The sequence below is a fragment of the Vitis riparia genome, chromosome 14, assembly GCF_004353265.1.
Source record: "Vitis riparia cultivar Riparia Gloire de Montpellier isolate 1030 chromosome 14, EGFV_Vit.rip_1.0, whole genome shotgun sequence".
NCBI classification, from domain to species: Eukaryota; Viridiplantae; Streptophyta; class Magnoliopsida; order Vitales; family Vitaceae; genus Vitis; species Vitis riparia.
This window is the reverse complement of record NC_048444.1, coordinates 8,268,619-8,336,490: the sequence shown is the minus strand read 5'-3', so window position 1 is coordinate 8,336,490 and position 67,872 is coordinate 8,268,619. Positions and strand designations below refer to the sequence as shown.

Sequence of the window (67,872 nt, the reverse complement as noted above, 5' to 3'; positions counted from 1 at the left end):
CATGAAAAAAGATCTCAATGTGTCCCACATGATGGAATCTTTCTCTTTCGTTGTGAACACCTACGGTAGGTGGCCATATTTGTTGTATCCATCTGTGCTATCTGAAAAGTCTCCATCTCTATAGACTGTGACACGTCATCTACATGAGCTGTCGAGATAGATGGAACTGATGGAGGTAGACCTCGACGTACACGTGGAGCTCGATGTCCTCTAGGTACCCGTACATGTAATCGTGCAGCATGAGCTGTCCCTTGAAGAAAAGGTAGAGGTGCAATGGACTCTGTAACAGGTGGAGGTGCAATAGACTCTGTAACAGGTGTGGGTGCAATAGACTCTGCAATAGGTGGGGGTGCATCCAATGATATAGATGGCTGAGCAGGGGTAAGGGTAGATGGTATGGTAGTCTCGGGTCGAGGTGAATAGGCTGGTATGGATACATCAGGGGGAGAAAGTGGCGACTCTAATGATGCAGATGGCTGAAATAAAGGAAAGGTAGATGTGACTGGTGGATGTGAGGGTTGTACCAAAGTAGATGCCAAAGGTACATGTCGGTGACCAACTCGACGACCACCTCTCCCCCGACCTCTAATGGGTGGTACCCTAACAGGCGTAATCAATGATGGTGGTCTCATGGATGACACTGAAGATGTGGATGGCTCATGTGTCGAGTGTACGCGATGGTCCTCTCCTATAGCACGTAAAACATCAATAGCAATTCGGTGAGTTTCCTCCAAATCATTTGAAATAGCCATCTGTGATACAACGGTGATCTGTATAAGAAAATGAAACATGAGGCATTTGCATATAATTTAAGTTTAACATTCATTAAAAAATGGTTTTTGATCTCAAATGCTCTCACCAATAACTCAGTGGCAGAAGCTGTACTATGGAACCTCATATGATCTCTATGCAAAACAGGTGCGATCAGGCGTCGCGTGATACGTCGATACCACTGCATATATGGATCATAAAAAGACATGGTAGTAATCGCAAGTGGTGCTGTCGCAATACACTCAGAACGAGTAGCCCAAAGAGAAATATACTGAGCATGAAATGTGACCCAATCGTACTGATGTCGTCCTCGCCTATCCACTAAATGTAGCTCCATATCTATCAAACAAGGTGGAGGTATCCCTTATTGCATACCAAACTGGCGTAAAACTCGCTCTGGTCTATGCCACTCGATAATATCAAAGCAAATTAAAGGTAACATAATTCGCCAAATTTCTTCATCAGCCTGACATATAGCCGGAAGATGTGCAGTCAAATCTGCTGTATATGGTTCCCATAATACCTGTAATTTTTTTTAAAAAAAATAATTAGTCACATTGGTGGAAAATATTGCAAAGGTAAGCTTACGCATCTACCTTTACCTGATCCTGTGTCTGGGCATCCAATTGATCTCGATAGAATGTCAACACATGTGGTGATGGGTTATGAGACCAAGACAGGGGTACTCTCCACCTGTGGCCCAATGGATCAATTGGGAGTGCCTCATCTGGCAATAGATGATCATGTAAACCATCAACTACATCATCATGGACATGTGGGACTACTATAGGCACTGGAGGACGACCGAAATCAGGTCGACCCACATGAAGTCTCTCCCATGACCACAACTACAAAATCAGATAACATTATCAAAATTAGACAACTTACAACAATAATGTGAGTCAATTAATTATAATAGATAGTTATGTCGAAATACCTGTAATAGTGTGATAGGTCCAGAAATCTCTGTGGCACTATCTAAACTCGCACGACATAGCTCTCTATATAAGTATGCCAACACTGCACTGCCCCAACTATAGTGAGAAATCTCAGTGAAGTCTCTCAACAGTGGAAGGTAACATAACTGTACATGTGTGCCAGTCTTGTCTGCAAACAATGCTCAACCCAATAGTGCTAATATGAAAGCACGCGCATAACGCTGTAAAATAACATCATCGACCCCTGCTGGTGGATATGAGAACTGCTCATGCAACCATCGTGCTGATATAGATGACCCTCTAATCTAAGATGGAGGTGGGACGACACCTAAAAGCTCAGAACATAGTAGTGACCAATCTACGTCACATGTGCCAGTGATAGGAGGCCCATGAATACGTAATCCAAGAATCATGGCTACATCCTGTAAAGTAACAGTCATCTCTCCAATAGGTAAATGAAATGTGTGTGTCTCGGGCCGCCATCGCTCAACAAGACTCGTGATCAATGGCCAATCTAGTGAAATGTGTCCAACACGATATACACCATAAAATCCAGACTGCATCACAAATCGCCGAATATGAGGGTCCATCTCCCACTCTCGCATGAATGTCCATAAACGTTGTCGACATGTCAATACCTGATTAAGCTACAAAAGATACCATTTCGATTAAATAAGAACTTAATTAAGGTTTATGATTATGTTTTTCTATACATCTATATTTATATATACATATATACCTGACCAGAATCCACTAATTGAGACCTATGTCTGTCCTGTAGCGCTAAAATAGAGCAATCTAATGGATCTGGATCGAATCTGCACTCTCTATGCTCCATTACTATACTGTCATAATAAAATAATGTTAATATTATAATTTAAAATATTTATTTGCAACCAATATCAATATCCGGTACAATAATTTAAAAAAAAAATTGTCAAACACTAATGTTCACATCCAAATATTAAAAATTTCGGCAGAGTATCCCCTATAAATAGGGCATTCTCCAAAATACAAACAACCTGATTAATCAAAATATTCATGTGCAACCAATATCAATATCCAAGTACAATAATTTAAAAAAAAAAATGTCAAACGCTAATGTTCACATCCAAATATTAAAAATTTCGGCAGAGTATCCCCTATAAATAGGGCATTCTCCAAAATACAAAACCTGATTAATCAAAATATTCATGTGCAACCAATATCAATATCCAAGTACAATAATTTAAAAAAAATTGTCAAACACTAATGTTCACATCCAAATATTAAAAATTTCGGCAGAGTATCCCTATAAATAGGGCATTCTCCAAAATACAAACAACCTGATTAATCAAAATATTTATGTGCAACCAATATCAATATCCAAGTACAATAATTTTAAAAAAAATTGTCAAACACTAATGTTCACATCCAAATATTAAAAATTTCGGCAGAGTATCCCTATAAATAGGGCATTCTCCAAAATACAAACAACCTGATTAATCAAAATATTTATGTGCAACCAATATCAATATCCAAGTACAATAATTTAAAAAAAAATTGTCAAACACTAATGTTCACATCCAAATATTAAAAATTTCGGCAGAGTATCCCCTATAAATAGGGCATTCTCCAAAATACAAACAACCTGATTAATCAAAATATTTATGTGCAACCAATATCAATATCCAAGTACAATAATTTAAAAAAAATCCAAATATCCCCTATAAATAAGGCATTCTCCAAAATACAAACAACTTGATTAATCAAAATATTTATTTGCAACCAATATCAATATCCAAGTACAATAATTTTAAAAAAATTATCAAACACTAATGTTCACATCCAAATATTAAAAATTTCGGCAGAGTATCCCCTATAAATAGGGTATTCTCCAAAATACAAATAACCTGATTAATCAAAATATTCATCTACAACCAATATCAATATCCAAGTACAATAATGAAAAAAAAATGTAATAATATGATGTTCGCATCCAAATATTACAAAATTTCGATAGAGTCTCCCCCATAAATAGGGTATTCTCCAAAATACAAACAATCTGATTCATCAAAATATTCATATTACAAATTTGAAATTAACAGCAAAGTCTCTCTTATAACATAAGTATTGTCCAAAATACAAATAACATAATATCAACATCCAAAACCTAGCACCTATCATGAAGGCCCAGCACCCATGTTCTTATTTGGACAAGAACGACGATTGTGACCACTTTGTTTGCACAAACCACATGTAACTGAGGTTTTACCTTCTCTAACATCCATTTCATTGTGCAAATGAGTAGATTTAGGTCGTCCACCTAACACACGTTTCATTGAATCTACGGGCACAATAACTGGACCAACATATGGTGGCCACTCGTACTCATTGTGTATGGGGTTAAACAGTGGTGCCCAAGTGCTAAAGTACGATTGTATAGTGTAATAATGTTGAACAAATGATCTAAAATCAATTGAACGAAAATGACATGCCGCTAGAATATGACTACATGGGAATCCATATATGAGTGTTTTGCCACATGTGCATCCATGCTCACGTAGGTTAACACGATGTGTTCTTCCACCAGATGATGTTTTTTTACTACCCCTACTGGCCTTTACATGAAATAGTCCTTGGAAGTGATCATACAAAACAACCTCATGAGAACCTGCCTTAACAATATTTGCATTAATCTTAGCATCAACATAAGGAGTGTATTGTTCACCTGAAGCAAGTCGACTAGCACCATGTTCTCTTCTTACAGCAAAGTAACTATTAACTCGATATAATGTCAATTGAACAAATGCGGTGATAGGGAAACTTCGTGCCCCTTTAAGCACACTATTGAACACTTCTGACATGTTTGTAGTCATTATGCCATATCGTCGACCTCCATCATGTGATAGTGCCCATTTCTCAAAGGGAATAGCCTCCAACCAGCTGAGTGCATCTTGATTGATTCTCCCAATTGTCTCCATATGCATGTTGAATTTTTCTACCTTAGTTTCTAAGGCGACTCTGCATAAAAGTTGTTTCAAGCATTTGTCCTTAAAGTGAGTCATAAAGTTGCTAGCAAGATGACGCATACAAATTCGATGATATGCATTTGGCTCAGACCAACCAAGATAAACATCAGCAAACGCAGCCATAATGCCCGGATGACGATCAGAGATAACACAAAGACCCCTCCTTTGAGTTACTCGATTTCTAATACATGCCAAAAACCATCCCCAACTATCAACATTTTCACCCTCAGTTATTGCAAAAGCAAGAGGAAACAATTGATTATTTCCATCACAGCCCATGGCAATTATTACAGTGCCCTTATACTTCCCATACAAGTGTGTACCATCAATAGTTAACACAGGACGACAATGCTTGAAGCCCTCTATGGAAGGATGAAATGCCCAAAAGACTCGCTGAAATACCTCTTCATTTCGCATATTTCCTGGGAATGTTTTAGAAATTACAACACATCCTGGATTGGCTTGCTCTAAGGCACCAAAAAATGTGGCAGTTTAGCGTATGATTTATAGAAATCACCAAACAAATTAGTTAATACTTTACGCTTGCCTTTCGAAGCCTTAGTGTATGAGATATGGTACCCGAATCTTTCTACAACACTTGCTTGAATGGCAGCCACTGAAAGTGTGAATTGTGTCTTAATCATTCCATCTATATGGGCGGCTATCAGGTTTGAGTCTAACTGATGATGATCTTGGTTCATGCAAGGATTGACACATGTGTGTGGGCCACTATATTTGTTGATCTCAAATAAAGATGTCCATTTAACAACTGTAGCACATAGTCTCCAAGGACATTGAGACTGTTCAGCTTTCTTGCATCTTAGGACCAACAATTTCTTTGTGGATGACAAAACGATATACTCTTGGTGCGAATTAATAGAGTACATCTTTACAGCATGTTGCAAATCTCCTTTGGAATTAAATATTTGTCCAACTATGAACTCTCCATTTGGATGTCCCATAAGAGTGTTTCCCCATGGGGTCCATTCACTTGACACAACATGACCAATGTTTTCAACATTTTCAAACTGTGGTGATGGTGCCAAATGATATTGCATTGGAGATAATTCAATTGGGTCATCTAAATCCTCTGTATCTGGATTGTTTGACAAGTTACATCCTTCCCCATCCACAGCCACATATCTCATTTGTTCTCTTTCAATTGCCTCACGAACAGCTAAAAAAGGCGAGCTACCTTCCCTATCTTGATTATCATCATTATGAACATCCTCGGCTCCTACACTGTCATCATCACATTGTGTTCCTTCTTTGTCTTCCTCATCCTCTTCTGATCTATGCTCAAAAGTAAATGGATTTTGAACATTACTAGTACCATCATTTTCACCAAGTAACAAAGGCATGCAATTACCAAGTGGTGAATTCATTTGTAAGTCAATAGGTACTTGTTCAACAAATAACTCAACTTCATCCATCCCAAATCTGTTATGCATTTCTAACATTCGAGCTACACCACTATCATTCTTTACTGGGCAAGGTTGAAATTTATTCCATTTTTTCATAGAATACTTACAACTAAGTATTAATCGAAAATGTTCTTTATTGATGTCAGTGACCGAGTATATCATTTCCAACAGTTGTTCATATGTTGTCCCAAGAGGCACATCAATAGGTTCAACCACAACTCTATCCCCAACATAATCAACATCGGTCTGTGTTCTCACCATTTTCCCATTACAAAAACAAACTATTGCCACCGATAAATTAGACATAGTTTACCTATAGAAGAAGCCAAAAAAATCAAATCAATTTCCTTTTTAACCACAAAATTACACATTATAAAACATTACTAATAACATCAATTTGTAATGAAATAACAAATAACAATAATAGGGTATGTTATTAACAATAATCAAATAACAAATAACACCTTAATATCCAAATAATTCAATGTTTTTTATTAATAATATTTTCCTATTATTTATTACCATTAAAATTGAATAAAAGGTTGTTATTTTTCCATTAACAATTAAAATGTCTTTGTTTAAGCTACCCAAATTAAGTGGGAATTTTTTTTAAATTTGTTCAAGAATGGATGTAATGTGTACATATTCAACATAATTATTTATAAAAATATTTTATAATCTTTAGGAGTCTATCTCGATCTTATAGATTTTTCCCTCTATGGCCTAAAATATTTATAAAAATATTCTAAATAACTTTCCTTATTCTATGAGGAAATATGATATCACAATAATAAATTATCTTTATAAAGATGATGATTGAAAAATGACACACTCAAATTATCTTTATAAAAATGATGATTGAAAAATGACACACTCAAATCTCATTCATCCTAATAAATTTTTTTAAAAAATATATATAATAAAAAGTATATATTTTTTTAGAGGAGAAAAAGAAACAAAAATAAATTTAATAATCACTTCCAATTTTACAAAGTTAATAAATTATGAAAACAAATTTAAAAATAATTTGAAAAACTTAAGCATTTGTAATGATGGTTTCTCGATAAATCTAGTAATTATAATAAATAAGAAGATAAAATATTTATTAGGAAGTGTAGAGGCTTTCACTTTTCTTTTTCTGTAACTTTTTGAAGTTGCTTCCATATGTCTTATGTCAAGAAGATTCCCATAAATATGTATTAAACCTAGAAGAAGCAGATTCTTACAAAAAATAATGAGTCATTTTTCCCAATTTTTTACTTTAATGCATAAGTGTTTTACAAAATCCACAAAACAAAGCTTTGTGGATTGTAATAAAAGTAAATGTGAACACCAATGCTCATCACCCAGCTGGCTCTTTTCTAACATACAAAGAAGACAGTAGACAATGACAGCCACTTCCCTTGTCGCATGCACGTTTATACATTTAAAACCTATTTTTTTTTCCTATCTAAATCCTTTATAATTTATATATATATATATATATATATATATATATATATATATTTCTTTGTAGTCTTTGATTAATTAATTATTTACTTCCATAAAAAAACTAATATATTGAATCTTATGAGAGTATGGTGCCATTTTCCTCTTCAATTTAATATTCCTCCTTGATTAAGTGTTCAAAATTTGTATGCACCAATTATTTTTTTCTATAAAAATGAAATACATCTTCAATAGATCATCATATGAACACAAAAAATATGGACTAGGGAATAATTTCCAAGAGCATGCAATTGGAATCTATTAAACAATGACACCCCATATTCCACGTTAGATAGGCTTTCCCATAAAAAACAATATTGATGTTGATCAATGTTGGATTTGTTCACTGATTTTTCCAAGCTAAACCATATTTTCCCTAAAGACCAAAGAAGAAGACTTCAATGAGTAACTGTATATAAAGAATGATAAGTCACAAAAGATATATAAGAAAAATCTTTATTTATTTATGTACTTTTTTTTTTTGAGAAATTGCGGGTTTGATACATTCTTCAAAACCACTTTTAAAATTTTAGCTAATCATCTAGAATGATACATGGATAATTACATGGTAGGAGATTTTATATTTTTTATGTTATGTATGATACATTACTAAAAAGGTATAAAAATAATTTTTTATTACATCTAAATATATAATACATTATTAAACACATTATGAAAATATTTTTTTGTTACATCTAAATACTAATGGATTTTTCTTAAAAAGTTTTTCTAGTAGAAACACTAATAACATCTTTCACATACTTATCCAAGAAAAGTTAAAAGGAAAAAACATCATCAACAGTTATCATCATCCAATTTCTGATTGGAATTGGCTAAAAAGAAAAATTTACACTTCATGTGCAGGGATAACAGAAAATAATAAACCAAATGATATTGTAGTCACAAATTCATCAGGGGTGGCCATGTCCTGTAATACATCATCATTATTACAGGTATAATCAAAGCCAAATAACAATAGACCATTTGTCCCAATTTTGAGGAACTCACTGAAACATATTCTTTTCTAAAATTAATAGTCACTTGATGCATTGTAACTATGTTAATTTCCAACATATTAACTCCATTTTTATAGAAAAAATAATTTTTTTTTCTCCCTTTCGAAACCCCAATCCGAAAAAACCTTAACCTCTCCAAGTCTCTCTCTCTCCCCACCTTCATCCAATCCGAAATCCATATTTTGGATTACGATGAAGATGAATCATGGGCAGATCGACAGTTATCAGGATTCCGAGATGAGAGGAAAATGAGGCAAAGGTTAGGGTTTTTCGGGTTCCAGGACAAGAGGAATACAAGGCGGAGGAAAGGGTTTTTCAAGTTTTTTGGATAGCTATGAAATTGAAAACAACTTGAGATTTTTAAATTTTTCAAAACAACTTGTTTTCCTCTGTTTGGTTGGTGAGAAAGCTAAGGAAAATGAGTGGGAAAAAACTCATGAACCCGAAAAAAATTTACCTAGCTACTGGTGGAGCTGCTGGTGGGAGCCACTGGTGGGAGCCACAACCGGTGAGGAAAGAAAATGGAGCTGCAGATGGTGGAGCCGCAGATGGTGGAGCCACAGGAACTGGATTATTGGTTTCGGGAAAAATCTGGGTCTCCAGAGTAAAAAAACAGGTTTAATGAAGATGCCTTGTTGACGTGGGTTGCTTACGTGGCTTCAAAGGAGTAGTTTGGCAAATACTTTGAAGACCGGATCAGTTTGGGCTTTTTTTTCCAAAGAAATATTACTTTGGCCCTAAACTCCATTTTTGGTAAGGCAAATTAGAAATTTGTAAAGTAGTAATTAATTTTTTTGTCTTGTTGTTATGCTTCTATTTATTTCAAATTATGATGCAATAATGATCAATTGGGCACTATAAAAGAAGGTGATAAAGGAATGAGAATAAATATTGTAAGGAGTAATATTTTTTTTAGCTAATATAACTATTTTCTAAATTTGAAATTTCAACTAACTAACAAATAATTGTAGTTGAGGGAAAATTTGAATAAGAAATAGAATGTGCTTCCAAAGATTAAAAAAAAAAAAAAAATGGTTTCATGGTAAAGTCAAAGGAAATTCAAAACAATATTTGATTAAAAAAAGTGTGGGTCTAAATGTAAAAGTATTTTTAATTAATAAAAAGTTTCATTAATTTTATATTTGTTTAAAATAATATCAATTGAAATATATTTATATATCTTTTCAATTATATCTTCACATACAATGCTCATCCAGTCGAATGCTTAAAATTGTTGAAAAGTTACAACCAAAACAAAAAACGACAATGGAAAAGATTGGATTTGGTAATCTTTTGCAACAACGATGTACCAAAATTGATCATGACTTATGTCTTGGGTTGGCAAATAATTTCAATTTGTACTCTTACACGTTAGAAGTGTATAACACTTGTATAAAATTGTTGTCGTTGATGTAAAATTTATTATAGGCTTGAAGGCAAAAAGGTTGAAAAGTGTGTATGAATAAATATATTAGCAATAAGAATGAGTTGTGTAATAAATATTGTGATAAAAAGGGGCAGTTGACATTAGTTATGTTAGAAATAGTTTATAAATAATTTATTCCCATTGTAAATTTTATGATTGTAAATTATCTAATTAATAAATGAAATTTCATTTAACCCATACCCCTAAAGGCATTTTGAAGGCCCACATAAATGGAAATTCCATTTAACTTATACTCGAAAAAGAGTGAGTCTGCTCAATGGTCAACCGATGTTTGGAATGCTAAGTCGAAATCCAAACATCTAGTTGCTTCAATTTTCATCACATTCTTTATAGTAATCGAGGCATTTTGCTTTTGAAACTTCCAAATCATACCCTTACCCCTAAATTTAAACACATTACCCATTATATCTAAAAATTGAACCCTTAGCCCAAAATCCCTAACAATGGCACCCAAATGAGCTCTAGTGGCAAAGGGCACTAAGAGAGGAAAGAGATTGGTGGTTAACTGTGGAGTTAACATTCAAAAAAAGGCGACATTTGATACCCACATGTTCAACAGCCCAGAGTTAGCATGGAGATTCTCTCTACATTTTGCCAATAGACATGTTATTACGAGTAGGAACATTGATTTTGCTTGGTTATGTTATTTCAGATTTAATCTTCTTTTTGCGAATATGAGATGACTATCTATTATGTCAGTGAGAGAACTCTTTTATCCAAGGGTAGTTAAATGCTTATATTCCAATATGAAATTCAAAGAAGAATGATTCATTACTACAACCGTGAATGGTACAAAAATTAAGTTTGATATTGGGGAGCTATGTGATATTTTAAAGATTTTGAATTATGGGTTGTGTTTATTTTTGAATAAAAAAAGTGGCTCAAGGTCGATGGTCTTAAACCTGCAGAAACTATATAGAGGTTGTGTGAGTATTTGAAAAGCATTATGACTAATCGACCAACAACTTATAAGTAAATTGTATTGAATAAGATCCTCTAGCACACAATCAATTATATATTCATTCCAAAGTACAGACATCAGGACAATGTTTTATTCTTTGAGGCATTTTTGGTAGACAAAATTTTTGACTGAGAGGAAAATTAACACGGGCTGCATTATTTTTTAGCATATGAAAGTTTGTTTGTTAAGTAGAGATTCTATACTACCATATGGGATGTTTATTACGAAGATCATGAAATTCTACGATGTTAATTTGCACCAAGAGATTGACATTAAAAGACTTAAGTTGTTTGACACATACAATATCACCTCCCTTCGTCTTATGCAATTTGAGCATAAGTTGAATAGTATGTGGGGAAAGAGGTCTTCCATGGATCTTATAGGAGAGGATGTGCATTTAAAAGAGGATGATGAAAATTATGAAATGGAGGAAGTAGCAAATATGGCATTAACAATGATTTTATAAAGGAGATTGAGGTAGGTACAAAGGCCTTTATTGAACATCCCGTGCATATACCGATGAAAGATTTTAAGTCTTTGGATAACCTAGCTGCACAAATTAGCTCCATTGGTATGCATTCAAAGGAAATGACTTTAACTATTGACAAACGATTGACATCTCTGAAGAAGTGAATTGGTAAGTTGTACGAGAATTTCAATGTCGATATAGTGTTTTTAAGAGGTCAACATAAAGAAATGATGATATTTCTTAGAGCCTAGTTCCCACCTCATGACCTAGTTTAACATCGACTCATCATACAATGTAGAAGGATTATATATTTAGCTTCATTTTTTTTTTTTTTTTTTGTCTTTTTGCTACATTTTGGGAATGTAATGGATTATATGGAATTTTCAAGTACCATTTTTGCTATATTGGCTATTAATGGCCAATTGACATATCCGGATTATATAATTAGCTTCTGATTGCGTATTGCCCCCTTTTTTTTACTACTTGTTATATTTGGAATTATGCATTGGATCTACTCAATCTTGATATACAATCTAAGTAATTTATCTAAATCATTCTATTTTATTTTCTATGCTTAGTTTCTATTAGCCTATTCTCAATGTTAGCTTGGTGTAGCTCTTAACATTTTTTATTTCATTATAATCATATTCATTGGGTCTAAGCATTTTAAACATATTGTATTATTCACATTTCTCTTTATATGCACTTTCAATTTTTAGTTGTTTTCCTATTTTCAATTAGTATCAAAGTTAATAAAGGCAAAAGATGGGTGTTGGCAAATTGGTTATTGGTTGTTGGGTTGGTTATTAGTTGACCCATTTGAGTTTTCAACCAAATCTAGCAACACCCATCTAGTGAAACATGGTGGGGAGTGGAGAAAGGTTTCAAAACTAGGTATACTCCCAATAGGTTTTTCATTTTCTGAAGTGTTTTTTTTAATTTTTTTTTATTTTTCGATTGATCTATTTATGTTTTAATTTTGTGGTGTTATTTCAATTATTATTGTTTTCATTTTTAGTTTTGTGGGGTTTTGATGTTTGATTGATAGGTCTTCATGTTCTAATCCATCTCTCTAGTCTCAACCTAACATTATTGTGTCATTTTGTCATAAATCATTTTTAGGATTCGATGTGAAGTGGTTGTTTTATATGGGGGAAAAGAAAGAATGAACGAAAACAAACTTATTGTAGTAAAATCTTTTTATCCTTATTCTATTTTTTGTATTTCTTATTTTTGCAAGGATAGACCAATGATTTGTTTTTTATGCTTTTGTTCTTAAGGCACTTGAAGTTGATCTGGTTTTAGAGTAAAGCTTTCAAATCCACTAATAGTATTGCCCTTGTATGATTGCTTAGTTTTCTTGAAATTTGAAATATTATTTCCTCCTAGATATGGATATTTTCTTTGTCAAAAGAAAAAACAAAGGTTATGTTTATCATGTTGAGATCCTCTTTTATTTTTCTCATTCTATGGAGTTGTTTTGGATCTTTGTTCCAAAATTGGTTCATGTGGAATCCATCCGCATAACATTGAAATGTTTCTAATTCATCTTATTCTTAGAGAGTGATGTTTGTGTTTTATATTGTCTATCTAAAATAGATGGAGGAGGATGAGATTTGGTTACAAGTCCTCAAACTTGATTGTTGGTTTGTATTATCTTTGATTTATTGTTAATTTTTATGTTGTTTATCTTTGTATGATGTAGTAAACAAAATTTCTTATCTATTTTCCAAATATACTTTAGTTTATTTTCTTATTTTTTGTACTTATATCATTTTGTCATTTAGATATCTAATATTGATTTTTCATACATCTTCCATTTCCTCATATTTAATATATTGATTGGTGTTTTGATTTATATTGGTCCAACGGGTTTTAAGTTTCTTAATTTGAAGTGTTGTATCGTGATTCTAATCTCATGAGGAATTTTTTTTCCCATTTTCACATTTAAGTAGTAGAAACCTTATGCATTCTTTTGGTTTATATTAATTGCTCTTTTCATTTATTTGGTTAGTTTTTGTAGTGTTTTTTAAACATAGAGGGAGAAACATCATAGATCCACCATTGCCTTGATGACAAAAAGAGACATCAATTATTTTGTGACCGGTTGCATTTTTGCGATTGATCGATAAGTGTGGCATTGAACTAAAAAGTCGTAGTATGTAGTGGTTGCAAAATCATTCAACCTATCCAACATAACTAGATGGTCAATACTATATTTTGAAAATTGGGGAGGTATGATAGTGATATTGTTTAAAAGCACTAATTATATTTAGATTTAATGGAAATGATGCACAAAAAAATTGAAAACTTAAAATACCAATCCTCACATTTTTCGTATCCTCCAAAATTTTCACTTTGAATTTAAATTTTTTGTACCAATTCATATAGTTATAATATTATTTGAAATTAGTAATTATACTTAGAATTGATGGAAACGATGCACAAAAAAAAAAAAAAAAAATTAAAAACTTGAAATACTAAAAAGTTGGGGAAGATACAAAGAATATGAGGGTTTTTCACATCCTTTGTACCCTCCCAAATTTTCACTTCTTTGATTTTTAAGAATTTTTTTTTCTACTTCAAATAGCTAAGATATTGTTTAAAAACAGTAATCACAGTTAGAATCAATGAAATTCATGGACAAAAAAATTGAAAACTTGAAATACTAACAAATTAGGGAGTGTACAAAGAATGTGAGGATTTTTCATATTTTTTGTATCCTCCAAAATTTTCACTTCTTTGAATTAAAAAAAAAAATCATGTTTAAAAAACACTAATTACATTTAGAATTGATGGAAATGATACACAAGAAATTGAAAACTTAAAATACTAAAATATTGGGAAGAGTTCCTCACATTCTTTGTACCCTTCAAAATTTCCGTTTATTTTATTTTTAATTTTTTTTCCACTTTAAATAACTATGATATTGCTTAAAGACACTAATTACACTTAGAATTGATGGAAATGATACACAAAAAAAAAAAAATTAAAATTTAAAATTCTAAAAAATTTTAGAGGGTACGAAGAATGTGATTTGTATCCTCCAAAATTTTTACTTCTTTGAAATTTTAGATTCTTTTTTTCCACTTTAAATGCTAGCTATATTGTTTTTCCTACTTTTAATTTTTCATCCAATCTTTCTCACAAATAAATTGAAATTACAATAAAAAATTAATAATATAATTTCTAATTAATAATTAGTACATCGCCATTTTAATTTTTAACAATAAATATTTATTTTAATTTATTTAAAATTATTTTTCTCAAGGTCTTTAGGTTTGTCACTTTATAGCATAGAATAAATAGCAACTTCTCTTTTACAAAATTTTTATTTTTACAAAATATTAAATATTTTTCAACTTTTATAACATAATTTCTAAAATGATACAATTGATTGGTGTAAAGATCATAATTATTTGAGTTGCATGGGATTATTTCCTTTCAAAGTACTAGTACTGGGTTGGTAACCTTTCCCTTTTTCAATTTTCCTTAAAACACCTTGATTTGCTATTGGTACAAGAAGGTGGGTTCGACACCAAAAAGTATATTTAGGTACCCTTCTAACAAATATAAAAGTTTTTAAAAAGAAAATGGTTGAACTTCAGAGTCACTGACAAGCATTGATGCATGAGCCTGAGTTATCAGAAGGAGATGAATCCTTACATTCACCTTGGGATTTTTCTCTTCTGAATTCAATAGTTGTTACCAACATTGGGAATAACTTTTGTACAATGAAAAGAGATTCCCCTAAGAAAATCAAGGTCTGTCACAGAGGTTCATTTCTCTCATATGTAGGACACATAAGGTATTATAGCCGGGTTACACTCTTGTAAGTTCCACTGCTCTTTGATGGGGAACCAGTATCTGCAGAGCTCTTGCCACACTTGGGAAGCCTACCATGGAGGTTGATTTTCAAATAGGGCAACTGTTTACAATATGAAGATGATAAGGTTGAGTCTCGTTGTTGATTGGCGTTTTTTTTCGACGTGCCGTTCCTTTACATCATGCTGCAATGAGGCTGCTTTGCTTACAAGATGAGCGTTGAGAAACCCGCAACATTAATTTGGCAAGCTTTGAGTTGCTAAGGCTGATTTGTATTTCTCCATCAGTTTCTTGTGTTGAAGATGGCAAATTGCCTCCTCCAGACAGCTGACCATGCATCTTCAAATTGTTTTCAAGTTGGATGGCCTCATCCAATCGTCTGACCACTCTTTCAAAGCAGAAGTATCGCCCACATGCTCCATAATCCATTTCTTCATAAACATGGACGTGGGCCTTTGCCACCTTGCTTATATCATTGGTTGCCAAGACACCTCGTTGTAGCATCATCCGCCCACCTGCACATGACATCTTGGTATGGTGAAATAGCCATAATAAAGCAGAGTTCAGCTTTTCTATTAGGTTGCCCTGAATTTTGGCCAGGCTTTGGATCTCATTGAAATGGTTGTGTTTCAATTTTCTTCCTCTATGTTCCAAAATTTTGGTCAATTTTCAGTTTCTTAACACAAAATCTACTATATTTTGGTCAGGAAACAAAGCAACATCAAGGCCTTCTGGGGCTGATAGGAATGGATCCCATTCACCTCATTCTTCACCAACATCTTAAGTAAAGATGAAATTAGTGTCTTTACCTTTAAGATATGGTACAGAGGTTTCAGTATGGGCATTTGGGAATGATGGGGCCATGAGAAGCCCGGGGCACACTGTAACAAGCTTCACTTTCATTTCCTGTGACTTACTCCAAGCAACCTTCTCTGCTGCTGTCTTACCCATAGCAAGCCAAAGCTGTTTTCCCCAACAAAATCAGCAATCAAAATTCATTATTTCATCTTTGAATTAGCCACAAAATGTGGTTGACCATCTTCAGAATTCCTGAAATAGTAAAGGACTATAATTGTAAGAATGAAGCGATGAGTTTTAACTTTGAAGTACCTTTCTGTCTCTGCAGAATTCCTCGTCACTCCAACAACTTTCATCAATGATTCCAGTTCTGTCATCATCTGTCCAGATGGAAGCAAGTAAAGAAGAAGTAAAGACACATCTTTTCACATATGCTGCCCTGCAACAAGCTTCGATCACATTCCTTGCTGCTTCTGTCTCAAGAAACGCCATCCACTCCTGAAAAAAATATACTAGAATTGTCAATTTGAAGATGACACTAGTTCATACTTCAATTAGATGCAAGTTCATGTCTTATAGAGCCTGCAGCTGTCATAGGAGTATCTACTAGTGGGGCTGAGCTTGGGGGTTCAACTACAATGGAAATCAAAACTGAGACTGTCAATTTTCTGCTGATTTCCAAATGGGTATCAATATTAAATTGGAATAGTTAAGTAAACTAACCGAATAACCAGAGACCCCATGTATATCAATGAAGGAGGAGGTATGGAAAACAGCATGGCAACCTCTGAAAGCATCACAGAGACTGTCTAAATCTCCCATCTTTGCTACTACAACACTCTCTAGCTGATTCAGCTCTTCATCCCGAAGCAGCTCGTTCATGACCCCAAAATCCACTGCTAATTGGAAAGGAAAAAGAGAGAAGAAAGAACTACAGAGATGTTATAAATTATGTTTTAGTTGTTTGGCTGATGTACATATCAATTTAGTACCTTCTTTTTGAATGGTGACTCGAACCAGGTAACCACCAGCCAAAAGCTCCCTGACTATGTGAGAACTCAAATAGGAATTCCCACTGGTCACACAGACCAGCTTCCTCTCTCTTGCATTCAAACTGCTGCTGAAAGCATTGCCCACACACTTTCTTTGTTGCTCCTCCTTGAATGATGGCAGCAGCAACGGTTTTGACAGCACCACTTCTTCCCTGCAATTCTCCATTATCATCTCTCTGTTTCTCTCTCTCTCTCTCTCTCTCTCAATGTATATATAAACCGGGGTAGTTGCATGTGTGAGACACATGGTAGATGGAGAACGGTAGGTGGAAATCACGGGGCAGTTATATTATTTTTGTATCTAAGAGTCAGAAGCTGGAAAATTATTTTATTGATCTTTCATTTTGTCCTAATCAAATCACTTTAATTTTATATGGAAGCCTCGTGGCACATGTAGAATGGGCCAATATCGTTTTGCCCTGATAGTCAAAACACACTTTGAAAATATTTCATGGGGTCTGGAAGAAGAAGAAAATTTCCAAAGTAATAAATGAGATGAAAGGCACATGCCAACAACGTAGGTTTGCTATTGAATGGTGTGTCCTGACTCCTGAGCCCATGGTGGGTGGTGATTAAGATGACTAGTTACTAGAAGACCAAATGGGCTGCAATGTCAAAGAGTTAGCCAATGGTGGAAAAGGACCTTGGACTGGTAGAGATTAGTTGATGACCACTGGGGCATGTCATTGAGCTTTCTGCCTGGGTTTGGTAGGTGCCCTTGATTTTCCTCTGTTGTTGATCTTTCTTCTAGAATCCTCCCAGGCCCTGGTCCTAACAAAAAAACCTCATATAGGATTTCTGTCTTAAGACCCTAAAATTCTTTGAATAATTCAGTCAGCAGGAACAGAGATCAATTTTGGAAATTTTCCTTTAGTTTAAAAATATGTCATGAAAGATTAGGGGACTTGGGTTTTGTCAATACAAGGGGATTTCATCAGAGGAGGACCTTTGTAGAGGATGATTTGCCCTTATTTTTACTCTTTCTTGAGGAAGAAATTCCTTTTGCTTGTACTGGAGAGACTTGGCTTGCCTCTCCCAAAAAGCTTCTCTGTTTAAATGAATTTTAGGCTTTTTTTTTTAGAAAGTTTCCTTAATTGGATTTTTTTTAATCATTTTTAGGTATAGCGTGAGATGGCAGTTTCTGGAAGATGTTTGACTATGTAGTACTCTTTTTGGCCAAAGCATACGTATTATCTGTTTCCAATTGGATGATTTTCCTGGACTTCCAGAAAAAGCTACTCGATCAGGAAAGGGGGTTGTTAAATTTTCTGCACCTCCACTGTCCAACCCCGAAGAAGATCACCAATGGCTCGATAGTGGCTCAGAGAGCTACCACGCAAATCCCTGCTAAAGATCATTGTCTGCCATAATCCACTCACCTCACTTGGCTTGCAACTTTTTGTGATTCTTCTCTACTATGAAACAATTGTTGAAAATGTCTTGTCTCCGCCCCTTTCATGTGACATGCTCTTCCCTATTTGATACTCTTTTCTGATTCATCTCAACACCTGGCTAACCAAGCCCTCTGGTTGAGGGTTTTGGACACTAGTTCTGGAAAGAAGCCAAGAAGGCAGCTCATCGTCACTGGTCACACTCCTTTGTTGACAGCTAAATCTTATCGGGCCATGTGCCTGATGCCGACCGAGCTGTGTCCAATCCAGGTCCACTCAAATGATGAGGAAATATTAGAGAGAAGAAAAACGGGGAAACTGAAAAAGAACTTTTCCGATATATTGATTTTGACAATTTTTCTTTTTCTAATGCAGAATTTAATAAATATGTAAATAATTAAATAATTTTTTTTTTCTTTTTCAAGGTTTCTAGACCCAAAGAATTAACCAAGCTCTCCACCCACTTCCTAGCAAACTTGTACTCAAAGGAACCCGTAATTCAACACAAAGAGACCTAATTTTGATGTTTAAGGTTAATATTTGAAACATGAAAAACTAAAAAAAGAAGAATATTTAGTTAGAAGGATTGAAATGATATTATAAAATTAATCTCTTCCTTTCAAAAAAATAAAATAGTCTGAACCTGACTAGTTAAAGATTATTGTCGTTTCATGAATTGGATTGGAATCAATAAAACTACTTTTCAAATATTGGATTGGAACCAATCAAGCTACTTTTTCAAATGGTAGTCGTGGGGGGCCCCCAATCTACTGTTCAAGTAAGTGGAATCGCTAAGCTTCCCTCCCACCTTTTAGTGAAATATTTTGTCTTAACACTTTTAGGGAAAGAAATTTATAGGATAAAAATGTCTTTTTTCTTTTTGTTCCCTCCAATAAGTTGTTTTCCCTTATTTTCACTTTTTAATCCCAACTTCACCATTGTAGATAGAAAACGAAAAAGAAAAAAAAAAACTCTTTGTTGTTAGTTATGAAAAAAGAATTGAGAGACATAAATAATTAATTCAAAAGGAGTTGAAATTTTATCCATATAATTAGTTCAAAAGATGAGAAGTAAGGAATCTCTTATATGACAAATTATGGTAGTTTTAATATTGTCAATAAGTTAATTCTCAATCAGAATATGTACCTAAACTTAAATATGGGTGAGTTTTCTCTATAAAAAACTTAGATGAACTCAAGTTATTAATAGAATATTCACTTGGACTTAACTATGATTAAATTTCATTAATGAAAATTTTAATTGAAGTTAAACATAATACACACCTAAACTTAACTATCATTAAGTTTCATTTATGAAGAACTTAATTAGAATCAAGTTTTCAATTAAAATATTAGCTTAGACTTAACTATGATTGAGTTGTATAATTTATGAAGAACCTAACTAAAGTTAGGATCTCAATCAAAATATTCAATTAAACTTAAATTATGGTTGGTTAATTTTATCGTTAAGTTTTCCAAAATTAGAATGTTTACCTATATAATTAAATTCTCAATTAAAACAATTCCACTTTAATTCATTTATGATTATCATTTTTACAAAGAGCCATGAAGTTAAGTTCCTAAAATCAAAATGGTCAATTGGACTCGACTATAGTTAAGTTTCAAATTTAAAATTTCATCTAAACTTAATTATAATTATGATTCATTTACTAAGAATTAATGAGTTAAGTTCTATAAAGCAAATTATTTACTTGAATTTTGATTATGTATCTACCAACAACATATAAAGTGTTAAAAACAAAATCAAAATGTTCACTTAGGTTAAAAATATGTTTTTAATATATCAAACTTCATTCAAAAATCAAAACTTCAAACATCTAGTAAAATTCCTCCAAACTAAAAGTTAACCCCACAACAATATATGAACTCATTATAGAAATAAATCCTTGAAGCAACGTAATTCTAATGTCATTTTCTCTTGGAACAAGTCCACAAGGATGCTAATTAGAATCCTAAATGTATGGTCATGCATAAAATATTATACATATTTGATATAAAACATTCTACAATCACCTGTATGAAATACCAATAATCAAAATTGAGATTATTATTGAAAAATGATGTCAAAGACATGATGGTAAAATGACAAGACAAATGTTTGAATATTTGTTTATTTACACATTCTTGTTAAGGAATATCATACAACCATTCAATATCGCATTGTTTGTCACCCTTAAGGTCACCATTATCCTCATAATATGCTATTGGATTTTATTTTATTTTATTTATTACTTCTTACCTTGATATTTTAACACTTAGCTCTTCTAGGCCTGTTTCAGACCTAAAAAATGTTTTTTAGAACGTATTAAAAGTTTCCAAACTATCAACAAGATCAACTCATTGCATGTCTATTTATTTTTTTCATTCTTTCCTAAATAGAATATGCTCGAGAAAGTACAATAAGTTAACTTAAGCACGTCTTCATCTTTATGATTATTAGGCTTTTTCTTTTGCTTCTTTTTCTTATTTTTCTACTCATCAAAAGAAAGGAAAACTTTCCCCAAATGATCATTCCACACCTAGTTTTTACCAATAAAGTAAATATCCCTTATTCTTAATGATGTTTGATTTTTTGAGGGATGAGACCAAACTTAAGCCAATGATTAGTTCACACTTATCTTGACTAAATCTTAACCCATTTATCCCTACTAAAAACCACATCCTTCTTTGTAATACATTGATATTGTTGGAATAAAGCCCTTCAAAAGTATAACATGATGTAACAATAAATTGTTTATTCTAATTCTCTTTTGCTTATCCCATTTATGCATTATATATGTTAAACATTCAGGTCTGACATCTTTTATATTGTACATGACTTGGACACATTAGGAGTTATAATAAAAATCCAAGTTATGGGTTCCTGATTTGTTCATAATTAGCTCATAGATTTAGGTAATCCATTTGAAACTGTAGTGCATTACCTCCTAATTGGAAAGATGACTAGTCTTAGTCATTGAGATTGGTTCCCATAGTGAGTACACTAATGTGTATGGTTACACATTAGATAGGACTTATGGTGAGCCATGATATTGATTATCAAGTAATCATGTTCTCATTAAGCTATTATACCATATGAGCTCTCAACCTTGAGAGGGTACTAAGCTTGTGCTAAAGTTTTTAGTGGTTTTGACTTGTGGATGAAACCCTAAAGTAGTCATATATTTCTTATGGATTGGGTCACTATTAATAGAGGTCGGTGGCAATAGGTATTTTCAATAAAGGCATCATAACACCTCATGGGATTGAAATAACATGTTTTCTTGAATGATCCTAAGGACATATGATAATGAAATTTGTTGTCGTGGTAATTTCTTTAGTAGAATTTGACATATACTCTTTGTGAGTTATAATATATCAGATAATCATATAATAGGGGGATCTGTAACTCAGGAATTAGGGAGGTAATCTAGATAGGTTGATAGCACATGCCTCGTTAGATTATGGACACTAATTCGTAGGGAGTCTACATATAGTGGATAGTAGATCATAAATCCATTTTTTTATATCTCATTGTAATATACATAGGATATTGAAGTGTAGTTGACTCTTTATGGTGCGATACTGAGTCAACTTCATAATTGCATTCTGAAGTAGATATTATTTTCCTTTGAGTTCTAATGGTCCCTCCTTGATAACACAATTTATGAGGATTGTATGTGCTTTTAGTTAACTTATGTGCATAAAAGTGTTTTAGTAAATAGGTAGGTTTCATAGGAGCTTGTGAACAATTTTTTCAGATTAGGTTAATTGATTAATTGAAGCTTAATTAATATAATTGATCAATTAGGACATTTTTTGGGTTATATTAAGTGACCTAAGCCAAAAATGGGCTCAATTCACTTAAGCCTACGAGAAACCTATAAATACTCCCCTTAAGGGGTAAGGCTTTAATTTTGCTTCTTATCCCTATGTGAGATCTCCACCATCTCAATGTTTGGATTCAAGGGGGAGCCATAGGGCATAAGACTTTGCATTAATTACAAGATCTTGTATAGATTTGACACTTTTTACACCAACAAGAATTAATCTAAGAATGTCCAGATATGAGGCAAGTGATTTTAAAACATTAAATCTAGATCCTAAAAGTTTTTTCATTGCTTATTTGCTTTCGTTGCTAGGATATAAAAAACCCAAGGAAGATTACATGCATCTAACTGATCTAAGGCCAATAAACGAGGTAATTCAGGTTTCCCTACAAAAGTAATAGCATATGGTGCACAATTTGAGCTAAACATTTAAGTTCTAAGTTTTGGCATAACCAAAAATTGCTCAAATCAAGAATTCTTGAAAATCTCTACTTCCTGCTTATTGAACTTCTTTTTAATATTTTCTATTACAACAAGGTGTAATAAACTTGCAGCTTTTGCTGGGAAGTGTTCTTCTTAAGGTATTTTAACTATAAAACATATTGATGGAATAACAATTTATAAATTAAACAAAATAAAGTTACTAAATATTTAATACAAAATTATAAATATTGTATAACAATAGATTAACCTACAAGAAATTCATTATTTTGAATACACTTCAATAGTTCCCATTTTTTCTTTTTTTTTTAATATCAAGTAAAAAACCTAACCCTTCTCAATGACCATTGCATGACATCTCTAAAAATTTTAAAAATAATTAAATTTCATAATTTTTTTTAAACTTATCCCTAATCATATGTCATTACATTGAAATATTATATATCTAATTCACTCCAAGTACATGGTTGACGATAATAGAGAAAACTAAATATTATATATATATATATATCCAATTTATTATTTTAAACATACTTTAATAGTTCTCAAATTTTAAAGAATATCAAATAATAGACCTAATCCTAATCAACCCTAATCAAACATTATTGTATAACATTCCTAAAAAATTTCAAAAATTTATAAAACAAAGATATATTCATAGGCTCAGTAGATTCACTTTCCTTTTTTTATTGGTAATTGGGATCATTGCTTTCTAGCCATCATTTTAAATCTTTTTGGCTTATTACTCTTTAATGAACTCATTTTTTGTATCCTACCTGGATAGGGCATAAGATAACTTCACAAAAAGAAGAAGAAATAAATATAAATATAAATTAAAAGAAGGAATGAGAAGTAGATGGTTTCCTACAAAAAGAGGAAATGAGAGATAAGAAGATTACTAGATTCTCATTCTCTACATTGAAAGAGAATGAAGTAAATGAAAAATTATGTTAGAGGAAAACAGAAGTAAAGGGGAATTTTTTTTTTTTTTTTTTTTTTTTCTGTTTTTGGAGGTGGTGGGTTACTTTTACCAATATAAGTGTTATTTTAACCCCTTTAACCAAATAACCCTTAAAAGATTATAAAATTGTAAACTTACATTTATATCTTCACTTTTTTTTTTTTCTTTTTTTGTCTATTTTTCTCTCCATTTTCTCTTAGGCTATGTTTGGTTCGTGAAAAAATTGAGGAAAAAATATAAAGAAAAAGTAGCAAAAAAGAAAAATGAAAAAAAAATAAAAAATAAATTAAAACTCAATAAATTATTTTTATTTTCTACTTCAAACTTATTTTATTTATTTTAACTCATCAATATAATAATTAAATAATTTTAAAATACATAAATTTTTAACTAATTTTAATTATATTTGATATTCCTTAGTATTTTTTTTATAGGATAACCAAATATAAGAAAATTATTTTTTTTAACATATTTTTTTGTATTTTCTTAGTATTTTCCGAAACCAAACATAATGTTTTCTTTATTATCGCACCCCTTCAGTGATTACCCGGGCAAGCCCTTGTCTTGTAGGCATCCCAAGCAAACCACCCTCACCTTGAAAATCATCACTACACACAACCCGTTTTTCCTCGAGCTTTGCAAGATGCAAACATGGCCTTAGGTTTCCATTCCCTGCTTTCAAGATATCCATAGAACTACGAGTCCAATTTTAAGTCCAAAGGGGAAAAGTTCCTCATTTCTTTCTCAACAGTGACAGTCCTTGGAAATGGAAAAGAACAAAGAAAAAGTATCAAAAGGACGAAGTAGATGTTTTATTCAAAAACTAATAGAAGAAGAAAAAGATGGAAAAGAATTCCATGCATTTGAGGAAAGAAGAAAAACTATATTAATTTAGATATAATAAATACATAGAATTCCGTATCAATGAATCTAAACACTTGGGAGGATACAAAAAAACACACATCTCCTTGCAATCATAATCGTGTTAGATGGAAGAAAAAAATTACAGGAAAGAAATGCATGAGATTGTACATGAAAGTTGCAGTAAGACCTGGTTACAAAATCTCATTCAAGGGTCAGAATCTCATTTCAAGATCAAGAGAAGTTGATACTCACACAACTTGTTTCCAAGTTTTGCCATGTTAAGCCTTGCAGTCAGCCTCAAGTCTCTGATCTAATAAGGCATTCTGGAAAAACTCCTCGAGCTACTTTGACTTTGATTGAAAAATTCTGAACTGTATTCTTGACTACCAAACGCCATCCTTTGGAACATTCTAATTTGTGCAGAATGTTGTGCCGAATCAAAGACTTCGCTTTGTCCCGGTTTCATTCCATTGGTAAGGTCTGACAATTCATCCATGGAGTCCAAGGCTCGCACCACCTGAGAAGGGGAGAAAACAAAGGAACCATTGTAGTTAACTCGTGCTCAGTGTAAAAATTGAAATGATGATGGGAAATCACAAGTATTTTGATCATAAATTACCAGACTCATCCTTGGCCTCTTAGAAGCTGAGTGACGCACACATGCTGCGGCTGCCTCAATCATACGGAACATCTCATTTTCAACAAAGTTCTTTTCCAGTCTTGGATCTATCAACCCTTCAAAGTTTCCAGAATCAAGGGCTTGAGCAAGCAATGGTCGAGCCTGAAGTGCAAGTTGGATTTAATTTAACAGTAATACTGATAACTTGCCACAGACGTGATTATATTCACATATTGGAAGGCTGGATAACAGGAAAAAATGGTAGGTTTTGGATCACTCCAAATGATTAAATAAGGGAAAAAAATTAAAAGAGAAAAATGAGAGCCATAGAAGTCCAATAACATGAAAAAGAAAAGGAGAGATTATCAATTAAAATCCTAAAAATTGGCACAAGAAAAAGGGTAAGAAGTCATCTACCACCTTCATCCCAACCACAACCACCCTTTCCAAGGTACACCAAATACTAGGTTACAGGTGTATTGAGATGCTGAATAAAACCTTCACCCCAATCACCTTCAGGTAGAAGTAATCTGACGTTGTCAAAGGAGGACAAGGGAAAGGGGTTATTTGGATATCTCTACTGGATCTGACAACTGCCCCAAATTGCCAAAAACAGGCTGAAACTGCACTGATCTTATAAATCTGATGCAGATTTTAGATGGTCTACTCTTTGTAATTAACAACACTATAAACCTTCATCCCAACTCAATCTAACCCTACCACCCCAGCACAACTCAGTTTCAATTTACAAGACTGGAAAAGCTCAGGTTGATTGGGCTACAGGTAGAGGCCCTTACTCTCTTACTCTTAGGGTTTGGATAACTTGCAGCCCAATTCACTAGAGTTGCAGCCCAATATCCAGATGAGAATAGACAGAGTCAGGAAACTAAAATTTCAAAGCAATCTCAAATTAGTCAAAGATACTCCAAGAGACGATAAACAGCCAAAAATATTGAAGTCTATTGATTTCCACCTGAAGCTGTCATAAAGGATTGAGGTTTTAAATTAAGGTAGCTTTTATCCAATTCAACATTATCTTACAATAAAATTCCAAAAATTTGAGCCAAAACCAGTAAAACTTTTGAGCTTGATTACAGCCAAGCAGGTAGCACCTGTCATTGCACCAGCAAACTGAACTCAACATGGTAACAGAACAAATCTACCATCTACAAATCAGAGATTATGGCTAATAAATCTGCAGCTTGCAATTTCAGTCCTTGGAAAAAGGGCCCAGGGCCAAAATGAACTGGATAGTGGTATTGACATTAAACTTGAACAAGAGGACTCACCACAGTAACATCGATTTTGGATGGGTTAAAATTTATCATAGCAAAATGCCAAGAACCGAGATAAACAACATTCATGTGAAGCAATTTTGAAATTCCAAGAACTTATGACTGTTTTGTCAATGTTACCGTATACAATTTAGGAACTTATATAATTTAGAACTCTATCAATATTAGCTGTACAGATTGGCTTACCATGTATAGATGCTGAATATTAGGAATCAGTTAGACTCTGTGTATAGCATATACTTTTGTATATAGATGGATGCAGAGGATAATAAAGGTGAGGTGAGTTCTCGGTTTCTGTGGGGTTTTCTGTTTTCTGAGTGTTTGACATGTTTCCATTTCAAAATCCAATATTTTGATGAAATTTAAATTTTAACAGTAGTCAAACCGGATTGAACTGGACAGGAGGTCACACTGAAAGCAAAATGTAAATTTCATCATAGCTCCAGGTCCAAATTAAAACAGCCCTCAATACGATAAACTATTCAACTTCTGTTCAGAGATAATACGAGCAAGAAGATAAGTTCTTCCAAGGTTTATGTTCATAAAGCTTACCCATTCAACCAGGCTTTCATCTCCCAATGGTTGAGATGCGTCTACAGGTTTACGACCTGTAATCAGTTCTAAAAGCACAACCCCAAATGAATAAACATCGGATTTTTCCGTCAACTTGCCACTTGATGCATACTCTGGAGCCATATATCTGGAAAATCATCCAATTCATTCATTACATAAACAGGCAAAAGTGAGAACAATAATCATCTTATCATTGAAGATATCTACTTCCTCACACATTTGAATAAAATACATCACAGTTCCACTTGATATGACAAACACTAAGTGTTCATACACAATTCAATCAAATCATAGAGTGAAGGCATCCATAACAAAGACCATTTAAAATGTCTGTAATGCTAGCTTTACTTCTCGCAATGGCGTCAATATTTAATAAAGCTATAGAGCACACTGAAAAATGCAAAAATACCTTCACCTTAATTCTTTAGGAGATAAAAAAGACTACACATGATTACCTACCCAAAGGTTCCCATCACACGCGTGGTTACATGTGTATTGGCATCCAATGCTAACTTTGCAAGCCCAAAATCTGAAACCTGTTTATGAAAAGGCATCTTTAGAAATGTGCCTTTGGAGAAGCAAAATTTTGCTACCAACCAGAAATCTTGTTATGATATATGGACATGTTAGACATTCCATAAATAACATGTTGCCAAAATGGATTTGCTTAACTCCCTATCAAACAAAATGGATTTACTTAATAACAAACAGTAGCACATTCCCCATATTCCAGTGGTACAGCTGGAAACACAACTTGTTCAGAAGTAAGACCAGTTTACTTCAGCATGGTGTGAAGCAAACTAATGTACTTCAAAAGGATCTAGGATGAAAATATTGATCATACCTGAGCTTCAAAGTTCATATCCAAAAGAATATTTGATGACTTGATATCTCTGTGAATAATCCGTGGATGGCCTGATGAATCCATTAAAAAAAATACAGAAGAATGTTTTCATAGAATTAGGAATGTCAAAAACAAACGATGCATGAAAGGAGCAGGAAATTACTATATAACCTCAGTGAGAAAGACAAAATCATATAGCAAGGATAATCTACTAATCTACTATAAAGTTTGCCTTGATGGATCTTTTATGCTGTGGATATTTAATAGTGTTAGTGATAAAACAGAAAAAAAGAATCTGTTTCTGGTGTTTATATTATCTTATCGCACCCCAACCCCATCCCTCTCCTTCTCAACAATAAAGGCTTTTTGCAACTGATGTATGTCTTGATCCACTTCTCATCTTGGCATATACTCTGGCATCAGATAAGTTCATAATTTGTAATTAATATGTCAGGAAATCATAAATCAGTTTTTTCTGACACCTATATATGTGTCTAAAACAAACAGATATTGCAGTGAAGTGAAATTAGGAGAGCCAAAAAAAAATCAAGCACTAAAAGAAGAAACTTACAGTCCTCGTGTAGATAAGCTATTCCCCGTGCTGCACCAGCAGCAACCTTTACTCGAGTTGCCCAATCCATCACCGGTCTACCTTCACCTGCAAAATGCCAAAAGAATAAAGGAAATTGAGGATATTATAACACAAATCGATTTTCAATAAAGAAATTTGCAATTCAAACTCAAAACCCAAGCATTTCAGCCACCTCATTTGGGCCATCTGTCACATGTGAACTACCAAAGGTCCTAGCATAGCATGGGCACCTCATAGGGAATGTTAGAGAAAATTCACAATAATTATATAATCCCAAAATTTATTTGAGAGCATACATAATTGCATGATTATGCATCCGAGTTCAAATATTAAAATTCAAGGTTTACCCTTTTTGTAAACTCAAAAGTATATCTTACCATGGAGATGGTAATGAAGGGTATCGTTTGGTACGAAATCATAGACAAGTAATCTTTGATGCTCAGATATACAGTAACCCACAAGTGAAACCAAATGCCGATGGTGTACACGACTAATAATCTCAACTTCTGCTTTGAATTCGCGTTCCCCCTGTCCACCACCAATCTTTAGCTGTTTTACAGCTACTTCTCTTCCATCTGCTAGGAAACCTTTGTACACACAACCAAATCCACCTTCACCCAAAAGATTCTGTGATGAAAACCCATCTGTAGCCTCTACAAGTTCTTCATATGAGAACCATGGTCTTGAATTGCTGCCAACTGGATCTGGTGGTGAATACACGAAATCACTACCAGATCCACTTCCCAAAGGTAGAGCTGATGAAGAATAGGGCCTTAGAAATACTGAATCTGTGGAGAGCATGCAAATGCCATTAACTTTATTTCCATTTCATTTCTCAAACATTCCATTCAATATGGTTTTCAAGTCAATGCAAGAGCTTTAAGAGATACATTAATTTTAATTTTCAATATATAATGCTATTCAATAAGAAGAGGAAGAATGGTTCAATATCTTCATAGAAATGCATCTGAAGAAACTAGTTAGGCCTCATTAACTTTATCTTGACAGCCAAAATGGTCACAAGCATGTGGAAATCAATTAACTGTATAACAGCAAGCTCTGTGGGCTGTGGCTCATTATGCTACATAGACTCTCCAACTTCGCCTAGCGCATCCATACCAGCACAACGCAACATGAGTGTGGGTGTATATTAGCACAACACAACATGAGTGTGGGTGTGGGATCCTTGTCAAATGCTCTCATTTTGGTTCGGATATAGTTATCTAATTTTAATTGGTTTCTTTTTTTTACTCATAACTTCCTTAACAATTAGTTACATTTGAAGAAAGAGGGAGTTTGGCGGAAAGTTAGACAGCATATAATCCTAGATAGAGTTCAATGCTGAAACAAGGTCCATTTAGCTGATCTAATGGTTAGATTATGTATCTGTGAGTTCACTCTAGCTGACCTCAAACAGGGTTCAAAACATTGTCTATCCCATACATAATAGCATTTAATAAGCATCATATACCTTCATAATTCCTCTAAACATAGAATGTTCAAACTTGAAATCCAATATATATCCCAGTGGAACAATATTGGCTGAAAATTATTTACTTTTACTGCATGATATATATCCTCTTACCAGTTAACACTACTGCTATCATAACCGAAGAAAAAGTTATAAGCTCATTGAACTTTCCTAAATTAATCCTAAAAAACCTGCATATGATTGCTTGAAGATTTATAGTGACCAGCTGAAAAGAAATAATCCAATAACAAGTGGGCAATGTTCAAAATATTACCTGAATTTTGGGAGGATGCAAATGGAGAAGGCATGGTATAGCCAATATTTAGTCCAGCTCTCTTTTTCTTTCGTTTTTGTACAAACCATGCAGCCATCACAAGAAGACTAAGCACAAGAAGCCCAACAACAATGCCAATGGTCACCATTGTTCCAACCTTAATGCCCCCATTATCGGCGGATGTGGAATTTGCTGTTGTATTCGTAGTTGATCTTGCAGTTGGTTTTTCTGATGGAAAGGAGGGTAAGGGAGAGGAAGTAGGGGTTCCAGTGTCTGATGAGTTACTTGGAGGAGCAGGAGGAGAAATAGAAGGAGGTGAAGAGGATGAGGGGACTGAAGGAGGAGGAGGTGATATGGTGGATCTTGCTGGGGTGGGGGGTGGAGAAAGAGGTTCAGAACCTGATGGAGGAGGGGGTGAAGGAGAATTTTGAGGTGAGCTTGCCACCGGTGGGGGTGGGGAACTGGATGAAGTTGGAGATGGAACATTGTCTGGAGGAGGTGTAGAAGGTGTAACAGCTGGAGGGGAAGGTGGGGTCCCTACAGGAGGGGCTGGGGTAACCCGGGGAGGGGGAGAACCTTCTGATGGAGGTGGTGGGGACAAAACTGGAGGGGGTGTTGAGTTCACAGCTGGAGGAGGGGCAGACGTTGGAGGTGATGGTGGTGGTGATGCTGGAGGAGATAGTGGTGGTGATGCTGGAGGCGATGGTGGTGGTGAAGTTGGTGGTGGTGTTGATGCAGGCGGCGGTGGTGGTGATTCTGGAGGAGAGGCAGTAACTGATGGTGGAGGAGATTGAGTAGGTGGGGGTGAAGGATTAGAAGGGGTTGAGGGTGCTACTTGGTCAGAAGTCTGATTAGGATTAGAGGCAGCAGGAGGTTGTGAATTACTGGAAGAATTTGAAGAAGAGGAAGATGACGGGGATGTAGCAGTCGAAGGAGGAGAATTTGGAGAAGGTGATGCTGAAGCCATCTCTCTCTGAAATTTCCTTTCTAAAAATTGTGTATCTACACGTCACTATATTAATTTCACCAAATCATATCTTGTAGCTCTCCAATCTTCGCCCAAAAAACATATGGAACCGCACCATTCCAAAGCAATGTTCCATCCCAAAAATTGCAAAACACAACCACCCAAAGAAGAATCCTATTCACTCAAACAAACAAGACCTAGTTCATAAAACCTTCAGATGAGTAAAATCCAATAATTTACATACTCTTCCACTACAAGTACGTAAATTCTTCGAACACTAATAAGCCCTAAAAAAACCCAATTCCACAAGACTAAGCAAAACCCAGTTCAGAAAACCCTAATATGAGCAACACCACGATATCAAATTTCGAGATTTTGAGCAAAAAGCACAGATCAAAATTCAAAACAGTTCAGTTTGAACAACCCCAGAAGTCCTGAACTGGTTTTAACAACACCCAGATTTACAAATGCACTCCAGAACCCAGCACTGTTACGAGCAAATGTAGCACACTGGAAGCACCAGAATGAAAGTCCAGAAATCCCAAATGCTAAAAACCCAAGAAAACCTTACCAATCCCCCTCTAATTGAAGATTTTCGAAACGCGTCTTACCAAATCCTGCTAGTGTGTGTTGCCTGGAAGCTTCTTGTCCAGATGAAGCAGCAAAGCAAAGAACTCGGCAAATTGGCCCAAAAATTTTGCAAACAAACGTGGAGGCGACTTCACAGAACAGTTCTCACAGATATCGAGTATAAAACCAACCAAACAACACCATGATCTGTGCTCAACGAGTACTGAAATATTAGCTGTTGATGGAAATAGTTAATAGATATAAAAAGGGAAAGAGGTCATCCTCGGCTGAAGTCAAGGAACCACTCATCCCCACCAGGCCATGTTAGAGCTCCCTTTCCACCTTTTTTCCCATTAACACCAATAGTCAGCGCTCAAAATCATGGGGGCTTTCTTTGAGTGATTTTCCAAGATCTCATTCTCACTCTCTGCCAACTGCAACATTATTTATTTCTACAGCATGGATTAGTATTTTACAACCATTTTTACAGTTATTTATAACGATAAACCACCGCCAGAAGAATCATTGTTGGTGAGCTAATGATGGATCCATGGGAAATGGTTTTCTTACAAGCAATTGCACATGTAGTTGTATAACTTTTGCTCTCCATCACAAGCCTTTTCCAGAGCTGAATGATAGTATATTATATTATATTATTTATTTACTAAATCCCTTATATTATATTGAGGTTCAAGGCTCAATTCTTCTTCTATAAGACTAACAAAGTAATGATTTTATTCATGCCTCATCATAGAAAATATTTCTAATTTTGTACTAAGAATCCAAAAATTGATGAAATTTCAGAGGAAAAAACATATTATCTTGAACGGTGGAGAAGGGAAGATATGAAGGAATGTCTAAACACTATCCACTTAGAATATCAAATTTAAAATTTTCTAATGCTTTGACATGCCTAAGAATAAGAATTCACCATTATGCACTCTTTCTTGGAGTAAACAAATTTCAATCCATTTGTGTGTCCCATAAAGCAACCCAAGTGTTTTGAAATTCCACTTTTGGTGAAGAACGGCTTTTCCTTTTTGAGACCTCTTAAACACAACAACATGCTTTAAAAGATGATTCTGATAAAACTAATGGGGGCCATGCCATGAGCAATGTGCCTAAGCTTTTATTTGAAAAAAGTAACAAATAAATTAGCACTATGACCCACGTTTGGCTGACCTGTAATTTGGGCCTAAGAACATGTTAGCCCAGGTTGAATCTGAAGGGAAAGCATATGGTCATTGAATTAGAAAAATATTTGTACTTCATTTTCTACATTAAGAGAATAACTTTTTTCTACTTAAGACCAAACAAATAACCTGATTTCATTTGAATTTAATCCCAGTTAATGAATATAGGAATATACACTCTTTACTCCCAACCCCAAAAACCAAAGAGATTATTGGGGTTCAGAATTTATGGGCTTTTTATGGGGTTGACTTGGCTGAAAATCTAGGCAAGAAGATATTTTCTACTCCTCAAGAAAAGCAGCCATTGAAGGGGAAAGAAGCAACAAGAACCAAAAATAAAAAGGGAATAGTTGGAGAAAGAAGCTTGCATATCACGGGATGCTAAAGTCGCTACAAGACACTAAGAAGGGTCATGGAATGGTATAATTTCTGTGAATCAAGACAAGGGAGGGTGACAAAACAACAATGGGGTATCTTCTCCAACAGCGTCACAAGATGAGAATCAATATTCTTTGGCTTATAAAAAAAAAAAAGGAGGAATTCATTAAAGCAAATACTAAAGATAGAGGAGCCACATTTTATTCAAATACATTACAAATATAAGATAAGACAATAATTTCAGTGACAATAATGGCTAAACAAGCAGTATTTTCCTCCCTCAAATCTCCCTTCCTCTTCATCCCCTCTACTGTGGATCCACCACAAAAGGTTTGTAAGTGAGTTTCCATCATCATAACCATTCACTTTCCTGATCTTCTCCAAAGCCCCTTCTTTGTCATAAATCCCTTCCATGGCATATAGAAACCCCTTCCACCCTTCTCCAACTCCCTCCCTTCCCAAAGCTGGCAATGTCCATTTCACCAGCTCTCTCGCAAACTGCACATCAGAGAACAGAACCTCGGTGATGGGCAATACAGGTAACACCTGAATTCCAAGCCTGCACTCTCTCCACTCAGGAGGAGCAAACCAAAGTCCACCGTCCCTCTTGTTAGCCCACAGAACACCCACCACCCTGTTCTCCCTTGTGAAATCTTCTGCTTCTGCATATATTTTATCCCCTTCTCTCACATGCCACCACGTTTGAGCTGCCTTTATCTCCATTGCTGCAAGCATTGATCCAGTGGCTACAAGATGGGTGTCTCCATAGGCTAATCCCATCAATGCTGCAGAATAGTAAGCATTCACAGCTTCACTAGTGCTCTCTTGGTTCCGCCCATCTGCAAATTCGGTCAGCCCACTAGCCCAAGAATGCAATTTCCATAAATCAAAACACCTCAAACGAGGATAGTTGGAACTCGAATGCCTCCCTAAGGTCATAAAATCTGCCATTAGGGAATAAGCTTGAGGTCTATACTTCCTCCCCCATGCAGGGTCAATCTTGGCCAGCACTGCAATTCCATAAAGAAAATAACCCAGATGGAAATGGTGATCGTTGTACACTCCAAAACCAAAATCTGCCCCCGAATCCGTTGATCCTTGTCTAGTAACAAGTCCGCCCCACTTTCCTTCATATAAGAAACCATTCCCACTAAAAGTCCCATCCAACCATGGGGTAATCGTATTCTTCAAGAACTTCCTAATCACCGGTATCACATCAAGAAAGCACACCTCCTCTGCAATCAATGCCAATCTCGCCGCCCTGGCAATCAATTTCCCATAAAAATAAGACGATGTTGTTGATATATTGGATGAATTCAGATCCTCAACATCTCTGCAAAGCGCAGAAACAATTTCAGGAAATGCTTCTTCCTTGACCCCTTTAATTGAATTCCAGGTTATTGAAACCGGGTCTAATTTCAATTTCCATGAATCTCCAACAACACCTACAAGCTCACCATCAATACTGTTAAACTTGAAATCATCCAAAACAGCGACCTCATCATCAGCCGACAAAAGCCGAAGATGTAGAGGATGAGCGAGCATGAGCAAGTCTCCCCATCCCTTCTTATCCCATCTGTACTCTAAACAAAAGGGCTTACTCAATTCAGCTTTCCCTGATATGGGATAGCAAGAGCTGAATCTATCAAGGATCGACTCGAATCTTGGATTGGAATCTGGCAGTATGGCAATCCGAATTATGCCGGAATACGCATCAGAAGTTATGGAAGAAATATCATGGGTCAAATTAATCGCAGAAGAAGTGTAAAGCAGCCAAGTTTGACCGTTGTTGAGCTTAATGGTGTACTTGGTGCGAGAACTGCTTGGTGAGAATGAGAGAATCGCATGGATCGTCGTGATGGAAAGGGCAGTCCCACCGGAGACGGCGCAGGTGAGAAACGGGCTTCCTCGGACGAGGAAAAACCGGAGATTCGAGGAAGGGAGGTCTAGAGTGACGCTGAGATCACTGAAGGAAGACACAATGTGGCGTCTCTGAGAATCTGGGTCAGTTTTGTTGGAGGCGGAGATGGTGAGATCAGGATTGAAGATTTGGTAGATGAAAACAGAGGTCAAGAACTGAGATGGGTATGAGAGGGAGAGAGAGGAGGAGGAAGATTTGATGAGATAGGGGTGAATATACTCAGGCTGATCACCATGTTTGAGAACAAAGTTTTGGAAGAAGGAATTGGTGGGAAGTGGGGCAGTAAGGAGGTCGGGAGAAAAGAAGGGGGAAGGATCAGGTATGACTGAGGATTCGATTTTTGGAAAGAGGAAGGGGGAGGATTGTGGAATGTGATGGTGGTGATGGGGTTCTGCCATGATTGGTGATGAAGGAGACAGAGGAGACAAAGGAGACAAAGGAGGAGGCGGAGAAGGAGGTGGAGTTATGGTTTTGGGGGTTTTAGGTGGTTTTGAACGTTTTTTGAAGCTCTTGCTAATCACGAGTTTGACTTTTCTTCTGATTTTTTTCAACATCTCGAGGTGATTGATTGGTGAGCCTTGACCCAACTGTTAAATTATCGAAGAACGCAAATAGATCGAGGATTTGTTAGGGATTTTGATACAGAAAACGGAGAAAATGGAGGCAATGGAAACGGAGAAAATGGAGGCTGTTTGCCTCTAATTGGATGGAACTTTCCACCCACATTCACAACCAAGAGTGGGGTAGGTTTGGCCCTTTTGGGTGGGACTTGAATTAAGAATGTGAAAACAGGGAAATGGGGGAAGTAAGAGGAAGAAGAATGGATTGGAAGGGAAGTTTGTGGGCTCTGCAAGTTATGGTTTTGATGAATGGCATGATTGCAAGACATGTTAAATGGTTTTCAAAGGAATATGTGTAGGGAGGGACAAGACAGTGGGGTGGTTAGGGAATGTTTGGCATACAAGAAAGTAATGGGGTGAATATTCCTTTTTTAAGTTTTTCAGAGAATGAGTGAAGCTTCACAACATTTAGACAATGGATGCCACCTATTTTAACCAATGCTAATGTTTTGAACCCTTGATTTATATAACCAAACACATCTTTCAATTTCAGGTATTTGATTTTGGGTAATTTCTCTTATTGCAAGAAAGCCTTGCTACAAAGAAAAAATAGCAAGAAAAGAAGAAAAATTTTAGAAAATGTCAACCATCCATGAGAATAATGGTGTAGTCATTCACACAAAGTCTCATGAGAATTTATAACACTTCTTGATATCCGTTGTCTTATATTTTGGGCTTAGATTTCAAAAGAAAGAATCAATTGTATTTTGGGCTTGAAATTTATTTGGGGTTTTGGCCCCAATTGGGTTTTTAAATAAGCAATTGGGTTTGGTCCAAACTAGTTTGAGCCCAATTAGTCCATTAAAAATGTTTAAAACCCTCTTCAACAAATTTAATTTCCAATATCAAAAGATTCAAAATCTAATTCAAAGCTTTTGTTTTAACCTATTTTTGAATGAAGAACCTACCCAACTGAACCAAATTACACTACATATTATAGTTAATACCACAGAAGCAACGCCAACAATCACTCTAAGCCCATTATTTTCTGCAAGATGGGAATTTTTTTATAATTGTTTCGTGATTTAAAAAAGGAAAAATTATCAAAAAAGATGGGCTAAGGATGATAATGTCTAGGAAGAACTTATGAATTCATATGAAAGACAAAATTTATGATAGTATAATTATGTATTTGAATGTGATCTTTTATATTATTTATAAATAACTTCATGATGATGATAAGGATAGTCTATCAATATTTGCATATATCGGTTTCCAAAAAATCATTTTTCCCTTTTGAACAATATTTGCATATAAGGATATTCAATCAATATTTGCATATAAATAACTTCATGATGAATTCATATTATTTTTTCTTTGACCTATATATATATAGGTCAAAGAAAAAATAATAAAATATTAAAATAAAAAATTCTATAATTTTTTGTTATTTTCATTATAATAAATTAAATTATTTGAAATATACATTTTTTTCAAGTTCTTTTTTTTTTCTTCAAAAAACTTGAGATTTTTTAGAGAATCCGGTAAAAAAAATTAATTTTCAATCTCTCCTAAATAAAAATCACGCCTAAGGTTATTATGTCATTATATATATATATATATAATTAAAAACTTTATTATTCTAATAGAATAAACAATGATTTTTCACGATACTCATCAATTGAAAAATATTCAACCATTTGTTTGGTAATATAGCATGTGAAATTTTTTTTAAAATAAATTAAATTATGTTATAATGTATTATTACATTAGTGTATTTATATTATAAGTATACTGCATTTATGTCGTACCTATATTTTATGACAAAAGTAATAATTCTAAAAATACCTATTTATACCCTATTGTATCTTATAAAAAAGTTATTAGTATTTTCTCATTTAAAAAAAAAAAAGTATATCCAAATTATAAATCTAACCTCTATTTTTAAATTCATTTCAAGGTAAAAAGATGAAAAGAATGTTAAGTACAACATATGTCTTCAACCAAGATAAAGGAAAGGATCAATTATGTGTAAAAGAGAGACTCAAATGAAGTAGAAGAGTTCAAGTAAAGGTGTGAGCAAGTCTTACCCATGAGAGATAGGAAATAAATATTATGGAGAGAGTTAGAGAGCGCACAACTATGAGAGATAAGAAATAAATATTATGGAGAGAGTTAAAGAGCGCACAACCATGAGAGAGAAGGTTTGAAGCCTTGTTGTCAAGTTCAAAGGGAAATGGGAACTCAAACTAATGCATCAACACTAACCCTAACTTTATGTTTGATTCTAGGTAAACTCCTATGAGTTTTATGATAAATCGTACATATAGTTTGGAAGCTTTTAGAAGTCAGAAGTACAACTCTTTAAATTATTTGTAAATCAAAGTTAAAACAAAGAAGATATGATCAACCCAATTGAATTACATGGAAAAAAATAGTCTAATTTAAAAATTGCAAATTAAGCTCTAAATGGTGTTTAGTCATTTGGACTTCAAGGTAATCCGACAAAGAAAAAGGCATGACGGAATTTGAAACCCAACATCCATTTTGAATATAGGGACACTATTTTAAACCCAAAACACGAAGGAAACAAAATAAGCATTGGTTGAGTTTGAAATAACCGGTAAATTTCAAACTCAACTAGTTAATTTTGTACTAAACTACTTTAGAGACTTAGGCCACTTATGAGTATGAGAAAGCAAAACATTATTGAGATTTTGCTATTTTTTATCTTAAAAAAGGTTGAATGGTTCTAAAATGATCATGGGTACCTTTTAGGTAGATAAATAACAAGAGTGGCTATAAAGACTTTTTAGGCAAAAGGAGCAACAAGGGTGTTTTGGTATTTCCCACAAACTTATATTTGTGTGTATATGTTAAGGTTATTATTATTATTATTATTATTATTATTATTATTCACTTGAAAGTCCTAAACTTTATTGTTTAATGATCTAATTTTATTAGAAGTTTGTTCTTTCTTAGGTTCTAATTTGGGTGGTTCAACTCAAACCTAACTAACCCAATTTTGCATGGACTTAGGTGATTTAATTTGTAAATTAGGTTTGGCTTGGTCAAAAAATATCAACCTAGATTAAATTTAGGTTGGGCTTGGGTAAGGGTCTCAAGAAACCTCAACCTAGCACAAACCCAATTGTATATTTGTATAAAATTTAAATTATAAATATTTATGTATGTATTGTATGTATATATATATATTATTTTATGGTATTGTACTGAGAATCTTTTTGGTAATGCTTTTAAAAATTATTTCTAGCTTAAAAAGTAATTTTGAAAAAATAAGAGATCAGACAAAATTTTAAAAATACTTATATAAAGTAAAAAAAAATCACTTATAGTGCAAACGAACTGAATAGTTGGAGAAAAGAAACTTTGCATTTCACATGATGCTAAAGGAGATGTGGACTAGTTGTTCTTCAGTTTCAGGCTTTCAGCTAAGAAATTAAGAAGCCAGGGCAATATGCATAAATCAATCCAGTCATGAATGCCCAAAAGGAAAGATTCATCCAATCTTTGGGCATAATTTATTCGACTACATCCCGAATATAAGGCAAAGAATTTCACTGATAATACTGGCCAAACCAGGAGAATTTTCCTCCTTCAAGTCCTTCCTCTTCATCCCCTCTGCTGTGAATCCACCACAAAAGGTTTGTAAGTGAGTTTCCATCGTCATAACCACTCAGTTTCCTGATCTTCTCCAATGCCCCTTCTTTGTCATAAATTCCTTCCATGGCATATAGAAACCCCTTCCACCCTTCTCCAACTCCCTCCCGTCCCAAAGCTGGCAATGTCCATTTCACCAGCTCTCTCACAAACCCCACATCGGAGAACAGAACCTCGGTGATGGGCAATACAGGTAACACCTGAATTCCAAGCCTGCACTCTCTCCACTCAGGAGGAGCAAACCAAAGTCCACCGTCCCTCTTGTTAGCCCACAGAATACCCACCACCCTGTTCTCCCTTGTGAAATCTTCTGCATACATTTTATCCCCTTCTCTCACATGCCACCATGTTTGAGCTGCCTCTATCTCCATTGCTGCAAGCGTTGACCCAGTGGCTACAAGAGGGGCATCTCCATAGGCTAATCCCATCAATGCTGCAGAATAGTAGGTATTCACAGCTTCACTAGTGCTCTCCTGGTTCCTCCCGCCTGAAGATTCAGTCACCCCACTTGCCCAAGAATGCAATTTCCATAAATCAAAACACCTCAAACGAGGATAGTTGGAATTCGAATTCCTCCCTAAGTTCATGACATCCGCCATTAGGGAATAAGCTTGAGGTCTATACTTCCTCCCCCATGCAGGGTCAATCTTGGCCAGCACTGCAATTGCATAAAGAAAATAACCCAGATGGAAATGGTGATCGTTGTACACTCCAAAACCAAAATCTGCCCCCGATTCCGTTGATCCTTGTTTAGTAACAAGTCCACCCCACATTCCATCATACAAGAAACCATTCCCACCAAAACTACCATCCAACCAGGGGGTAATCGTATTCTTCAAGAAATTCCTAATTGCCGGTATCACATCAAGGAAACTCACCTCCTCTGCAATCAGTGCCAATCTCGCTGCCCTGGCAATCAATTTCCCGTAATAATAAGAGGATGGTGTCCATATACCACCGGATGAATTCAGATTCTCAACATCTCTGCGAAGCGCAGAAACAATTTCAGGAAATGCTTCTTCCTTGACCCCTTTAATTGAATGCCAAGTTATTGAAATCGGGTCTAATTTCAATTTCCATGAATCTCCAGCAACACCCACAAGCTCACCATCAATACTCTTATACCTGAAATAATCCAAAACGGTGACCTCATCATCAGCGGATAAAAGCTGAAGATGTAGAGGATGAGCAAGCATGAGCAAGTCTCCCCATCCTTTCTTATCCCAACTGTACTCTAAACGAAAGGGCTTACTGAATTCAGCATTCCCGGATATGGGATAGCAAGAGCTGAACCTATCGAGGATCGACTCGCATTTTGGATTGGAATCCGGCAGAATGGCAATCCGAACTATGCCAGAATACGCATCAGAAGTTATGGAAGAATTGTGATGGGTCGTATTACTTGGCGAAGAAGTGTAGAGCAGCCAAGTTTGACCGTTGTTGAGCTTAATGGTGTACTTGGTAAGAGAACTGTTGGATGAGAAGGAGATAATTCCATGAACCGTGGTGATGGAAAGGGCGGTGTGGGCGGAGACAGCGCAGGTGAGAAAGGGGCTTCCCCGGACGAGGAAGAAGCGGAGATTGGAGGAAGGGAGGTCTAGAGTGACACTGAGATCACTGAAGGAAGACACAATGTGGCGCCTCTGTGTATCAGCGTGGGTTTTGTCCGAGGCAGAGATGGTGAGATCAGCATTGAAGATTTGGTGGGTGAAAACAGAGTTGGAGAAATGAGATGCGTACGTGAGGGATAGGGACGAGGAAGAAGACTTGATGAGATAGGGGTGGATAAACTCAGGCTGATCGCCATTTTGAAGAACAAAGTTTTGGAAGAAAGAATTTGTGGGAAGTGGGGTTGAGAGGAGGTCAGGAGAAAAGAAGAGGGAAGGGTTAGGGAGGACTGAGGAATTGGTCCTCGGGAAGAGGAAGGGGGAAGACAGCTGATTTTGGTTTTGTGCCATGGATGGTGATGAAGGAGCTTGATGAGGGGACCGAGCCGGGGGGGTTTTAGAGGTTTTCTTGAAGCTCTTTCTGATTATGAATTGTAACTGGGTCTCTTCAACACTTTATACTAGTGGATATGGCTTAACCCAATTATTAATTAACTGATAAATCAATGGATAGAGGATTTTGTTACAGAAAAGGGCCAAAATGGAGGAAGCTAGCTGAGAAAGCAGGGAACGGAGGATGTTGGTGGACAGCGACTGAATAAACTTTCCGCCCAAATTCAAAGCCATTGGCCTCTTCTTTCATGTTTTATTCTTATCTGCATACATCTACATGTGACTGAATGCCTTAAAAAAATTCATAAAATTCAAGCCCATTCATAAAATTCAAGCACATTAGTTAATCTTGATGCTTTCTTTGGTTTGCTAAAAGGAAAAACATGCCATCTAAAACATTCAATCTTTCATCCACTGATAGAATAAAACTTGGGAGTCCAAAATACATTTCGAACACCCTACCCCATACTATGTTTACGTTATCACATGTGAACTAGGGATCACATGGGAACGCTCAAACAAATCTATAACCTATGTTATCTTGAACAGGGTATCACGTGGGATCCTGCACAATATCGGGGAATTTTTTATTTTATTTTATATTATATTATTTGGTATTTTATTTAATAATACTAATAAATTTTGTCCTCTTATAATATTGAAATATATTTTTCCGACAAGTATCTAAAATGTATTACCAATTTGTTTTAACTTTATAATTGAGTCTTCTTCGTTTACATCATTATACTCTAAGTGTATTTATTTATACCCTTACCCAATAACTTAAATTTTAACATACTTTAATGAGTCCATGAATGATATATCATAGATCGAACTATTGAATTGAAAAAATTGGGTGCTATCATATAACTTTGTATCAAATAAGTTCACAAATTGGAAATAAACGAACTCAAACTATTGACATTCGCTATAGGATAAACCACCACCTTTCAAGGCCCCCAGCTAATGACAATAACTCTCCCGAACATAACTTACAATTTTCATTGTACTGTGTTTTCCAAAGAGCGACTCTTCTCAAAATCTTAAAAGCTGCTAAGTTCGAATCTCTTCATAATTAAGGATTCTTATGGTTTTAGAGAACCCAACTACAGGAAAACTAGAACGAAGAGCCTTCCCCCCTTTTTCGTATGACTCTTTGGTCTTAAGAATATTGGTTTTAAAAATGAGTGATTGCCCCCTTCTCCAATCCTTATTACCCAACCTGAGAGCGGACAACTAATGTGTTCCCACTTATTAAACAAGGTTTTATGGTCAATCCACAACCCCTAGATGCCAAAGGCTCCATTGAGGTGATCTTGTAATTCCTATGGATGGAGATTCAATTGTTGAAATAAGAAATTTGATAGATTACTATTTATCTATCTATCTATCTATCTATCTATCTATATATATAAAATAAATAGGAAATTATGTTATATATTATTAATATTATTTTATTATATTGGGTGGTTGTATTTGGGATTTGTTGAGTCTCATTTTCACCATCTCATCCCACCCACGAAGTAAATAAAGAAAAGTATGTAAATAATCAAATGGTTTCATACAACACATGACGTTTCTATTCAAAGAAACTACCTTCATCCAACATAAAAGGTGTCGTGTTGGTAAAAAATAACAATTTAAGATTATAAAAAGTTCATATTTAAATTTTATATATTTGGTAAATATTAATTTTAAAATTATTAATATTTATATTTGATAAATATTAATTTTTGTTTTATTTTATCATTAAAAATATCCTTTTATCCAAATAAGTGTAATTATACCTTATAATTTCTCTCTTTCCACTCTCTAAACATGTTGTGAAAAAAAATTAATTTTGAGATTTCATGTATAATTTGCGAAATTGGTGAAAATGAGGTTATTGACTCAATCAATTGAATCGGTAGGTAAAGCTAGCTACCTCAAATAAAATGGTGTCTTTTTGTGTTGACCCAAGTCTAGTAATGATAATGCGACGTGTCAGTGTGCCTTTGCCTCCTGAACCAGGGAGTGAATTTTTATTTCCAACTCTTTCTCACCTAGTATGGGTAGATGCGCTTTTGCCTTTGCCTTTGTAGGCACTATATTTGGTTCCGCTACTTGGTCTAAACAACTGCTCATCAAGTAGGATCGGATGGTCGATCGAAGGGATTGGTTCAAGCATGCTCTCGAGGAGTATATCCAACCATGTTTAGCATATTCTTGTCAAGCAAGGAAGAGAAAGGTAGCAAGAGGAGTAAGGAGCAGGGGTAGGGAATAAAGGAAGTCGAGTAGGCCTTGAGTCTTTAGGTTTTTTGCTTTGTAATCAAGGATAAAATTTTGAGAAATTATACGTTTTTGCAACCCATATAAAATTTGTTTCAATTTTTTTTTAATAATTTTACAGCAAGCAAAGGGTGGAAGTGATTTGGGTATTGGGCATAGGGAAGTGGTGTTTAAGTGGGGGAAAGGGGGTTGGGGTTTACTGAAATGAGGAATGTCATTCTTAATGGTGCAATCCTAAAAATGAATGATAATTTGATAAATATAATATAAAAATAAGGATAAAATACAATTACAATAAAAATGTGTCTAAATTTGAAAAATTGTTGAAATTGATTGAAATTACAGGAATATCATTCCTAATTGGTGTAGCCACTAAATGAAATGAACACCAAATGAAATGAATGACACTTGGTAAATGTAATATAAAAATCAAGATAAAATATTGTCATAACAAAATGTGTCTAAGTTGGAAAGAGTGTTAAGTTAGCTTAAATTATAATAAAGTTATTCTTAATGGATCAATTGAGGTGCTCTAGAATTCAGGTGTTGTAGAATGACAATTTAATAAATATTCGAAGAAACTAAGTATAAAAAAGGTAAAAAAGTAACCATAAAATGTGCATCTTGGCTTTTATAATATAAAGATATTTAGAAAAAAGTTTTTAAAAAAATATTATGGATGAATTTTGAATTATACAACTCAATCGATTCAAATTTAAAATAACGAAATTAGATTAGACATAAATTGAGTACTTTATGTTAAAGATTGGATTGAATTAAATTTGAGTTGATCATTTATAATTCAAGTTGGGATGAGGTTTTCTAACAACTTAATCCACTTGTCTAAATTGTTGCATAAAAATAATTAGATTAGACTCAAATGAATTATTTCTTGATTTGAATTGGGATGGAGTTTGTCATCAACTTAATGTACGTATTGAAAATTTTCATTTGCAATGTAGATTTCTTGGTTTTAATGGGAAATTGTTCTTATTCCCCTTTTCGTATTTAAAATTTTCAATACCTACAAACTTGATGAACCAATTGTGGCTGCATTATGCTAAATCATAGAAAATAAACTAATAAATAAATAAATATTAAGCTTTATTAATACCAAGTGAAACCATCCAATCATTATCTACCTTTCACACGGCCTCTTTGACCACGTTTGGTATTAGCCACTGCCAAATAAATAAAAATAGTTAATTGTGCTCCATATGGCGGGTTTAAGTATAGACCATGTTTAGCTGGTTCGTCATTATTGCCAAAATATCATTTTAAAAAAGAAAAAACAACTTAAAACCTCTCCCCCCTTACTTCTTCCTTTGAAACCTTAAACCCCAAAGACCCACAAACTTAATACAAATATCGAAGAACTGAGATTTTGATTAAAGAGATATGGAATATATATATATATATATATATATATTTTTTTTTTTTTTTTTTATGGCTAAGAAACTTTTGGTAAAAGAATAAATTTGGGTATTTGGGGTTAGGGTTCCTTTTCATAGTTGGGAAAATTTTGTAAAAGTGTTGGGTGTTTAGGTGTTTATGGTTTCCTTTTCATAGTTGAATTTTTTTTTGAGAAAGAGAGTAAATTTTGGAGATTCAATTTTTCGTCCCTCTTCCTCGAAAGCCCTAACTTTCCAAAGCTTAAAATCTCATAATTATCAATTAATTTTTTTTTCATTTGGGGGTTGTTTAACTTGTTTTTTGTTATTTTTTCATAGGATGAATTGGATAATAAAAAAATGGTTGAAAGTACAAATATTAACATTCTTTAAGATATTAGAAGGTATGCTTGATGATACTAAAACTTTCAACTCTATAACTTTAAATACCATTTGTAATACCCTTTTCTTCTTATCTAAAAAATGCAATAGAAAATTTAAAATATTTTATAAAAAATAAACCTCCATATTTATACCATCATTAAGGATGAATATTTGCTTATCCAATAATGAGTAGCACAATTTTTTATTTATTAAAATTTGTTAAAGTTATGAAGAGATTAGAAGAAAAGAAATGAAGGGAGAAAGGGGAGTAGCTTGATGTTTTTTTGTACTTAAGGGTAGTTTAGGGATTTCAATTAGGAGTATTTTTGCCTTAAAAAAATTCATGAAAAAAGTGGATGGATGCAGATATAATTTCCAATGCTAAATTAGATTTATTTTAACAAAATTTGAATAATTATTTTAACTTTTTAAGATTCAAATTCTTCACATAAAGTTACAAGTTAGGAAGACTTTTACGGTCTCACCACGATTACCAACTGCGAAGACGGACTGAGAAGTTGAAGAAAGGAGATTGTGAATTTGTGAGGGGAGGGAGCGATAGAGAAATGGCAGGACTGATAGCATGGGCAGCCGATGTGGTGGGAGGGGGTGGTCAATCCAACGACGAGGACGACGCCAATTCAATCCCAATTGTTTTCTCTCCCGATCAGCTCAACTACGTCAGGGAGTTGGATGGGAAAGCTGCTTCTCTCCGCCGTGCCATCCAGGATCTGCGGCTCAGAATCCCCCCATCTGATATCTCCCAACGCCTTCCACATCTCCATGCCCACTCCCTCGCTTCCAATGCCGATCTTGCCCTGCAGTTGAACTCCCACTCCGCTACCCGCCAACAGGTGCTCCTCAATTTTCGTCTGGGTCTTTGATTTTCCATTCCAATTCCTCCGCACGGTTCTTTGTTGTTTCTGTATCCTTCAAATTGGGGATTTTTTTCTCTTTCTTTTATTTTTTTTTTCTTCAGTTTTTGCTGCTATGCTTCTTTAACAATATATGGGATGCATTTATTTTTTGAATTCTGGACGATTTCCCTTGTGGGTCTTAGTATTATGATTGCATTTCGGCTGCCAAAAATATTTCTTTTACGTTTATCTTTTCAAATTCGTGGGTTTTCCATGTGGGTGTCTGAATTTTAATTCTATTTCTTGGGTACAATTTTGGGAAATATATATATTCACGCAATTTATTTGTTTCCTCTCTTGGGCTTTGAATTTTTTATTACAATTCGGCCACGGAATTATATACCGTAAGTGCATTCTTTAGATAGTGAAAAATTTTATCATCCTATGACACAGCAGCCAGAGTCTAAAGGAAAACCTGGGAACCCTTTTCTTAAACCAAACTATATTCTGGAATATTCATATAGGTCTTAAAATTATTATTCTAGTTGTTCTCATGACCCTATATGCATAGAAATGTTATAAAGATTCCTTGTTGAGTTTGATGTAAGATTCCTGTGTATCTGATTGATGTAGAGGATGGGCTGCACAAATGAGGCTAACAACAAAAATTTTGGTTTTTGTCCCAACAAAGTGGCAGACGTCTAGATTGACAATTGATTTTCATGTTTCATGAATGGAAAATTTTGAAGTTGGGAGTAATGGGCTGTGGTTCTTCATTATTCAGTCAATGTTGTTTAGCCGGTTTATACCATCCATTTATAGTGTCTTGCACGGGGGAGTTATATCACCAGTCATAATGTCTGAGAACTTTTATATCAGTGTGTACGATATACTGTTCTTGCATATGGTTAACAATTTGGATGGTTTGGTTCTGAAAGCTGACTAATTTTATGTCAAATGTATTACTTTTCCTTCTATGTCTGTTGACTTGTTGCAAATCCTTATGACCAGGCTCAACTGAGAGCGGAGACGCTGCAAGAAGAAAATGCTGCATATGAAAAGGCTATATTAAATTGTGAGAATAAAATACAGGAAAAATTGCAGGAAGCAGAATTTCTTAAAATGAAGTTAAAGGTGGGCTGAGGTTCCAGAACCTTTTTCTATATTCTACTTCAGTTGTCATCCCTCAGAGTAGTAGTTTGTTATTTCTTTGGAACACATGCCTAGTACTTAGAACATCTATTTTATTGAAGTCCTTTTGGGTTTTTTTTTTTTTTTTTTTTTCATTTTTCTTTGTTTAGGCACAATCACATGTTAGCATTTTACTTTCTATAGAAAACTATTTTCTTTTTCCTCAAATGTTATTTGAATATGTCTAGAAGCTGGTGTTTTGGAGGAAGTTGGAAGAGAAACTCAAATTGATGGCTCATGATTTTTAAGAATGTGTTAGCTTACTTCACTAAGTTATCAAGTCATTATGATGCTGAGCATCTTTCAATGAAGGTATATGTCTTTATTATTATTATTTAGAATAGGTTACTGCTGGTTCCATCCATCTTCAGTTATCATTACAAATCAAATGAGTTTTTTTTTTGCCCTCCTAATATTTTGAGCTTGCCCCAAGTGATGGTTGAAAGTGGCTCATGATCTTCTGTAGTTTGTTGGGTTTCAGTTTCACCCTTGAGGTACTTAATTGTTATTACGAGTATTTGTTTTAAAATATCTGGACCACACTGTCTGGATTAGTTTTGAGGCCTTTAGGTTATCATCATTAAGAAATAAGCCACTGATATTAAGAAGATTAGTTTGGAGAAATGACTTTCACAAATTGATTTTAGTCTCAAACAGAATTTCCAACCTTTTGGGCCTGTTGGTTTAGGAAGATTGTGAATAGATTTTTCTCTTTATGAGGTTTGTAATATACTGGAATGCTCTCTTGACTGTGTCTATAGTTAAATTTCTGAAGATGTTTCTGTATGGGTTACCTTTATTTATAGAGACTGGATGTAGTTAAATTTCTGAGTAGTTCAATGCTGTGATACTTTATTTATAAAAATAAATGTTGTTGTCAATAATATGATTTTTACTAGTTGATTGGAATGAACCAACAATCATAAATTATGTTTCTTTCTGATTCTAATTGATTAAGATTTCACTACTGAATAGTGTAGAGGTATGCTAAGAATGGGTGCTTCTCTGTAAAATCTTTCTGTATGTCACTATCTCCTGGTGGATCATTTTCCTCTCTTATGAAGGAGGTGTGGGGTTTAAAGGCCTCTTTACAGGGTGGTTTGTTTGCTTGAGAGACAGTATGCAAGAAGATTTTGAGAACTAATCAACTTACGAGGGTTAGGACTTGATTAATAGGTGATGTTTGTGTAAAATCATTGAGGAGTCAGCTTAGCATATTCTTGTCCACTGTACAAAGGGTTGCAATTTGTGATATTGCTTTCATTATTTTGAATTCCATGGGTGCTTCTACAATCAGTTAAAGTATTGTTGTTTAGTTGACATGGCAGTTTTCTGGGCAATCAACACTCAAATGTGCGGAGGATGACCCCTTTGACTTTGTTTTGCTGTGTGTGGAAAGAGTGCAGGCTTTGAAAGAGTCTTTTGTACAAACTATATGTGTTTGATCTAGGATTCTTTAGCAGTGAAAAATAGTTTTTTTTTCTTGAGTTTGTTGATTGTTTAAGGAGTGTGTAACTGGCGTGTGGGTTTTTGTAGTTTTTTTCTTCTGCCTTTTCCACTTGATGCTCTATTTATACTTTCTGTGTGCTATGATTGGAGCTCTGTTTTGTTTAGCACCTTTTAATTTATATCCCTTTTTGCCTATCAAAGGAATTTCTCTATTGAGTATTTTTGCCTTACAGGAAATGGATGAGAATGAGAACAATTTGAGGATTGAGCTGGAAAGTGCACAACCTACACTTAATACCAGCCAATCTCGAAAATCGGGTGATGTGGTGGTTGAATCTAAGACAACAATTGAAGCTCAAGCAGACACAGATGCTTCCAAATCTTCTATTCTAGACAAGTTGGAGAGCAAGAGAAAAGAACTGGTTCGTTGCACCATTCCTCTTCTATTAAAATTCCCTTTTCTTTTTTTCTTTCTTTCTCAATTTTATTCCCTTTATATTTAGTTTCCGAAAACCTGTTTAATCTCTCAGTCTTCGATGGAAGAGACAGTTCAAGATTTAGAGAAAAAATGGTCAAAAGTTCAGGATAATGCACTGAAACAGCCTTCCCCAGGTAACTTCTACTTCATGAGCCTAGAATGTGTTTCTAAGTTAAACCTCCAACTTTCAATCGATGGCCATAAGCTATCCAACTTGGTTTATAAGAATTTTTTTTTTCTTTCAATATATACTCCTTTTCAATCATTCAGACTTTCCATCAATATCATGTAAGATATGATGGTCTTTATTTCTTTGTTCAATGTAGATGTTTTCAAGAGTTTACTCCAGGTCTGTAATCTTGATGGATGTGGAACAAAAGAAACTTATATTGATAAATGAAAACCGAAATAAATCTGAAGAAGCTAAATCAGATCTAATTGTACCCTTTGGTGTGGTCCTCCCCACCCCCCCTTTCCTCTTTATCTTTGTTTGGTTGGCATGAGTCTGTACCTTGAATTGGGTTGGAACAGGTCAATAAAACCTTTAATTTTTTTGTTGTTAAAATATTTCAAAAAATACTGAAAATTTGGTATGCGAATGTATGATTGAAATTGGTTAAATATTTTAAAATACTGACATGTTACCATTGTTCAAACTGGAAAGAAAATCTTAAAATTTTTTAAAATATGACCAAATTTTAACAAGCTGCTAGGTGTACTCTGCACTGTGGATATATTGTTCATGATGATCATCCTGGAAGTATGGCTGTAATTTAGTGGAAGCATGTGGATTGTGTGAATTTGAAAGGGAAAGAAGTGTCAATGACACACTTTTGAGCCACTCTTAAACTTTTAAAACCCTAGTACTTCTCTCTTCTAAAAGCCTGCTTCCAGGAAGTAGGCTTTTGACTACCCGTAGGTATGTACTGGAACTGCAGTTCTGTAGCTTTGTTGCATTTTAATCTTTCATAGTAATAAAAACTTGATCCTTGTTATAAAAAATAAAGAATCCTTTCCCATACTGTCACTGATTCCTTCCCTACCCTTGTCTCCCCCTTTTGCTACATCATTTTAGTATATAAACTCAGTGCTACCCTCCATTTTATTTATGTGAAATAAAATTTTCTGAAAATTTATGTATGATTACTGTTATGCAGAAGTCAAGCAATAATAAGAACAAATATAAGTAAAATCAACAAATTTCTGTGGTTCAGTGGTGTATCTATATCCACAGAGGAGGGAGGCATCAAATTTAATGGGGCATTTACAAGGTCCCAATATTCTCAACCTCTCAAATCTCAGTATGGTTGCTCTCACCTAATCCAACTCTAATTATCATTAGAAAGGTACAATATACACCCCATGAAATACATGCGATAAACATTCAAAAAATATAACCTAGATGTGGACCAAAAAAGTCCATGCCCAGCCCGATCTGCTAAGAATAGCAGGACACCTCACCCCACTCTCCACCTTAGCTTGTATCCCAATCAACAAATCTTGGTGACAGCTTGTAGATGAATCCATGTGAAGGGACTAAGTTGTACTCCTTCAAGGGTAGTAGTAGTACTTAACCTAACATCTTCGGTAAGATGAAACTAGATGATGCCATCAGTAACACTTGAACTTATCTAGGAATATCCTAGTTAACATGGGAGCTACATTCTCTTTTGCTTCTGAAAGAAGTTCACTTTTTCAGTTTGTGATACCTTACACTAATATTTTTGGTGCTATCATGAAAAATCTGATTCTTTGGCAAATGAAGGACACTTTGACTATCAAAATGTAACAATATAATATTTGACTCAAAACCAAGTTGTTCCACAAAATCTTTAAGCCATAATATAGCTTCGTTTTCTACTTTAGTTACTGTCATATACTCTACTTCTATTGTAGATTAAGCAACTGTACCTTGCATATTGACTTCCAACAAATGGGTCCACCAAAAAGGATAAATATATAGCCTTTCATAGATTTCCTGGAATCAGGTCTCCAGTAGAATCTGCATCTACATATCAAACAACAGTTTCTGATGCACCATTCTGATAAAAAAAAAGTCTTGAATCACAGATGCCTACTAGTTAGCTGAGAATCCATTTTATTGCATTCTGATGCTTTGTTCCAGAATTTTCCATATTTCTACTAACAACACTCACTGTAAGTGTGATATCGGGTTTAGTACACATCATCAAATATGTAAGGAAACCTACAACATTAGAGTAAAAGACTTTTGACATAAACTACAAGCTTTTTCAAATATTTTAGCATTTGCTTTATAGTCAGGTTAACATTGTAAATTAAAGAGATTTAGACAGATTGCACTTACAGTCTTTTCATCCATCTCCTCCAATATCTCATCCGTCATTGAAGTAGGTTTCTTTGACTTGCCCTGTAATGCCTTGTGAACTCCTTGTTCATTCTGCCACTGCCATAGGTACCTCACCCTAGACATGGTCGTTAAATCAAGTTGGATTCAATGAAAATTGTCATGCAAAAATCATGTAGAATAAGAAAAAGAACAAACACAATTAAAACACAAATATTTGTGTGGTTTGGGAGTGTGTCTACATCCATTTTGAGGGTGATTAAATGCAGGGGCAATTGATGTGGTATTTATAAAGTTTCAATATTGTCACCCTGTCTACTCTAAGCATTGCAGTTCTCTCTCAATTCAATTAGTACCCAAAAATACAATCTGGACTTGGGTTCAGAAAAATCCATACCTCATAACCCAGTCTACTAAAGAAAACAAGACCCTGCAGAATAGTAAAAAATTATATCATAACCACATTTTGGCTGTAATATTATGCAATTTTATTTTGAAGCAAGTTCTGTTATGCAGTTCAGAGAGAGAAGATATTGGATAAACAGCTTCATAGCCTAATTGAGCAATTAGCAGCAAAGCAGGTCATTTTTATTATATCTTAGTTTTATTTTTAGTTTTTGTGCAATCATAAACATCTTAGCCGTGGGTTTTATCAATGTCAATTTAAGAAGTTTCTTTTCCATCTATTTTGTCTTGTTGTAGGCACAAGCAGAGGGTCTGGTGAGTGAAATTCATCTGAAGGAGCAGGAGCTAGAAAGATTAAATGGGCTGTGGAGGAGGTTTCAAACCAGCAATACAGATGTGAATACTGCTAGGAATCGGTTTGGAAGAAACAAGCCTCATAACATTGGCGGTCGAACTGAGATCCAACAGAGGCTCATGCTACTCAGGTCTGCTTTTGTGCTTTACATTTTAGCCCTGCACATCTTGGTCTTCATCAAGATTTCTTTCTGAAGATCATCCTAACACGTCATTTTTCCTGAAGATGTTGTTCCCATGCTGAACTAGAAGTTGTGAAGTATTTCTTTCTTCTTGATGTTGCTATTTCTTTTGCTCCTGGTTGTATGAAAATGTTTATGTATATTATGAAATGTCATTGGCTCTTTTCTCAAGTTTATACTTGTGCCAACTGTGAGGCTAGGTTGCTACATCAATTCAAATGATTATAATAGATGAATAGATGAAGGCTGTTTAAATTACCTAGAAAAATACAAAATGATGCAAAATAGACACCAATAGCAGGAGGCAGGTGCATCATATTGGAGGTTAGGAATTGAGGGAATTTTTAAGAAGTGCTAAAATTCTGGAAATATTATCATATACTATCATGCGGTTAATCTATGTTGAAGGTCTAACCCCTTAAAACTGCATTGGAGCTCCTTTGAGATGTTACCAAAAAATAAATATTGGCCCTCAATGCTTCTGAATTAACACTGAATGCCCTGATTTTCCAAAATAATATTAATATCCCATCAGGGTTTGCATCAAATGATGTTAATCCTCATCCTTCAGAATTTTATTTTATTTTTTTGTTAAATAGGCTTCCTCATCCTTTGAGTTTTGTGTAAGCGTAGAAACTGTGTTAATGAACTTTGTTATAACCGTTCACATTTATACTTGTTATCTAAAAGAAGATGAAAAACCAGCTATAGATGAATCCACCAAAGAGACATACACTTAAATTAGGATGATCAGAGAATTGTGAGTATGAAATGTAAATGGTAAATTAGATGGTCAGATAATTCGGTCTTGTCTCCCGGGTGAATTATAGAAGATAAAATAGCCACCAATATGATCACAATATGTTCTAGATTCATATGAGAGGACTTGCAAGTATAGAGTCAAAGGAAAGGAAAAGTGGAAAAAAAATTTAAGACTCGTTGATTAACACATCCAATAGATAGGGCCCTTTATAATACATTTTTTTATTTTTTTATTTATTCTCCTAGTATATGTTTGAAATAATTGTAGATAACAATATGTACTTCAGATGCAAGAATTAATAAATATAATTGGTAAAATGCTTATGAAAATTTATCCAACTCTCATCCAGCTTTTTGCTGAAGCGTTCCATCAAATGATCTTTCACCTTCCATCTTCAACATTTGAAGCAAAAATTCGTTCCATGTATCAATGGGACCCGGGGTACACCAGTGAACACAGTCAGCTATTGTCACATTCTTATGTGGTGAGTGCCCATAATGATTTGGATGTCCATCTGGCCTTAGCACCATAGCTTCTGTAACATCTAGCAGCCTAAATTCCAAGCCTCTCTTTCTCCCTTCCCTTTCTGCTGCCCTTAATTCCTCCACCTGAGTCAAGTAGAACTCCAAATTATAATCATCCAACTTCATTTCTTGTTTTGTAAAGGGCCTTGTCCTCACACAATTCCCTCCTTCATTCCATGCCCCATTCTCAAAGTGTGCTGGTGAGAATGTCCTTAAAAATGTCTGGCCCTTGTAGTTTTTAAGATTCTGCAGGGTTCTGAAGGAGGTCCGGAAGGCTTTCCTGTATCCATAGAACTTGGTAACCTCTGTTATGTTCTTTTCATTGCACTGATGACACCCAACAACCTGACCATTTTCATAGAAAATCTGTGGTCGAAAGAACCATTGCCCTGCTGAGATGATGACATAGTCGAAATTTTCAATCTGAGCCGCCCAGGCCTCATCAACCGTGTCTAAGTAGAGGTTCACGAGGTTGTTAAGGGAGTGACCTTTGGGGTCTGCATCTTTGGCTTTAACCAAGAACGGGGCCCAGAATGTTGCTAGGGTAAATTTGTAATCAGTATAGAACCACCGTTTGAAGTTTGTATCTGATGTATATTTATAAGAAATGTCCACTGGATAGGTAACCTGAAAGATGGAGATTAGAGTTCAGTCAGGTCTGAAGAGTGAAGACAAACTTCAGTAGCACTCGATATTTGGTTTTAGCTTGGAATATGCTAATCTCTATGTAGTGAGACTTTATCAAAGTGAGCATGCCAAGCAATTATCATAAACCAAACATTAACTATAATGACTTATTAGGCACTTACATTAGCTAAGAGACAAAGCAATGATTGCATTTGGTTTCTTCCCACAGAATCCCCAACGAACCCTATCGACTTCCCTCTAACAAGCTCCAAGAACTGAACAGGATCAAAGCGAGGTAGTTCACATCCATCTGGTTTCCACCTCCATTTCAAGAACTCGGTGTCGGGTCTCCCAAACTTGATACAATTTTGCTGAGGGATTATCTCTCGACAAGTTGCATTAGTGTAGTAAGGCCCATTGGGATACGGAACCCATCTTCCACTAAACAAATCACATTTCTTCTTGATTGCTAGGCTGGCTGAACCCCCAGTATGAATCTTGGGAGACTGCACTGGTGTTGGTGATCTGTTTATCAGACAGAGAGGGATTAGAGTGAGGAGAATCAGGGTTAGGGACAGGTGAATAACCTTCTGGGGGGTGCTGTGTGGTGTGTTCTTCCCATTGGGAGGCTCAGTGGCAGGAACCCTCATTGGGGAAAATCTGTCTATATGTGAAGCAAGAAGCCTAGCATTTGCTAGGGTTATATATATGGGGTTGAAGAATGATGATGATAAGAGTCTAGACTTCAGATTTATATGATCACATGCAATCATAGATTTCAAACTGTTCATTTTCAAATCTGTGCCAATGTGCTTACCGACCATATAAGCTACCATACATTGCATCTTTACCCTCTTTTTTCTGGTGAGGCATCATTATACATCATTAAACACATTTAGAAACCAAACTCCGGTTGCTTTTTCTTATTCACTGTGGTTGGAACCCAAATAAACATGGAAAGCAACAGGCCGATGGGATTTGTCATCTAACAAGAGTTAGACACTTTGACGCAGAATGCACGTAAAACAGCATTGAAAATTGCAGCATCTGTAATGGGTATGAAGAGAGTGGGCTGTAGCTGTAGGCATTCCCATAGAATTATGATAGATACATCTCATCTCATCTCATCATATAGTCAACCTTTGTAGGCTCAGTAAATAAATACCACTTATGGTGCCACCTCATGGTGGTTAGTGCTTAATGCAGTGTAAGCCTATTCAAGTGAGAATGGGGTTGTGTTGTTTCTTTTCTTTTTTATCTTCATGAAGTGACATTGGCGTGGCTTGGGGGTGAAGGTATGGATGATTGCAGCACCCTTAATGGGGCACACGGGCTCTTTTTTTAGTGTCTTCTAGCTTTATGGGTTTGGAGTGTTGATATGTGAAATGAATGGGCTTCTTCCTCTTAGGCTTCTCCTTCACTAACTCATAATTTCCCATGTCTGCATCACTTGGGATCTACTTCTGGAAGCAGAGGGCATCAAAGCATTAGCTTTCTCTACTTTTCTTTTCTTTTGTCATTATTATTATATAGTGGAGTCGCTTTCCTTCTTGCTAGGTTTAGAGTTCCATTGATATGCTGTCATCAGAAGCAAATATGTCGACTTGTATCAAGTCTATATCCTTGGGCGACGCAATCTACTTAGTGAAGTTTTTCTTACAAATTCGAGAAACATGATGACGTGCCTCGTTTAATATCAGTCAATTTATTATTTTATTTATGCATTTTCAGAATATTCAATATTTATACTGACATTTATGAGGTCGCCTCAACCTATGAAATTTTCATTGACGTTTAACAGCTTGGAATAAATAAATAAAATTGTCCTCAGCCATAGAATAAGAGGATGTTCCGGAAATCAACTTAATGATTCGATATGATTTAATAATTTAATTTAAATTATTACATAAATTAAATATATTTGATAAAATAACTTATTAGTAACTTAAAATTAATTTTAATTTTAATTTTTAAATTAAAAGAATTAATTTATTTTTAATTTTAAATTATTTTTACTTTATTTACCCATACTAGTAGATTGACTTTTTAAAAGTATGATACTCAATTTTTATAATAAATATTTTATAGTTATATTATGTGTTTATAATAATACTTTAAATATAGATGTTTTATAGATAAATTTATTACTTAAATTAATGAAAATAAATATAAATTCAAATTAATGAGGATGAATATTAGTTAAATTTAAGAAGACGAAATATGTCAATTTGGTGATTTAAATTGAATTTTAACTTTATCAAACAATCTTAATAGTTAAAATAAAAATTAAGTAATAAGTTTTAAATTAATAATTTGAGGGTGTTTGATAAATCAATTTAATGACTTAATGACTTAATAATTTAATTTAAGTCACTAAATAAATTAAATATTTTTGATAAACTAACTTAACATCACAACTTAAAGTTAAAAATGATTTTAATTATTATATCAAAATAGTTAATTTATTTTTAAACTCTATTTTTTTTGTCCTATTTGTCTACATCCAATGAGAACATGGATGAAAATTTCCATAAATTTTATAGAATTTTCGTCAAAATATTGGGTTTCGGTGGTTGTGGAAGCAAAACAGAGGGTAGAAATATCCAAAAAAAAATTGACGTGTTTTGTCAAAATTTTGGCATTTACTGATTAATTGGCCAAAATTTTGGCATTTACTAATTAATTGGCGAAGCAGGGATTGTAAAATGCCTTAATTTTCTGCTTGCAGATAAGGGGACTCGAACCCCCAAACAAAAGGTTTGACATAAACCTTACCCACTATTGGGCTTACCCCTTGGTAAATTTATATACATATATTAAAAGTTATTATATAAACAAAATATTAAAATAATATTTTAAAGAACAAATTAATTATAATTATTTTATAATCAAATAATTTTTTTTATTTAATTAATTATCAAAAATATAAAAATTATTATGATAATTTTCTTCATAGTGTTTTTAATATTATTAATATATTAATTAAATATTAAAAAATTATACATATATCATCATTTATTTTATATCATTTAATACAATTAAATTAAATATATCATAATTTTAATATTAAATATATTTTAAATTTATACTTATTATGATCAAATATCTTAATATTATTATAGGATAATATTTAATATAATTTAATAATAAATATGCACTTATAAAATTTATATTTTTTTATTGATGCATAAAAAATTATTATTAAATATGATAAATTATATCATACATATATAAAGTTATTCAACAAAACAATTTTAAAATATCTATTATACTTTTAATTACATTTTTATAAAAAAAATTTTACATTTTCATGAGGTTTGATGAATTTTAGGCTTATTGATTTTTTTTCAATATATATTCTTAAAATCAAAATATATGTTATTACTGATATTTTCATGAGAATATACTTAAGAATCATAATTCCACATCCATGATTCATTTTTTATAATAAATATTTTAAAATTATCTTATATATCTAAAATACTTTAAGTTTGGGTGTTTAATAAACAAATTTATTACTTAAGTTTAATAAAAATAAATATTAATTAAAATTAATGATGATAAATATTAATTATAATTGATGAAGGTAAAAATGTTAATTTGATAACTTAAAATAAATTTTAAGTTAATTATACAAAACAAACTTAGAATAATAAAAAAAAAAGGTAATAAATTTTAAGTTAAACTTTAAGGAGTGTTTTGTTAAAATTTAATACTTATTATTTAATGAATTAAGTTAATTTTAAATTAAATTATATTTAAATTGTTAACTTAAAACTTATTACTTAATTTTTACTTAAGGTTGTTTGATAAAATTAATTTAAAATTTATTTTAAATCATTAAATTGACATATTTATCCTTATAAATTAAAATTATGACAAAAGATGTCGAATAACAATAGAGGTCATAGAGTAATAAAAAAGATCGTGGATGTCACTAGAACAAATACAGGTAAAAAGATAAAATAAAGATATAAACAGAATAAATTAATTATTTTTACTTATTACTTAAAGTTACTTTTTACTTTAAATCATATTATTAAGTTATTTTATTAAACATACTTAACTTATTTAATAAATTAAATTAAGTTATTAATTCATTTTATATTATTAAGTTAATTTACCCAATACTCACTAACCTAAATAAATAACTTAATACTTAAAACTATTAAAAATATTATTTAAACTTGAATTAAATTAAGGTGGATAAAAAAATGGAACACCACTTTTTCTTAAGAGTGGTATTTGCATTCTCAATACTTCACATGGCATTTATTTGGACGAAAAATCTAGTATCAGAGTGGAGTTGTTCCTCTGAAAATCTGGAGTGCAATTGGCATAAATCCACAATGTATCATTAAAAATAAATTTATTTTATTTTATTAAAAAAATATTTTCAAAGCACAAAATTATAAAAGGTAATATATATATATATATATATATATATATATATATATGTTTTTAAAAATTGATGAAAAATGATTTAATAATAATAAAATACATAATAATAAGTTACATTTATAGCTTTATTTAATGTAATATAAAAGGTATTATTTACCAATAATACAATTTAATACATTGATAATGATCATATATTAACAACAAATTTAGAATTTCAAATTGTAAAAATTAAAAATATAATTAAAAGATTCTTTGTCTTTTTTTTTTCCTTTTCTTTTTGAAAAAAAAAAAAGCAAATTTTAACAAATAGATTATTTGTTTGTAAAAATTAGAAGAGAACTAAAAATTAGCATTTTAAAATTCGATTATTTTAGAGGGTCAAAAAGTAGTAAATATTTCAAAATATTTAATGTTAAAAAATAAATAAAATATTACCAATGACATTATTGCAAATATAATAAGTAGTATTATTGTAAATATAGTAAATGGTTGAACAATGATACAAACAAATGAAACTAAAATATAAGAGTACAAATAAATGAGACTAAAATATAAATGATAGGACTTGGAAATATAAACTTATACAATTTTTGTACCTAAAAAAAAAAATTCTATTTCTATATTGTAGGCTTGAGCAATTCAATTGAAGAGATGTCTAACCATACCTCATAATTGTAAGTGAGACCTTTATTATTAATGAGCAACCACAAGTGATGATTTATTTTCTATCCCGGACCTTGTTTATCATGTTAGATTAAACAAAATATTTTCGGGTTAATTTCTTTGATCTCTTTTCAAGATTTGGCTAAATATATTTCACCTTTATTGATTTAAAATTTTATTAAATACTTATTTTATCATTTCATTTGTTATTTTTACTTGGTTCTTTTCTAATTTAAAATAATGAAAGTATTTGATAAAATTTCAAATTAAGGAGGATCGGGAGAAATTAAGTCAATATTTTGTGACAGAAATAAGAAACACTAATTGTAAATTTTTAATTATATGCAGAAAGTACACTATCCTTGCACAAATTACAATTAATGTTAATTGTAAAGCATGATAAATTGAATTATTCATAATCCGACCTAATTCTCATCCAAATTTTACTCGAGTCTACTGTCCTAGTGAACTATCACCTTCCATTTGCAACATCTGAAGCAAAAACTCATTCCAAGTATCAATGGGGCCAGGCAGGCACCAGTGGACACAGTCAGATCTCGTGACATTCTCATCTACCCTTTTCGCATAATAGCTTGGATGCCCGTCTGGCCTCACCACCATTGCCTCAGTAGTATCCAACAATCTAAATTTTAAGCCCCTCTTCCTCCCTAACTTTTCTGCTGCCTTCAGCTCCTCCACTTGAGTTGAGTACATCTCCGGATACAGCCCATCCAACCTCATTTCTTTGCTGGAAGCTGGCTTAGTCCTCACACAATGCCCTCCTGTATACCACTCCCCATTCTCAAAGTGTGATGGTGACACCGTCCTCAAAAATGTCACTCCCTTGAAGTTTTTTAACCTCAAAAGGGTTCTGAAAGTCGTCTGAAAAGCTTTTCTGTACCCATGGAGCGGTGTAAGGTTTGTAACATGTTTTTTGTGGCATAAATGGCACCCAACAATGTTACCATTTTCATAGTACACTTGTGGCTTTAAGAACCAAATTCCAGCTGAGACGATCACATAGTCAAATTTCTCAATTTGACTCATCCAGGCCTCATGTGCCTCATCTACGAAGACATTCATGAGGCTATTGGCGGTCCCTGCAGTGGGTTTCGCATCGATGTCCTTGACCAAGTATGGGGACCAGAACGATGCTACAGTGAAGTTGTAGTCGGTGTAGAGACAGCTTTTGCTTAGTGGATATTTTATGTTAAAAACAGCTATAGGATCTCCCTCCTGAAAAATAATGAGCATAATTAGAAATTAAAGATCTAAAAATGAGCAGAGAGCATCTAAGTAGCTTCTACATCATAGGATCTCCCTCATTATGTCATTCACCCTAGTGAACTCATTATAACTGAAATGTACTTACACTGGCTAAGAGGCACAACAAAGATTCCATTTGGTTTCTTGCCAGCGAGTCCCCGATGAATGCCATTGACTTCCCTCTAACAAGCTCCAAGAACTGCGCAGCATCAAAGAGAGGCAGCTCACATTCATCGGGTTTCCACCTCCATTTTAAGAACTCGGTGTCGGGTCTGCCAAACTTCATGCAGTTCTGGTGTTCGAAGATGTGACGACAAGTTACATTAGTGTAATAAGGTCCTTTGGGGTACTGAACCCATTTTCCACGGAATATGTCACATTTCTTCCCTGGTTTTGTACTCACAGGGGACGGCCATGGTGAAGAAAAATGACTGAAAAGGTTGAGAGGGATCATAGCTAGGAGAAATAGGGCTATGGTTACTAGGATAATCTTCATTGTGACATTAGATAGTAGCCTTTTCCCGGGGGGAAGCAGCTCCATCAAATGAACCTTCACCGGAGAGGAAGATGATGAAAAATGAGTGTCCATTTGGGTTAATTTATTGGCGGGGGAGCAGTTATTATATACAGTGGTTTGCATTTTGAATCACATGAAAAACACGCCCCCTTCTTCTCCCCCATGTATACCAAGCCTCGAAAATGCCCTTAGGTTCACTGTGTGTGGGGTGGGGGGGTTGGGGGTGAGTAGGGATAACAATCGGGTAGGTTGGGGTAGGTTTTCTCATCCTGTCTCATTCAAAAAAAATTAAACGCGAGGTCATGAGTACGAGAATTTCCCATACTTTAACCCTTTTTTTTTTTTTTTTTCTAATTTTTTAATTTTTCAAAATATTTTTAATTATATTAAAATAAATATATTTTATAAATAATTAAAATATTATAATTTTTATAACTTATTTTATTGAAAAGTATATTATTATTATTATTATTATTATTATTATTAAAAATAGGAAATAAAGATTAAATTTAATTAATTTAATTTTTAAAATTAATTTAATATATAATCGGGGTAGGGCGAAATGGGACAATACTCAAACTCGTTTCAAATCCTACTTGAACCCACCCATTTGTTTCAAGTTTAAAAAAAAAAAAAAAAAAAAACCTCAAATTCATCTTTAACTTGTTTATTTAAATTTCAATCTGTTTTTTTAAATTTCAATCTGTTTCATTAGAAGAAGGGGAGTATCCAAAAAAATCCACTTCATTGCTATCCCTAGAGGCAAAGAGACATGGTACGGTGATGGATAAAAATATGCAAATTTTAATTAATGGTGTTTAAAGATTAGAAGAGCACTAAAAACTTATTATTTTAAGATTTGATTATGTGATAGTGTAGATCCCAAAATTTATCTTAATTTTATTTTTACATTAATTTTGAGCTCAATTTTATCCTTAAATTTTAATTCTTGATTACATATGATTTTTTTTTGTCAATTTATTATCTAATTATTAATTTTTATTATTTTGTATATTATTATTATTATATTTTATTATTTTCCTCTACTTTTTTTCTTTCTTTTCTCTCTCCTCTCTCCTTTTTCTTCCTACCTTCCCCAACTACCCCACCCACTCTCTCTCTCTCTCTCTCTCTCTCTCACCCGTACCCCCACGTCACCTTCCCCTCTCTCCTCTCTTCCCTCTTCTCTCTCTTCTCATTTCCCTATTTCTTTTTTAGTTTTTTTTCGCCCCCATTCCCAAGTGGGCTGGCCCCATTTTTTTTGGGCCCAACTTTTTTCCATCTTCTGCTTCTCCCAAGACACGCTTCAGCTACCCAAAAACACCCACGTAGGTCGGAATTTTTCCCCATTCTTTCCTTTTTTTTTTTTTCTCCCATATTTTTTTATCTGCCCACTGGCAACTAGCTACACTACCAGCCACTCCACTACCAGCCACTCCGCCACCTGCAACTCCTCCTCCCGCAACTCCTCCACCGGCTCCTCTTGCCTGTCCACCAGCAGCGGTTCCAGTGCCAGCTCAAAGCACAAAAGTGAAATCTCCGGCCTTGGCTCCATCGCCTCTTGCGAACAGCCCGCCGACAGGACCACCGGCCAATCTCCGCCGGGGACCACTGCCAGACAACCCCTTTCTCTTTTCTCTCATTTTCTCCTTTCCTCACTTTCACATCCTACCCATTTTCCATTATTATTATTATTATTATTATTTATTTATGCAGTGATGGTTTGTGATTTGTGATTTTTAGGTTTAATTTATTTAGTTATTCATTTATTAAATTAAGTTTAGTTTTGATTGTGAATTGGGTTGGCATAGATTGGGCTTAATTTTAGTTGTGAATTTGAGTTTGTTTATTAAAATTAGGTTTGAATTATGAGATATTAAATTTAGGTCTAATTAGATTTATTTTAATTTATTGTACTTGAGTTTGACTAATCGTGTTTGTATTTTGGTAATTAATTGAAAATTTTTGCAATATGACTATTGATATGAAGATATTTATGTTGGGTTATATTTGCTAATTTTGACCCATTTTTAATTGACAAAATTTATTGGGCTATTTTTGTTTTTGCATGAGCTTAATCTACAACTTTATTAGCTGAGTATGAATTTATGACACGTCGAACACGAAATTTTATAAAAGAAAGTGAGACTCGAAAAGTTATAAATGAAACATTGAATTTGTTGTAAGCTTATTGGAGTACATGTTTTATTTCTCACTACTATTTGATTTTATTTTTATTAGTTCTTGTAAATATTCGTTTGTATATATTTATTGAGTATGTACAAAATTGAACATCCAACAAACTAAAAATTTTGTTTAAATAAGAGGAACCATTCAACAAATATGTTTTAATAAAATAATAGTTCGGAAAATATTCTTTTTAATAAAAGAAAGTTTTTTTATTAATAATAAAAATTCGTAAAAGTACTTTTAGATAAATCCAAAAAATTGTTTTTAATAGAATTTGAAAATTTGTTTTTAATAATAATTGTCCAAAAATTTATTTGTTTAATAAAAATTGTCCAAAAATTATTTTGTAAATAAAATTGTCCCAAAAATTAATTTTTTTAATTAAAAATTCTTTTGCAAATAAAGTTATATATATTTTTTAATAATTTGTATAAATCACTTTTCTTAAATGAAAACAAATTGAAATATTTTTGTAAACAAAATTGTAAAAATTCATTCATATTTTTGTAAAAACAAGTAAAAATAATTTTTGTTTCCAAATTGAAATTTTGTAATAAATTCTTTGGATACAATAAGTGTATTTTTTTTTTGAAAATTAAATACAAATGAGATTGAATCAAATCACTTGAAGAAAATATTTTGTAAAAAAATAAATTAAAAACACTCATTCAAAATTGTTTTTAATAAAATCCTTTGAAATTTTCGGAAAACTAATTTTTTCAAATATTTTTTTAATTAGTTCAATAAATCAATTTGCATAATTCTATTGTCATTTATTTTGTACATTCTTATAATTTTATTTTGTTATCACTTTTGTGTATATTGATTTATGTTATTAATTTTGGTATCTATGATTAATTAGTTAATTATCACAATTCCTTCAATTCGTTTAGTAAACACTGTATATATACGAGCTTAGAGGGGTGTTATGACTCACCATTGTACCTTTCCCATAGGTAACTTGACCCCCGAACCAGACTAGATCTTTCACAAACCTGTTTTTCTTTCAAGAGTCACACTTAGGGTTTTTATTTCTTATTTTGTTTTTCCCTTTTCAAAAATTAAAATAAGTGGCAACTCCAAGTATATTTCTAAAAATCAAATTTTCATCAAATAAATAAAAAATGAGTTTTGATATTAGGTGGGAACGCATCGTGCGAAATACGGGTCCACACAGATAAAACAAGTAGTATTGTTCTTGGAATGCCTTAATAGAGGAGAGAAATGAGAAATCAATTTCATTTACATGTCAATCTCATTAAGACTTTGATTAAAAATAATTTAATAATAATAGAATAAATAATCAAAAATTAAATTTATTACTTGGTTTGATATAAAAGGTATTATTTAACCATTATACAATTTAATATATTGACATTGGTCATATATTAAAAAAGAATTTGGAATTTCAAATAACAAAAATTAAAAATATAATTAAAGGTTCTTAAACTTAAAAAAAAAATGCAAATTTTAAAATTTGACCATCTCAAAGGGTAAAAAGCTAGTAAATATTTGAAACTATAGGGAGAATTGTTGAGATTTATTGAATGGGTCTTTTTGTTAATAATTAGTGTTAAAAAATAAAATAAAATATTATAATCAAATGACATTATTGTAAATATAATAAGCAGTATTGTTATAAATATTAACTATGATTATTAATTAATGTGTTAGATTTGTTTCTTAAGGCTATGTTTGGTTGTCGAAACATGTGAGGGAAAGAAGAGAAAGAGGAAAAATGGAAGGAGCCAAAAAAAGAAAGAAAATAAAAAATAAGTTTAAACTCAATTAATTATTTTTATATATTTCTTTAAACCCATTTTACTTATTTCTCAACTACAAAGATTAAATAATTTTAAAATATATAAATTTTTACAAATTTTAATTATATTTATTTTTCTTTTGTATCTTCCAGGATGAAACCAAACATGGGAAATTTTTTTTCTTTATATATATATTTTAATACTTTCCGGTAACCCAACATAGTGTAAATGATGAATAGGCATAAAAAAAACAGAGAAATTATTTTTATAAACCCAAATCTGATTCACCTTTATTCAAATATAGAATGAGTGATATTATTGTACATTTAGTAGAGTTGCATCCACCATTTAATCTTTCATAAGAGGAAAACATATCATTACTTAGAAGTACAATATTAGTCTCCTTAAGAGGAATGATATAATACTTTTTATATCTTTATTATGAATAAGAGAAATATCATGAGACTGATTTTTTGAATAAATATATATTTTTAATTTGCAGTCAATTTATTATTTCATTTATATGTTGTTACAATAAAAAAATATTCAAATTTGAACAAGCTTCATTCAATATTCTGAATGATCTTCCAATCAACAATGGAGTAGTTTGATATTATTAACTGCATCAACAACGATGGTATAATTCTATGTTCAAAAGTGGAATTTTAAAATTAAGAAATAAATATGGCATTGTTATAATAAATGAAAAGTAAAATTTATGATCTGGAGACACGTAATGGACTCATTCATGACGGTCAACTATTTGGGTGTCATACTATCTGGAGTATCCATCCAAACACCTCACCCCTCGGGTACCCACAAGTGGTACGTACCAAACTTTGAATTCATATTGTTAATATATAATGAGATATAAACAGTTAAATTAGGGAATAAACAAACAAGACTAATGTATAAATATATAAACAAATGATATTGAAATATAAATAATAAGACTTAAAAATATATGTGGTACCACCTAATTGATAATACATTTTTGATGCTCACATAAATATATATATTTATGTTGTTGCATAGGTAGACCTTTTGAACAATTCAATTTGAAGATATATCCAATTACACCTTGGTAATTGTAATTGAGACCTTTATTATTAATCGAAACGAAACCATTGGTAATGTCTTGTTTTCTACCCCACACCTTGTTTATTGTGTTAAATTGAACAAAATATTTTATTACACAAATGCCAATTTTTGCTAAAGAGTAGATACTGTGAACCCTCAATTATCACATGGGTTTTCAGTCGACCGTGAAACTCGTTTTTTATTGTGAAAAATTATTTTTTTTGAAAAAGTGGGAATCGTCACTTATTTTAATTTATTTTTTTAAAAAGGAAACAAAATTAGAAAGAAAACTCTTTTGACTCTTTATTTGGGGAAATGACAAGTTTGTGAACTAAAAATGAATCTTAGGATTAAGTTACTTATCGGAAAGGTATGATGATAAGGCATAACACCCCTCTAAGTCTATATACCAATAGTTTTTATTAAGCAAGCAAAGAGAATTATGTCAATTAATTAATTAATCATGAATATCATAAAAAAGAATAACATAAATCAATATATTGAAAAATCATAAAAGCAGATTATAGGAATGTATAAGATAAATAACAAGAGAATTGTCTAAATTGATTAATTTTTTTTTTCAAAAAATTCCAAAGGAGCTTATTAAAAACAATTTCAAATTAATGATTTCAATTTATTTAGGTATAAAAATATTTCAATTTATTTTCAATAAGTGATTTGATTTAATTTTATTTTTATTCAATTTTCAAAAAAGTTATTCCGCTTATTACTATTAAAAGAGTTTATTAAAAATAATTTTTATTTACAAGAAAAAAAAGGATTTTTATTTACATTTGTTAGGGAAAGAATGAATTCTTACCATTTTATTTGAAAAAGTACTTTAAATTTAATTTTTATTTAAGAAAAATGTTTTTTTTACAAATTATTTAGAGAAATGATTATTTTTATGACTTTACCTAGAAAAAATATTTCAATTAAATAAAAAAGACTTTTATTTTCAAAAATATTAAAATTCAATCCAATTTTATTAATTAAAAAAATATTTATAGGAAAATGGATTTTCACAAAATTATTTACAAAAATGTTTCAATCCCATTTTTTATTTACTAAAAATGATTTATTATTTGATTTTATTTTAAAAGGTTTTATTGAAAAAAAAATATATTTTATCTTTATTTAATTTAAGGAAAAGTTTTATTTTCTATCCC

The 67,872-nt window shown here is 33.2% G+C and overlaps 7 protein-coding genes across 11 annotated transcripts; 1 reads left to right on the top strand and 6 right to left on the bottom strand.

Annotated features, from left to right (window-relative positions):
• Window positions 1-14: 14 nt before the first annotated feature.
• LOC117930438 lies at window positions 15-1,108 on the bottom strand. Its single transcript, XM_034851101.1, has 2 exons — window positions 860-1,108; window positions 15-752 (listed from the first exon to the last, which is right to left on the bottom strand). Exons 1-2 carry the CDS (start codon window positions 1,106-1,108, stop codon window positions 15-17), a joined length of 987 nt encoding a protein of 328 aa, XP_034706992.1.
• A 13,981-nt stretch (window positions 1,109-15,089) lies between these two features.
• Window positions 15,090-17,397, bottom strand: LOC117931424 (cinnamoyl-CoA reductase-like SNL6). Of its 2 annotated transcripts, none has more exons than XM_034852420.1 (5): window positions 17,141-17,397; window positions 16,872-17,047; window positions 16,461-16,646; window positions 16,160-16,313; window positions 15,090-15,865 (listed from the first exon to the last, which is right to left on the bottom strand). In XM_034852420.1, the coding sequence occupies exons 1-5, from the start codon at window positions 17,370-17,372 to the stop codon at window positions 15,531-15,533; spliced, it is 1,083 nt and encodes a 360-aa protein (XP_034708311.1). In that variant the 5' UTR covers window positions 17,373-17,397; the 3' UTR covers window positions 15,090-15,530. The 2 variants fall into 2 exon arrangements, with proteins under 2 accessions (XP_034708311.1, XP_034708312.1); XM_034852421.1 differs by having other exon boundaries at window positions 16,872-17,044; window positions 17,141-17,396.
• Window positions 17,398-24,684: 7,287 nt separating this feature from the next.
• Window positions 24,685-32,497, bottom strand: LOC117930351 (proline-rich receptor-like protein kinase PERK8). 2 transcript variants are annotated; one of them, XM_034850969.1, is made up of 8 exons: window positions 30,355-32,492; window positions 28,987-29,397; window positions 28,589-28,675; window positions 28,018-28,088; window positions 27,633-27,709; window positions 27,153-27,300; window positions 25,306-25,467; window positions 24,685-25,203 (listed from the first exon to the last, which is right to left on the bottom strand). In XM_034850969.1, exons 1-8 carry the CDS (start codon window positions 31,319-31,321, stop codon window positions 24,997-24,999), a joined length of 2,130 nt encoding a protein of 709 aa, XP_034706860.1. In that variant the 5' UTR covers window positions 31,322-32,492; the 3' UTR covers window positions 24,685-24,996. The 2 variants fall into 2 exon arrangements, with proteins under 2 accessions (XP_034706860.1, XP_034706861.1); XM_034850970.1 differs by lacking the exons at window positions 24,685-25,203; window positions 25,306-25,467 and adding an exon at window positions 25,485-25,546 and having other exon boundaries at window positions 30,355-32,497.
• Window positions 32,498-33,607: 1,110 nt separating this feature from the next.
• On the bottom strand, window positions 33,608-41,654 carry LOC117930670 (probable endo-1,3(4)-beta-glucanase ARB_01444). Of its 2 annotated transcripts, XM_034851304.1 has the most exons (2): window positions 39,601-41,654; window positions 33,608-33,784 (listed from the first exon to the last, which is right to left on the bottom strand). In XM_034851304.1, the coding sequence occupies exons 1-2, from the start codon at window positions 41,580-41,582 to the stop codon at window positions 33,703-33,705; spliced, it is 2,064 nt and encodes a 687-aa protein (XP_034707195.1). In that variant the 5' UTR covers window positions 41,583-41,654; the 3' UTR covers window positions 33,608-33,702. The 2 variants fall into 2 exon arrangements, with proteins under 2 accessions (XP_034707195.1, XP_034707194.1); XM_034851303.1 differs by lacking the exon at window positions 39,601-41,654 and having other exon boundaries at window positions 33,608-36,240.
• Window positions 41,655-46,137: 4,483 nt separating this feature from the next.
• LOC117931416 (leucine zipper putative tumor suppressor 2 homolog) lies at window positions 46,138-53,338 on the top strand. 2 transcript variants are annotated; one of them, XM_034852410.1, is made up of 7 exons: window positions 46,138-46,521; window positions 47,536-47,658; window positions 49,398-49,586; window positions 49,695-49,776; window positions 52,485-52,549; window positions 52,671-52,941; window positions 53,252-53,338. In XM_034852410.1, the coding sequence occupies exons 1-6, from the start codon at window positions 46,234-46,236 to the stop codon at window positions 52,920-52,922; spliced, it is 999 nt and encodes a 332-aa protein (XP_034708301.1). In that variant the 5' UTR covers window positions 46,138-46,233; the 3' UTR covers window positions 52,923-52,941; window positions 53,252-53,338. The 2 variants fall into 2 exon arrangements, with proteins under 2 accessions (XP_034708301.1, XP_034708300.1); XM_034852409.1 differs by lacking the exon at window positions 53,252-53,338 and having other exon boundaries at window positions 46,139-46,521; window positions 52,671-53,080.
• Window positions 53,339-53,823: 485 nt separating this feature from the next.
• LOC117929858 (protein trichome birefringence-like 19) lies at window positions 53,824-55,490 on the bottom strand. Its single transcript, XM_034850278.1, has 2 exons — window positions 55,006-55,490; window positions 53,824-54,823 (listed from the first exon to the last, which is right to left on the bottom strand). The coding sequence occupies exons 1-2, from the start codon at window positions 55,471-55,473 to the stop codon at window positions 54,014-54,016; spliced, it is 1,278 nt and encodes a 425-aa protein (XP_034706169.1). The 5' UTR covers window positions 55,474-55,490; the 3' UTR covers window positions 53,824-54,013.
• Window positions 55,491-60,198: 4,708 nt separating this feature from the next.
• On the bottom strand, window positions 60,199-61,708 carry LOC117931020 (protein trichome birefringence-like 19). Its single transcript, XM_034851862.1, has 2 exons — window positions 61,260-61,708; window positions 60,199-61,123 (listed from the first exon to the last, which is right to left on the bottom strand). The coding sequence occupies exons 1-2, from the start codon at window positions 61,692-61,694 to the stop codon at window positions 60,341-60,343; spliced, it is 1,218 nt and encodes a 405-aa protein (XP_034707753.1). The 5' UTR covers window positions 61,695-61,708; the 3' UTR covers window positions 60,199-60,340.
• Window positions 61,709-67,872: the final 6,164 nt, after the last annotated feature.

Excerpts from the sequence above, each read along its gene's own strand:
- LOC117930438 (XM_034851101.1), bottom strand. The coding sequence starts at position 1,108 with ATGGAGCTACATTTAGTGGATAGGCGAGGACGACATCAGTACGATTGG. Across the intron at positions 753-859 it reads CTTCTGCCACTGAGTTATTG|ATGGCTATTTCAAATGATTT; the intron begins GTGAGAGCATTT and ends GTTGTATCACAG.
- LOC117931424 (XM_034852420.1), bottom strand. The coding sequence starts at position 17,372 with ATGATAATGGAGAATTGCAGGGAAGAAGTGGTGCTGTCAAAACCGTTG. Across the intron at positions 16,647-16,871 it reads ATGGGGTCTCTGGTTATTCG|GAGTGGATGGCGTTTCTTGA; the intron begins GTTAGTTTACTT and ends TATTTTTTTCAG. Across the intron at positions 15,866-16,159 it reads CTCTGTACCATATCTTAAAG|GTGGGCGGATGATGCTACAA; the intron begins GTAAAGACACTA and ends TGTCATGTGCAG.
- LOC117930351 (XM_034850969.1), bottom strand. The coding sequence starts at position 31,321 with ATGGCTTCAGCATCACCTTCTCCAAATTCTCCTCCTTCGACTGCTACA. Across the intron at positions 29,398-30,354 it reads TGCATCCTCCCAAAATTCAG|ATTCAGTATTTCTAAGGCCC; the intron begins GTAATATTTTGA and ends TGCTCTCCACAG. Across the intron at positions 27,301-27,632 it reads CGTGTGATGGGAACCTTTGG|ATATATGGCTCCAGAGTATG; the intron begins GTAGGTAATCAT and ends ATGATTTTCCAG.
- LOC117930670 (XM_034851303.1), bottom strand. The coding sequence starts at position 35,937 with ATGTTGAAAAAAATCAGAAGAAAAGTCAAACTCGTGATTAGCAAGAGC.
- LOC117931416 (XM_034852410.1), top strand. The coding sequence starts at position 46,234 with ATGGCAGGACTGATAGCATGGGCAGCCGATGTGGTGGGAGGGGGTGGT. Across the intron at positions 46,522-47,535 it reads ACTCCGCTACCCGCCAACAG|GCTCAACTGAGAGCGGAGAC; the intron begins GTGCTCCTCAAT and ends CCTTATGACCAG. Across the intron at positions 49,777-52,484 it reads ACTGAAACAGCCTTCCCCAG|TTCAGAGAGAGAAGATATTG; the intron begins GTAACTTCTACT and ends TCTGTTATGCAG.
- LOC117929858 (XM_034850278.1), bottom strand. The coding sequence starts at position 55,473 with ATGAGGGTTCCTGCCACTGAGCCTCCCAATGGGAAGAACACACCACAC. Across the intron at positions 54,824-55,005 it reads TGCTTTGTCTCTTAGCTAAT|GTTACCTATCCAGTGGACAT; the intron begins GTAAGTGCCTAA and ends TCCATCTTTCAG.
- LOC117931020 (XM_034851862.1), bottom strand. The coding sequence starts at position 61,694 with ATGGAGCTGCTTCCCCCCGGGAAAAGGCTACTATCTAATGTCACAATG. Across the intron at positions 61,124-61,259 it reads TGTTGTGCCTCTTAGCCAGT|GAGGGAGATCCTATAGCTGT; the intron begins GTAAGTACATTT and ends ATTATTTTTCAG.